The sequence below is a fragment of the Nicotiana tabacum genome, chromosome 10 (assembly GCF_000715075.1).
Source record: "Nicotiana tabacum cultivar K326 chromosome 10, ASM71507v2, whole genome shotgun sequence".
Lineage (NCBI taxonomy): Eukaryota > Viridiplantae > Streptophyta > Magnoliopsida > Solanales > Solanaceae > Nicotiana > Nicotiana tabacum.
In genome coordinates this window covers 81,683,630-81,755,718 of record NC_134089.1, presented here as the reverse complement: position 1 = coordinate 81,755,718, position 72,089 = coordinate 81,683,630, and the positions used below count along the sequence as shown (strand labels likewise).

Sequence of the window (72,089 nt, the reverse complement as noted above, 5' to 3'; positions counted from 1 at the left end):
TAACACAAAAAGCTACGAAATTCCAGTGGTCTGACACTTGTGAACGTAGTTTTCAGGAGTTGAAGAATCGATTGACATCTGCACCAGTGCTCACTCTTCCTGAAGGAACAGAAGGTTATGTGGTATATTGTGATGCCTCAGGTATAGGTTTGGGGTGCGTATTGATGCAGCATGGGAATGTGATTGCTTATGCATCAAGACAATTGAAGAAGCATGAAAATAATTATCCAACCCATGATTTGGAATTGGCTGCAGTAATATATGCTTTGAAGATATGGCGGCACTACTTATACGGCGTCCATGTTGACATCTACACAGATCACAAGAGTTTACAATACATCTTCAAGCAGAAAGAGTTGAATTTGAGGCAGCGTAGGTGGCTTGAATTATTGAAAGACTACGACATCGAGATATTGTATCATCCCGGTAAAGCCAATGTTGCGGCATACGCTCTCAGCCGTAAATCAATGGGAAGCTTAGTACATATTGAGGCAGGTAGATGGGGGTTGATTAAAGAGCTTCATCAGCTAGCCAATATGAGAATCAGATTGTTAGACTCTAATGACGGAGGTGTTACTGTACAGAATACATCAGAATCATCTTTGGTAGCCGAGGTAAAAGCACGACAATATGAAGATCCTATCTTAGTACGATTAAGAGAAAGCATTCAACAGTGTAAAAGTATGGCTTTTAGGATCGGAAAAGATGGGGCACTGAGATACCAGAGCCGATTGTGTGTGCCTAATGTGGCAGGGTTGCGAGAGAAGATTATGAATGAGATTCATCAATCCCGATATTCCATCCATCCCGGATCGACAAAGATGTATCATGATGTCAAGGAGCAGTATTGGTGGGATAATATGAAGAAGTCTATTGCTGAATTTGTAGCCCAGTGTCCCAATTGTCAACAAGTAAAGATAGAACATCAGAAACCCGGTGGATTGCTTCAAAATATAGAGATTCCGACCTGGAAGTGGGAGGTGATTAATATGGACTTCATTATTGGATTACCTCGCTCTTATCATAAGTTTGACTCCATCTGGGTGATAATTGATCGACTTACAAAATGTGCCCATTTTCTGCCAGTGAAGACAACTTATGCGGCTGAAGATTATGCAAAGTTGTATATCAAGGAGATTGTTAGGCTTCATGGTGTGCCCATATCTATTATATCAGACCGAGGAGCTCAATTTACGGCTAACTTTTGGAGGTCTTTCCAGAAGGGTTTAGGCACACAGGTAAATCTCAGCACTGCATTTCATCCGCAGACTGACGGACAGGCTGAACGTACCATTCAGACACTGGAAGATATGCTACGAGCATGCGTTCTAGATTTTAAGGGGAATTGGGATGATCATCTTCCACTCATAGAATTCGCCTATAACAATAGCTACCATTCCAGTATTAAAATGGCCCTATACGAGGCACTATACGGGAGGAGATGTAGATCACCAGTTGGATGGTTCGAAGTCGGTGAAACAGAATTATATGGGCCAGATTTGATTCACCAAGCTATTGAGAAGGTGAAAGTGATACAGGAGCGATTGAGAACGGCACAAAGCAGGCAAAAATCTTATTCTGATGTCCGACGTCGTGATCTAGAGTTTGAGGTTGGTGATTGGGTTTTCCTGAGGATCTCACCAATAAAGGGTATTATGCGTTTTGGGAAGAAAGGTAAGCTGAGTCCAAGGTATATCGGGCCGTATAAAATTCTTCGACGGATTGGACAGGTTGCTTATGAGTTAGAATTGCCATCCGAATTGGAATTTGTCCACCCAGTATTCCATGTATCTATGTTGAGAAAATGTATTGGAGACCCTTCTCGAGTCGTCCCTATCAAATATGTACAAGTTACAGAGGACCTATCATATGAAGAAGTGCCAGTGGCGATATTAGATCGGCAAGTCCGCAAGCTGAGAACAAAAGATGTAGCTTCCGTCAAAGTATTGTGGAGGAACAAAAATATGGAAGAAATGACATGGGAAGCAGAAAAGGAGATGAAGTCAAAATACCCTTACTTATTCCAGAATGAAGATAACAAGGATGCTGGTGGAAGACAGGATACATTGGAAGAAGAAACGGCTCTATGAGGTAAGCAATAATTTGAGAATACTCCTCCTTAATACAAAATGGTGATATGTAGATAATGTAAATACGCATAATGCTTTGTGTAGACTTGTGAAACCATATGTTGGGCTTAATTACTTGCAAGTTTTGCTAGTGACCATTTTATAGGGGAAAATTGATCGGAAATTTCCATTGGAATCCACGATGATTTAAACTCCCCATAAACCCTTACATTCGAGGACGAATGTTCCTAAGAGGGGGAGGGTGTTACAACCCATATCCACATGTGTTAGTTCATGCCATATATTAGTTAACATAAATCCAAGAAGGAATTATCTTTGAGATGATAAGAAGTCAATCCTATTGGTCTTAAGTGATACAAGAGTGTATAAGGGTGATTAACCAGTATTAGAAGTTAAACGAATCAAGGATGTTGTAACTCGTATTTTCAGGTAATCTAGCGGTGCTTAATACACTCAAGAGGTCATTTATTAAGGTATTTTAATCATATAATATCTGTATCATAAGTCTTGAAGTCAAACGAGTTATGAAACAAAAGTCGACAAAAGTTGTCGCAACTTAGGTTCATAATTTTACTTAAACATTAGGTCAAATGTTTCTAATCTTTTATCATAATTTACAAGGAATTACGGGGTGATCTACCCACAAAATTAAATATCTATGAGTCTAGTTTCCAACTCATTAAACCGTTCATCGATACGATCTCGGAGTAGAGAGATATTCGCGTTTTCGCGAGACTGCGCCAAGCACCTCTCTATGAGGCCCACTAAGTCGGTTTAAGATATTTGGACCTATATAGGATGACTACAACCCATTTTAAGTCAGTTATTTTCACTATTTTCAGACCTTAGAACCCTAGGAACATCCTCTCAAGGTTCTCTCAAGATTCAAGACCCAAAAAAAGGGCAAACAACACAAATCAAGTGTCGGGAATTCCGTGGCGCTAGTAAGTCTCTTGTTCTTCTTGTTGTTGCTCATTTTTGGGTCGTTCCAGCCCGTGTGGGAGGTTGTTTTAAAGGGTTTATGTTCTGTAAATACTCCCTCATGTTCTTAATATCAATCCTAGGTGATTTCAAGCCTTCTAAAGTGATTCTAGTGCCGAAAAACACTAATTGATCGCTAGTTTCGTTTTTTTTGTTGTGTGGCAGCATTGGAGGGATATTTCATGGAAATTTAAGGTAAAATTGGAGTTGTTCTTTCTGTATAAAGGTAAGGAACCTCTTACTCTATATGTATTTAAGATTATCCAAGTTGCGGCTAAGCCATTGAAGCTAGAACTTGTGAGATATATATCGAAAGGTTTGGTAGTAATGTTATTGTTTTGTGGACTGTTTTGCGTTGTTGTTGGGCTGCGTATTTTACTACTATCTTGTGGAGTTTTGGAGGAGGAAGGGTGTGGGGAAACACCATATATATGTAGGGTTATGGGCTGATAGTTATTCGTAACATTTCCAGATTGTTTGACACGACTACGGTGGTCGTCGTATGTATGGAGTGATTAGGCTGTGTGTGGACTATATTGGGAGGCTCAATATGTTTATTATTGATGTTGTTTGGGCTGTTTGGTGACTATTTTGAATGGTGTGAGGTCATATATATAGGGGAGGTGCTGTCCGTTTCATCGTAAAATAGGTTGTGGTCGATACATAATAGTTATGACGCTTAAATGATAACGATAGTATCGTTTCTCTTATTGTAGACTAAGGAGTTTTGACAATTGCATAGCTTGAGATTGGAGAAGTATATACAAGGTATGTGAGGCTATCCCTTTCCTTCTTTTGCACGACTCCGATTGTACATAATGTAATGAACGAGCTTCCAAGATACTCTACTCTTAGAAGCTAGCAGTACTTACATTGTTTTCCCTCTTATGGAACGATTGATGTTAATGTTGCTTCTATTATTATTATGTTATCAATGTTGTTCATACTTCCTGAATCTTATAAGGTTCATAGTGAAGACTTAGTCCTAATAACGTGTACAGAGGATACCGACCTTACGTCACTCCGAAAGGTTTAGAATGTGATTCCATGAGTCGAGCATGCATTATATATATGTATCTATTTTACTCTACCGAGCCACGCTATAGTTGGCCGGGTACGGCACCTATTGTGCAACCACTGATCAGTTGGGTTTTACCGAGCTCCACGTGGCCGGGTACGATTTTACCGAGCCTATTATGGCCGGGTACGATATGATGATGATGATGCCCACAGAGGCAAATGCTTTAAAGGTTTATGTATTTATACATATGTATCATGCATTTCATGTAAGTAGCCCTCAGAGGTACTAAGATGTTACAGGTGGTATATTCTTTATCCTTGCTTACATTACTGATCGTATTTATGGTTCCTTGCCTTACATACTCAGTACTTTATTCGTACTGACGTCCTTTTATTTGTGGACGCTGCATGTCGTGCTGCAGGTCCTGATAGACAGACAGGTGCAGCTCCCCCACCACAGTAGACTGTCCAGTTCAGCGGTGATTGGCGAGATCCCTTCTCCGGACTTGCCTTGGTCTTGGTATGCAATTTTTGTTATAGACATTATGGGTATGTCGGGGCCCTGTTCCGGCTATGTTGCAACACTTATGTTCTTTTAGAGGCTCATAGACAGGTGTCGGCTCATGTATAGTTTGGTATGCCTTGTCGGCTAGTTTTTGTTGTATAGTCTTTCATAGTAGCGTGGTAGCTCATACCTTATATGTAGTTTCTTGATTGTCTGGTCATCCTCTGCTATGTATATTCATGCCATCATATTTTATTGCTGGTTGTCCATGATCTAGGTCTACCATTTATATTGATCTCGTCAGCCTTAAAAGATAATAATGAAGGTTAGATGAAATGTACGTTGGTGCTCGGCAAGTGTGGTCGGGTGCTAGTCATGGCCCTTCAGTTTGGGTCGTGACAGAATACAACCAAGAAAATTCAGCTGACCTAAAGTGACCTCACCTAGCATCAATTGGGACTAACAATTGTCCTCAATTCAAATAACTCATTAACAACATTCAACCTTTTAAGCACCATGGTTTTAGTGCAAAGCATCAGGAGTTGACTCAACTCATCAAGGAAACTCTTTCTACTACTTTGGTTATTGTGGAACCCAAACTCATACTCCTCAACTCTCCATAAGCAAACCTCACTTTTAGTTTGTAATACTCAGAACGAGGATTGTGGAAAACACACTCATCTCTCTCAAAGAAAGGTCACAAGTCCGGCTCTAAGTACCATAAGCTTGCCACTTATGTTAGTCACCACTAACATAAGCTTCATTCAACTCAAGATCATATAGGGCTTTTGTGGAGATATAGTGAAGGCTCAGGGTAGGAAATATTTGGTCTAAGTAAGTTTCATCTTCCCTTAAGCACTTCATTTGCTTCATTTTGGCACACATTCTCTTGACTTTTTGAGTCATTTACTTCTTTCTTAGGGGTTAGAGAGACACACTGTCACTCTTTCTTGTTCCTTTTCAAACATTTTTCTCCTTTCTAAACTTTCCACTCATTTCATTTCTTTACTTTTATTGAATCCCTTCATTTATTCTACATTGATCATTTTTTGACTTTTTTTTTATTTTCTTTCTTTTTCTTTGTGCCTTTCCTTTTCTTCATTTTGTACCTTGTACCACTTTGTTGCATTCCTCGTCTCTCCCCCCAAACTTATGCTTTTGCCTTGTGCTAAGGAAAGATTGGGTGCAAAGAGAGAGTCTTTTTAGAACGGGTAAAGGCTTGTATCATGGTCTTTGAAAGAAAAAGAGCTATGACTTAAAAGGGTTGACTAGGGATATTATCATTGGTAGGCTATGAATATTTTCAAGATAACATTCAGATCAAGGAGAGCCTATAATCACTTCTCAAGTCAAACTACACTTAGGATTTCGCCTAGACAAACATGTAGGGCAAGTTCTAGTCTAATGGCACGGGACTTGGACTTGCAATTCAAATTCTCACCACACAAGCTATAGGATTGCTAAAGAGACAGAGTCGGGGGCCCACAACAACCTTGACTAAGATTTGAGCAACACAAATGGTCCTGAAGAACCACTTGATGATTATCGGCCAACACAAAAGTCTCAAGGTCACAACTTTCACCATCCTATACACACCACTTTGTTTTTGACCATAAGATCAAAGGCAAATGTGTTAGGCCCAAGTGAAGCTTTGCTTGTGGCACCATTACTCACTAGCTGCTATTTACACAAAAACGAGAAAGAAAACAGACTCAAACCCTTAAGAAGGTTTTCATGCCATCCATCATCGGGAAGAGCCACCTGATTCACACAAATTCCACCTTTGGAAAGAACCATGGCATTAAGAAAACCAAAGGCTTATTGAACGCAAAAACTCAAAATAAGAAGCTACGAAAATGAAGTAAGAAGCTATGAAAGAAAATGCAGAAATTAAACTGATACTGTACAATAGGGGATTTAAACAAATATACATAAGAGAGAATGAATATATACATCAGAAAGTAACTTTATATATAGACCAAGGTTGCAAAATACGAAAAGTGAAATAAACTGGTAAAATTATATACATACCAAAAGTGAAAAACCATAATAAAAATGAAAATAGTACCATATTTACAATCCAACATCATCAAAATAGGGCTACCCCCTCAAATGAAAGCTAGTTTTGTCCTCAATGCTAACTAACCAAAAATAGCTCAAGAATAAGATGGAGAGTAAAGAGAAACTCCCTATTGGTCCTCTGTCTGCATGAGATCATGAGCCTGGGTCCCTGGGTCCTCTGACTGCTCAGCAATCTGTGACTGGATCCTGGTATCCTGTGCCTATACTGGGACCTGAGGCTACTTTGGGGCCTGAGGCTAGCTAGAGGAACCTCCCTGCGGGTCCTCCAACTCTATCACTGCATCATCTGTCTGTGGGATCACTATCCTCCTCTTCGGTGCCCTCTCCATCTCCTACTCCTGCTCCAACTCAGCCTGAGCTACTGGAGGCTGCTCATGCAATAGTAGGTCCAATGGTAGATGGTCAGCAGCCTTAATCTTCTCCACTTCTACCCTCAACTCCTTCACAGACTCCTTTGATGCTCGAGTCTTTCTCAGCTTCTTTGTTTTCTTTGTCAACTCCTTCAATGCTTTCCCATGAGTACCTAAAGCCTCCAATATCATCTGCTGGTTCTCCAAGAGCTTCTTCTGGTTGTCCAGAAGCTCCTTGAGAGTCTCCTCCACTGAAACTGGAACTTGTGGCTGTGGGGGTATGGACTAGGCTTCCGCCGAGCTAGAAAGCACAGACAACTTAGAAGTGCATGCATCCAGTTGTTGATACTGGCAAGGGTTTGCTCAAACGGTGGGCAGTCAAAGGGTAGGCTATGGATGAGGGAATATCTGGAGCAGTGGAAGTAGAGGGTCCTAGGGCAATATCTGGTGTAGCTGAGGGAGGCTGAGCAGAAGGGACTACTACTACTGGCTCTTCAGACTGGCTAGTAGAAGTAGGGGCTTTTCCTTTAGGATCTTTGGCTTTTGGGTTGTCATCACCCTTTAGGCTGTACCAGGAAAAGGCATCTTTGGTTTCACCTTCACATCAAACTACCTTTTCTCCACATCCTGGTCCTCAAAGTACATTGTCAAGAAATTTGGGAAGGGGTATTATCTATCACCTTCATTGACCACCCGTGTGATTATCGTAGACATAACATTTCCGATGTTGATCGGGTACCCCGCCATGATAGAAGCCACCAATATTTCCCGGGAGACAGGCAGATAGTTTTCATGAGTAGTTGGGTCTAGCCTGCTACATATAAAAGTCTACCACCCCTTCGCCTCGAAGTTTAAAGTTTTTCTCAGAATTTGAACCCCTGATGTCAACCAAGCTAGGGTGGTGCCCGGGAATGCCAGGTATTCGGTCAACCACGGACGGTCTGCCTCATCCAATGCTACATTCTCTAAGTATAGGAATTCATCTTCCTTCGGAAAGCCCAGGTAGTCATTGATTGTCTTCCCATCAAACTTCATTGTTAAATTCCGCTCCTTCATCACTTTAGTTCCCTTTTTGATGTGGGCAGCATTAGTGTAGAACTCCTTGACTAAGTGCTCATTTGCCTCCTCGACTTTGCTTGTAAAATATTCCCAGCCCGGTCTCCCTCTGAATTGCCTCTTCATATTAAGGTTGTGAGGCAGAAGGTCCTTCTTAATGAACTGTCGCTCAAGAATCAACTTCCTCTAAGGCTACACACTCTTGGAACTTGTGGTATGCTATCTCAGTAACAAATCTATCCTGCCAAGCCTACGGGTTTCTAGTTCTCTCCACCCCCCGGTTTGGGCTTCTCCCCCTTCTTTTTCAGTAATGGGATCCTCCCCGGGTGTTAAAGTAGATGCTACACTATCACTGCTCTCTGCTGAGCCCTCAGACGGCTCAGAAGAAATTTGAACTGAAGCTTGAGCAGTAGGAGAGCTCGAAGGTGTGGGCACATCTCTCAATCTATGACTCCCCGGGAAGTTAGGTACATATTCCGGCATTGAATCCGACTCAGAAGCCTCCCGGGAGGGAACATACTCACTTCCCTCTGAATGGGAAGCAGCTCTATTTGCAGCCTTGATTTGCTTTCTTGTATCTCCAATTGCTTTCTGGACTTGGGGGGTCAATTTGATCATTCCTCGTCCCCTACCCCGGGAGGACTCTCCTTTTCCTTTCTGTTTGTCACCACCTCCTTTTGATTTAACCATTGTCTGCAAACGAAATACAGTTAAAGCTTGTTAGTATCATAGTACCAGAAGAAACAGTAAAGAATATGTATGAAAATAGCTGATTGTGGACCGCACAAAAAACATTGCGGCCACAAAAGGCACCACCACAGACCACATAAAATAGCACCGCGGACCGCAGTGGAATGGAGTTCATACTACCCACTCTCTGATTCAAGTCACCGCGAACCGCAAAAAATTATGTGCGACCACGGTAAGTCACCGCGGACCGCAAAAAATCAACCGCGACCGCGGTCTTTAAAATTTACCTCTCTGAAGTTTTACCACCGCAGGCCGCATAAAATAGCATCGCTGACCGCAAAGAGGCACCACGGACCACGAAAAATCCATTGCGGACCGCGGTAAGCCGTACTCAGCAACACCAACCTAGGGTTAAGAATTTTTTCTCATTTTAGCCTTAATCCACATATTATCAACCCACTAGGTAGTCAATCATTATTTTTAACTAACTAACCCTAATCTAAACAATATTATGCAACCACCCTAAGCTAAAGATTGAAAGAAAAGGGAAGAAAAAGAAGTACGAACTAACGAATTAAAAGAAAATAAAACAAAATTAAAGACTAGGGAAAGATTTGAAGTACTAGAGATGAGATGCAATACATATGATTGATAATCAGTGTTTGAATTTGTGCACTTAGGGTGTGATGAACAATAGTTTTTCTATTTAGAGAGCAAATGAGTGAAAAGTATAAATGAAGGCCTCAGGTCTTATTTATAGAAAAAGGACCTCTAACCCACGTTACCTACCCACCGCGGTCCACATAAAATGCACCGCAGACCGTGGTACTGAACCGCAAGAAGCACTGGCAAGGATGTCACTGCGGACCACAAGAAATGCTTTGCGGCCGTGGTAGGGCACCGCAGACCACATAAAATGCGTTGCGGCCACAATGACAATCTTCAGAGAACCTCCACTTTTTACCACTCAACACTGCAGACCGCAGTGAAATTTTGCCCCCGCAATAAGGCCATTGCGGCCACAAAAAAATCAATGCGGTAGCGGTCCAAACTTCAGAGAGTGCAACATTTTTCCAATTTGGTCCTGCACTGCATCAAAACAACCCTACACACATCTCACAACCAGTTAGTCCAACGGAAAATCCTACACTAAAAAGAAAATCAAATAAAAACAAAAATAAAGACACATGGGTTGCCTCCCAAGAAGTTCCTGATTTAACGTCGCGTAACGATGCAGGTTACCATCAAATCACTTTAGATGGATCAGTGCCACCACGTGGATGTCATCAATCTTGCCAAAGTAGTGCTTGACTCTGTGTCCATTAACTCTGAAGACCTCCCCATTTTTGTTTTTCAAGTCAAGTGCACCAAATGGAGTGATAAGCACCACTTCAAAAGGTCTACTCCATTTCGACTTAAGCTTTCCCGAAAACAAACGTAACCGAGAATTGAACAATAGAACCAAATCACTCACGTTGAACTCCTTACCGCGAGCATATTTATCATGAAGGTGCTTCATCTTGTCCTTATACAAGGATGAACTGGAGTAGGCATGAAATCGGAATTCATCAAGTTCATTAAGCTGCTCCACACGAAGATTTGTTGCCACATCCCATTCAAGATTCAGCTTCCTCAAAGCCCACATGGTCTTGTGCTCTAACTCAACCGATAGATGGAAAACTTTCCCAAACACCAACCGGTACGGATACATACCAATCGGAGTCTTGTATGCAGTCCTATAAGCCCATAGAGCATCATTCAATTTCTTTGACCAATCGGTCCTATTTGCATTGACCGTCTTTGACAATATACTCTTGATTTCCCTGTTTAGAAATTCAACTTGGCCACTTACCTGAGGATGATAAGGGGTAGAAACTTTGTGATTGACACCATACTTTGCAAGCAAAGTGTCAAAAGCTCTATTACAAAAATGAGACCCCCATCACTTATGATTGCTCGAGGAGTGCCAAACCTAGTAAAAATACTCTTCTTGAGAAACGCAACAACACTCCGGGCCTCATTATTGGGTAAAGCCACGACCTCAACCCACTTTGAAACATAGTCAACTGCCACTAGAATGTATGTGTTGCCACATGAACTAACAAATAGGCCCATGAAATCAATGCCCCACACATCAAAAATATCAACTTCGAGAATAGTGTTTAGAGGCATCTCATCCTTCTTCGAAATGCCACCCGCTCTTTGACATTCGTCGCATCTCTTCACAAGTTCACTTGCATCCTTGTACAAAGTTGGCCAGTAAAACCCACAACTAAGAACCTTCGAAGTGGTCCTAAACCCACCATGGTGACCACCATAGGGAGAGGAATGACAAGCCTCGAAAATACTCAATTGCTCCTCCTCTGGGACACACCTCCGGATCACACCATCAGTGCAGATCTTAAACAAGTATGACTCATCCCAATAGAAGTCCAAGCTATCATGTTTAAGCTTATTCCTTTGGTTAGAAGAGAGCTCACACGGGACAATACCAGTCACAAGAAAATTAGCAACGTTCGCATACCATGGTATACCATTCACCGACACAGAAAAGATTTGCTCATTGGAAAATGAATCATTGATCTCTAGACCATCACGAGGCCTTCTCTCCTCCTACAAGCAGGACAAGTGGTCCACCACTTGGTTTTTACACCCTTTTCAGTCCACAATCTCCAAATCCCCACTTGGTTTTCACACCATTTTCAGTCCACAATCTCCAAATCAAACTCTTGAAGTAACAAGACCCATCGCATCAGCCTACCTTTGGAATCCTTCTTTGTCACTAAGTATTGGAGTGCGGTATGATTGGTATGAACTATGACCTTGGCGACCATGAGATACGGCCAAAATTTCTCCATTGCAAACACAATAGCCAACAACTCTTTTTTAGTCACCGCGTAATTCACTTGAGCATCATTCATTGTCTTGCTCGCATAATACACCGGATGAAACATTTTATTCACTCTTTGACCCAAGACTGCCCAACCGCAACATCACTCGCGTCACACATAAGCTCGAAAGGTAAGCTCCAATTGGGTGCGGTATTAATAGGAGTGGTGGTCAACTTGTGCTTGAGAAGTTCGAAGGCTTGCATATATCCCTCATTGAACACGAACTTGGCATCTTTTTCCAATAACTTGCACAAGGGATTTACTACCTTCGAAAAGTCCTTGATAAATCTCCGGTAGAACCCCGCATGCCCAAGAAAACTTCCAACTCCCTTGACTGAAGTAGGGGGAGCCTTGAAATCACTTCAATTTTAGCTTTGTCCACCTCTATACCGTGCTTTAAAATTTTATGGCCAAGGACTATGCCTTCCTCAACCATGAAGTAGCATTTCTCCTAATTAAGAACAAGGTTGATTTCTTCATAACGGGACAACACTCTATCAAGATTTTTCAAACATTCATCAAACGAGTCACCCACAACACTAAAGTCATCCCTAAACACCTCCAAAACGTCCTCCACCATGTCGGTAAATATGGCCCTCATACACCGCTGGAATGTAGCCGGTGCATTACACAACCCAAATGGTATCCTAGAAAAGGCAAAGGTACCATACAGGCAAGTGAAAGTGGTCTTCTCCTGATCTTTTGGAGTAATCAAAATTTGGTTGTACCCAGAATACCCATCCAAGAAATAGTAGAAGGCACACCCAGCAAGTCTGTCTAGCATCTGGTCAAGAAAAGGCAATGAAAAGTGATCCTTGCGGGTCACTTTATTCAACTTGCGGTAATCCATGCACACCCTCCATCCGGTGACAGTCCTATTAGGAATCAACTCATTTTGCGCATTGGTAACCACGATCATACCACCCTTCTTTGGCATACATTGCACTGGCGAAGTCCAAGAGCTATCAGAGATGGGGTACACAGCCCCGACATCCAACCATTTGATCACCTCCTTTTTTCATAACTTCTTGCATTGCCTCGTTTAACCTCCTTTGATGTTCCAAGGAGGGCTTTGCATCATCTTTAAGAATAATCTTGTGCATACAAAAGGCGGGACTTATCCCCCGAATATCAGCTAAGGTCCATCCAATTACCTTCTTCCATTTTTGGAGCACCGCCAATATGGCATCTACTTGCATGTTAGTAAGACAAGAGGAAAGAATAACTGGCAAAGTTGAACTAGGGCCTAAGAATTCATACCTGAGGTGTGGAGTCAACGACTTCAACTCCAACACGGGAGGTTCCTCGATTGAGGGCTTTGTTGGTGGAGTCTTCCTATTCTCAAGATCCAAAGAGAGTTTCTGAGGCTCATAAGAGTAAGAGCCCATTCCATGTAAAGCATTGACACACTCAACCCGGCGTTCATCCTCATTTACATCAAGATTCAACAATACCGCCTCTAGAGGGTCCTCCACATTGATCATTGCACTAGTATCATCAACTATCACTACACAAGATCCACAAAAGAGCACACTTCAGAACTGTTGGCTGCTTCATTGACTTGCACACATGAAAGACCATTTTTTCATCACCCACCCGGAAGGTGAGTTCCCCTGCTTCCACATCAACTAATGCCTTCCTAGTTGCAAGAAAAGGTCTTTCCAATATGATCGGAACCTCATAATCTACCTCACAATCCAAGATCATAAAATCAGTTGGCAAAATGAACTTGTCCACATGAACAACGACATCATCTACAATACCAAGCAGCCTCTTCATAGTTCTATCCGCCATTTACAACCTCATTAAAGTAGCCCTAGGTTGCCTAATACCCAAAGTTGATACTTGACCCCAAATCACATAGAGCTTTTGCAAAGTTTGCACTCCCAATGGTGCATGGAATGGTGAAAGCGTCGGGATCTTCAAGCTTTGGATCCATCGAATGCACAATTGCACTAACTTGGTGGGTCATCTTGATAGTCTCACAATCCATGGATATTTTCTTTGTCACCAAGTCTTTCATGAACTTGGTGTAACCCGGGCATTTGTTCTAGAGCTTCCACCAACGACATATTAATTGATAAGCTCTTCATCATGTCAATAAATTTCTTAAACTGGTTCTCATTTTTCTGCTTCGCAGGCCTTTGAGGATAAGGTGGAGGTGGCCTTGGCAAAGGGGCCTTGACTTTAGGCACAACCATTTCCGGCATGTCTATTACGTGTTCCCTAGACGGGTTCATGTCATTTTAAGTTTCCACCTCGGCATCTTGGATATCAATTCTCACTTCCTCATTCACGTTCTCATCAATCACATTCTTAACCACCAAAGGGATCTCATCCTCTTACAACTAAACTTCATCACTCAAAATTTCTTTTTGTTTGGAGGCATTCACATCACCGCTTCGTCCACTTCTTGTAGTTACCACCATTACATGCCCGAAATTGTTCCCACCCTTCGGGTTGATTACCGTATCACTAGGTAGAGCCCCTTTAGGGCGAGTATTCAAGGATTGTGAGATTTGACCTAATTGGACCTCCAAGTTTCTGATTGAAGTATTATGGGATGCCAACTGGGCATCAGAGTCAGCATTCTTTTTCATCATCTGTTCAAACATCATTTTGATTCACCCCATTTCATTGATGGAAGAACTAGGACCTTGGGATGGAAATGGGGGTGGATTGTTCGGTTGTTGATACATTGGGGGCCTTTGAAAGCCTTGCCCCCGATTTCCTTGGTTGTTATTGTTCCAACCACCCTGATTGTTGTTTCCACCCTAGTTGTTGTTGTTGCCACTCCAATTACCCTAATTGTTTTGATTATTGTTCTGGTTGCCCCAATTTTCATTTTGGTTGTTGTTCCCCCAATTACTATTCCCTTGTCGTTGTTGATTTCCCCAATTGTCTTGGGGCCTCCATTGTTGTTGGTTGGAAGAATTGCCCTTTTGGCCCTGATAGTTGTTCATGTATTGCACTTCTTCATTCTGCTCATCATACCCATTATCTTGGAACCCACCACTATCTTGGTCATATTGATCCAAACTCCCTTGGTTCTTTTTACCTCTTTGACTTCTTTTGTTCACTAACATGTTGACACCCTCCATAGTATTTACTTGTCATGGAGTTTGAACCTATTGTAATTGTGCCTTTGCTAGCTGGTTCATTGTTGTTGTTAGTTCTGCTATTGTCTTCCCATGATCATGGAGCTCTTTGTGCAAGTGAATGACCGTGGGGTCACCCTATGGCATATTGGCTCTACTTTGCCAAGCGGAGGACGTGTCAGCCATCTCATCCAATATTGTATTAGCCTCATCATAGGGTGTGTTCATGAAATTTCCCCTGGCGAGTTGGTTCACTATGCACCGATTTGTTGTGTTAATGCCCCGGTAGAATGTCTATTGTATCATTGCCTCAGTCATATCATTATTTGGGCATTCCTATACCATGGTCCGGTATCTCTCCCATATCTCATGCAGTGGTTCGTTGGGCTCCTGCTTGAAAGCTAAGATTTCATCCCTCAAGGTCGCCATGTGGCCCGGCGAGAATAACTTTGCAATGAATTTATCCGCCAACTCATCCCAAGTAGTGATGGAATGGTTGGGACGCCTTTCAAGCCAATCCAAAGCCTTCTCTCCAAGCGAAAAAGGGAATAATGTCAACCGAAATGTATCCTCTGACACATTTGTTTGCTTGCTCCCCCAACAGGTATCCACAAAACACTTAAGATATTTGTAAGCATTCTGATGGAGAGCACCTGTGAAATACCCTCGCTACTCCAACAAAGTCAGCATCACATTTGTAATTTGGAAATTGTCCGCCCGGATCCGGGTTGGGACAATTTCACTAGCATATCCTTGGTTTTGAAGCACCCGAGGAGCCACTCTTGGAGGTGGCGGTGGAGGGTCTGGAACATTATCATTGGCCTGGCAGTCTCTCCTTTGAGCTTGAGGCACTATTGGTACCTCATCATCAATATTGTCATCTACCTCCTTCCCCGGTGAAAGGTCTCCAAGAGGTGAATTGTTGTTGTTTGCCGCCATTTTGTACCTGAGTTGGCGACACACATAAATTAGTAACACAGAAGAAAGAAAAACAATACACAAAACTATTTAGATAGATAGCCAAAACCATTATATCCCTGGCAACAGCGCCAAAAAAGTGATCGTGTCCAACCCTACACCACTAAAAAGTGGTAAGAGCGGTCAATGTAGCTTTTACCCGAGAAGGTCAGGATCGAATCCACAGGGAGCTAGATTGTTTGGGATTTGGATTCCTATCTAAACTAGCAGTACATAGTGCCCTTAATTACACTTCCAATCATATTTGTTTGTTTGTTACTTCTAATTTTATGCTAATGAGATGCAAAATTAAACTAAGTATGAATGCTTGTAAGATTTTCTAAATGGTTAAAGAGGCACTAGGGATGTGGCTTTCTCCTAGGTGAATACTTGATGGGATCTAAAGCCTAAGGCAAAGTTATTATGTTGGGAATTGCGATATAGCCAATGCACGGAACTACTCACTCTATACCTCTCGGTAGCTTGAGTGACTTTACCCTAATTAACTTTCTCAAGACCAATTGGGTGTCAAAATTGTGCAAGCAATATAGGCTCAAGTCGGGTATTACTATCTCTAGGTTTAACCCTTTAATTGGGGCTATCAATTTCTTGAATACACCCCAATTTCTTATTGGACTGATTTTCCTAGACTCAAGCTCTCTTTCTCAAGAAAAGCCCAAGTCAAAAAGGCACAAATTAGTGTTTACAACTACTAATTCAACATGGAAAACACAAATCAGTCCAAATATCAACTACCTTTAAACATCTAAGCCTTAAAGCAAAAGACCCATCAAATACCCACACTAGGGTTGAGCCACAACCCTAGATAATGGGTCTAGCTACTCATAATAATGGAAGAAATCAGATATTTAGATGAAGAATAACACATATAATATGATTACAATCTAAGAATTGAAGATTCAATGTTAAACTAGCTACAAATTACTCAAAATGGACTAAAACCACCGTTCATGTGCTCTGCTAAGATAAAGATACACTAAAAATGTGAAAAAGAAGTATTTATACAAGGCCGAATTTTCTGGACAAAAATACCCCTAAAGGAGGTACCGCGGACCGCGAAAAATGCACCACGGCCGCGGTGACGCCTTTTAGCTTAATTGCTAAGTCTCTGAATCTGGCCATCGCAGACCGCATAAAATACACCGAGACCGCGGTGGCTTCATTGCGGACCACACAAAATGGATCGCGGACCGCGATGGCTTCCAACTTCCAAACTCCCAACTCTCTAAATCCCCTCTCTGCGGACTGCATAAAATGGATTGCAGCCATGATGAGGCTACTCGGCCGTGAAGAATCCATCGCGGACCGCAGTGCTTAAGCTTCCAAAATTACATCTCTCTGATCTTTTCCACTGCAGACTGCAACAAATGCACTGCGGTCGCGGTGGGGCTATTGCTGCTGTGGTGGATTTACTGTTGTAGCAGTGCTTTTACTTGTTCTTGGTACTTGAGCAGGTTTCACTCCTTTTTGAGCTGGTTTTGACTTCCTTGTCACTTTTTTGACCAAACACTGCAAACAAGCACAATATGTAAGCTTTTAGGATTACTTGTATACATTTTTAGTCCAAAACTCAAGAAAAAAGGAGTATGAACTAGGCTAGAATCCCTAGTTATCAAGATGTAAACAGAAAAAATGAGCAGGAAGAGCCACAACATGTAATTCATATGATCGTTGGCGGTGTTGATGTTCCACAAGGAACTATATTTAAACATACCAAGGTGTCAATTACCAGAGAAAAACATACTAGGAGTTGTGTCCTCGACGACATCCTATCGTTCGATGATGAAGAAGCGGAAGGAATTTCCTAGCCGCACAATGACATCCTGGTAATTTTTATTTTGTTAAATAAAATTCAAGTTAAATGTGTTCTAGTATATACAGGTATCTCAGCAAACATAATCAGATCGAGGGTCGTAGAGTAGCTCGGCCTGCGGGACCAAATTGTGCCTGCATCTCGGGTCCTAAATGGCTTTAACATGGCAAGCGAAACAACAAAAGGGGAGATAATCCTACCAGTGAACGTGGTCGGGACCATCTAAGATACAAAAATCCATGTCATTGAAGGCGACATGAGATATAATGTACTACTCGGGAGGCCATAGGTCCACAACATGAGGGCAGTACCGTCGACCCTTCATCAGATAATGAAATTTCCAACAATGGATGAGGTGAAAACACATTACGGGAAACAACACGCTGCAAAGGAAATATTTGCAGTCGATGAGGTGACACCGATACCAGCACCTTCGACCTCAAAAAAATCAAATACCAAAGATAAGTAGACGGCCAAATAGCAATCATCGTCCCCAGCCTCGACCGAATCGAAGAAACAGATAATCGAAGAAGAAGAGGATTTCCTTACACCTCGAACTTTTGTTGTTCCCAAAGATTTAAATGCAACCAAGTCAATGGTCGAGGAGCTGGAGCAAGTCATACTGATCGAGTATATGCCTGAAAGAAATGTATACTTAGGAACGGGGTTAACCCCCGAACTTAGGAAAAAACTTATTCAATTTCTTATCGATAACATGGATTGTTTTGCTTGGTCTCATTTAGACATAATAGGGATCCCACCGTAAATAATAATACATCGGCTAAGACCCTAGGTTCAAACCAGTAAGGCGAAAAAAAGGTCCCAGTCCGAGGTGAAACATGTATTCATAAAGGACGAGGTAACTAGACTTCTTAAAATAGGGTTTATTTGGGAGGTAAAATACCCCGAATGGCTAGCCAATGTAGTTGTAGTACCTAAAAAGGGGAACAAACTTAGAATGTGCATAGATTATAAGGATTTGAACAAGGCATGCTCTAAAGACTCCTTTCCACTACCTAACATCGATCGCATGATTGATGCCACGACCGGCTACGAGATCCTTACCTTTCTCGATGCCTACTCCGGGTACAATCAAATTCAGATGAACCCGGAGAACCAAGAGAAGACCTTGTTTATCACTAAGTTTGGAACATACTGTTATAATGTAATGCCCTTCGGGCTAAAATATGGTGGAGCTACATACCAACGCCTAGTTAACAAATTGTTCGAGGAACAGATAGGTAAATCAATGGAAGTTTACATTGACGATATGTTGGTTAATTCCCTGTGCGCAGAAGACCATTTAACTCATTTACAGGAAACATTCAAAATCTTGAGGGAGTACAACATGAAGCTTAACCCGGAAAAATGTGCCTTCGGGGTCTGTTCGGGCAAGTTCCTCGGCTTCATGGTATCAAATCGGGGAATCAAAATCAACCCCGACAAGATCAAGGCCATCGAAGATATCACTATCATAGACAGTGTGAAAGCCATACAAAGGCTAATAGGACGGACAACTGCCTTGGGACGATTCTTTTAGAGGTCATCAGATCGAAGCCACAGGTTCTTTTCCTTACTCAAAAAGAAAAAAGATTTCGCATGGACCCCAGAATGCCAACAAACATTGGAGGAATTGAAGCGATACTTATCGAGCCCGCCTCTGCTTCACACTCCAAAGGTAGATGAAAAGCTTTACTTGATTTTAGCAGTGTCCGAGATAGCGGTAAGTGGGGTACTAGTTCGAGAAGAGCAAGGTACGCAGTTTCCTATTTATTACGTAAGTCGAATTCTAGGAGATGCTGAAACTACATATCCACACTTAGAAAAATTAGCACTTGCATTAATAAGTGCATCTAGGAAGCTAAAGCCATATTTCCAGTGTCACCCAATATGTGTGTTAACCACTTATCCTCTCCGAAATATTTTCCATAAGCCCGAGTTGTCAGGCTGGTTGGCCAAATGGGCAGTCAAACTTGGTGGGTACGATATCGAGTATCAACCCCGAACGACCATCAAGTCTCAAATCTTAGCTGACTTCATGGCCGATTTTACACCGACCCTCATACTCAAAGTGAAAAAAAGAACTTCTGTTAAAATCGGGTACATCACCGATGGTATGGACCCTCTTCACGGGTGGTGCCTCGAATGTGAAAGGGTCCGGGCTTGGTATCGTTTTGAATCCGCCTACAGGTAACACTATTAGACAATCTATAAAAACTTCTAGGTTGACCAATAATGAGGCCGAGTATGAGGCCATGATTGCAGGTCTCGAGCTAGCTAAAAGCTTGGTGGCAGAAGTCATTGAAGCCAAGTGCAATTCTCCTTTACTGGTGAAGCAAGTAAACAAAAGCTTCGAAGGTCGAGAGGATAGAATACAAAGACATTTGGACAAGCTACAGGTAACCTTGCACTACTTCAAAGAGTGGACTCTAGATCATGTGCCTCGAGAACAAAACAGTGAGGCCGATGCACTTGCAAACCTGGGGTCATCAGTCGAAGAGATGATATTATCCCGGGTATTGTCGTCCAATTATCGAGATATGTGGTCGAAGAGGGACATACCGAGATAAATTCTACAAGTTTGACTTGGGATTGGAGAATAAGCATATCGAATATTTGAAAACGAAAAGCTCCCATCGAATCATAAAGAGTCGAGGGCTCTACGAACCAAGGCTGCTAGGTTCATATTTAATGAAGATGGAACATTATACAGGAGGACGTTCGATGGATCATTGGCGGTATGTTTAGGGCTGGGGGACACCGATTATATTCTATGAGATATTCATGAAGGAAGTTGTAGGAATCACTCCGGCGCCGAGTCTTTGATTCGTAAAATTATTAGAGTAGGGTATTACTGGGATAGCATGGAAAAGACACTAAGGAGTTTGTTAGAAAATGTGATAAGTGTCAAATGTTTGCACCGATGATTCATCAGCCCAGAGAGCAACTTCACTCAGTCATGTCCCCGTGGCCTTTCATGAAATGGGGAATGGATATCCTCGACCCTCTACCAACGGCCCCAAGTAAAGCTAAATTCATTTTGTTTATAATTGACTATTTTTCTAAATGGGTGGAAGCACAGGCCTTCGATAAGGTTAGAGAAAAAGAAGTTATTGGCTTCATGTGGGACCACATCATGTGTCAATTCGGGATACCTGCCAAAATCGTATGCGACAACGTAATTCACCGGCAACAATGTAACAGAGTTCCTCGAGGCACACAAATAAAAAGAATTTTATCAACACCATATCATTCGACCGGAAATGGGTAGGCCGGATCTACAAACAAGACTATCATTCAAAACTTGAAGAAAAGGTTGAACGACGCTAAAGGGAAATGGAGAGAAGTTTTGTCCGAGGTTCTTTGGGCGTATCAAACGACATCGAAGTCCAGCACGGGGGCAACCCCGTTCTCCCTAGTATATGGTTTCGAGGCTTTGATTCCAATCGAGGTCGGGGAACCCAACACCAGATTTTGACATGCATCGGAGGAATCAAATTACGAGGCTATGAATTGGGAAGCTGCACTTGTTCGGATGGCCGCGCAGAAGCAAAGAATCGAGAGATATTATAATAGAAGGACCAACCTTCGACACTTTGGAATCGGGGACTTAGTTCTACAGAAAGTCACCCTCAATACTTGAGACCCGAATAAAGGGAAACTAGGCCCGAATTGGGAAGGACCGTACCGAGTCATCGGATTTATCGGTAAAGGATCTTACAAACTTGGCACTATGGAAGGCGAACAATTGCCAAACAATTGGAATGTATCACTACTCAAACGATATTAATGCTAAGGTATGACCTTCTCCTTTTGTCCATTTGTATTTAAAACTAACTCATTGCAGGTGTTCGATCGAAGACGTCGAGGGCACCTTTTTACACGAAGACCCTAGGTTTTAAAGCACGCATTGCACACTTTTTCCTTTAGATCGGTTTTTATCCCAAATGGATTTTTCCGGTGAGGTTTTTAACGTGGCAATAACTATGTGCTACCTAAGAAGAACTCAATAGTATCCAAGGCTTCTTTCAATCAACCACGAATGCAGGGGCATCACCCTCAGAGGTTATATTTTTGAGGAAAATACTTCACGCCAAAGAGGGCCTCGATAGGAAAACTTTGTAATGGCCCAAACGGTTAGATGAACCGTGTCCATATAGAACAGTCGAGCCCCATGGCAAAACATGTACGCATGTGTCAATTATTCAAAGAAGCATTCTTTCTATATCAAAACACTTTGTGTCTCAAAGAAATTTGCAACTATACGAACTCCATACTTGTGATTCTGTGAGAAACGACTCAAGGGCCAAAATGCAAATACACCTCGAATACTCGGGGTATGTCGTCGACAGTCAACACATTCGAAAATCTAAACTCGAATTTATAAGACTTCAAAGAGGCATCCTGCAAAGTCCAAGGCCATCATACTCGGGGACTAACCTTTCGGACAAGTTCAAAAGGTTATCGGGAAACTAGTCCAAGAGACACACCCGAAGGATACAGCCATATTGAAGACTACGGTCATATAAACAGGCTACGGCCGAAATAATGCGGCTTGGAGACGTCAGACTTCCGCCATAAGTTAAAGGCCTTCAAATACTTTGAAAAACCGGTTAAATAAGGCTACCCTCGGCAACGAAAATAAAAAGGGCTTCAATAAAATCAGTCCTCGAATAATTTAAAGGCTTCGACAATATCAGCCTTCGAAAAAGCCTCGAGAGGTATTAAATTATCTTAACACAAACGAGTTAAGAAAAAATTGGGTTCTGATCGATTGAACCCTCAAAAAACCCAACGGGTACAAAAAATACATGTTAAGGCATAAAGAAATTTTTACTAAGTCTTTTAGCCGAAAAGAGGAAAAAATTATAGCCGTTTTAGAGGCCGAATTGGCCCAACTTAAAGAGCCTAAGGGCCATTATAAAAGAGCCTAAGGGCCGATTTAGTAAGCTTAAAAGGTCGATACAAATAGTGTTCGAGACCTCGCTCTCACTCAATTCGAACCTAAGGGTTCAATTATCCCAAGCCTAAACAAATAATGGCGTGATCACGGCTCGGTGACTCACCATTATCTAGCACGAGCCCGTAAAGATCTATGCCTAAAAGTTTGAACTTATTCGAACTCGGCCATGGCAATTTCGAAGAAAACATCTGAGATAAAATCTCAAACACACAGTTAAGAAGGATGAAGTCATTGCAAGAATTTTACAAGGCAGGAAATATCGAGAAAACATTCAAGGAAATTCTTCTTTTATATATTTGGAAAAAGATATATACAAGGGACTGATAAAAGTGTCACACTTCCTTTTTACTACCCCCGAAGGGGGGTATAAGGGAGTTTTTTCCAATTTAAGTGACAATCGAAACGAGATTATTTATTTATTGTTCAGAGTCGCCACTTGGGATAATATATGGTGTCCCAAGTCACCGGTTTAAAACCCCGAATCGAGGAAGATTGACTCTATTTACGGTCTATGAATACATAAATCCGGGTAAGGAATTCTGTTAACCCGGGAGAAGGTGTTAGGCATTCTCGGGTTCCGTGGTTTTAGCACGGTCGCTCAACTGTTAATATTGGCCTATTTATTTGATTTTAAAACATCCTTGAAACCCATGTACATTTTTATTCCCTTTAAACCGCTTTTAAAATCCACGATTTGTCATACGGCTAATTATTTGATTACACATTGCAAATCATATCACGGGAGCCGTACCCACGATCCATAACATGTTTGTTTATTAACAAGATTAATATTGTGGCCGGGTCACATAAATGTACCTCCAGATTTTAGGTCACAACTACGCCACGGGAACCGTACCCGTAGCTATGACAATTTATTTAATTAACGCGGCTAAAGCAAATTACGAGATTTCAAGGCATTTTCTACACTAATTAAGATATCGATGTAAGGGTCATAGACTAGATGATTGTATGGCACACCTCAATTTTTATTAAAGGAGAAGGCATTCAACTACGTGAACTACGGATATTCATATTTAATACTAATGTGAAATTAATTATCACAATGACACCACGGAAACCGTACCCGTAATTGTAACGATTTTATTACGTGCCTAAAGCAAACTAGAACGTTCATGGTTATCCTCAAAAAACTAATTAGAAGCTTATTTGAAAAATCTTTGTAGAAGGGCGAGTTTTGCACTGAAGAGAACTCTGCAAGGGACTTCATAATTCATTAGCAGATTTCTGAAGACAATTAACTTGAGGCACAGTTCTACTCACATGGTATTAATATCATCTTCAATATTTTGAAACCGTAGATGGTCATGCAATTTAATCATGGAACTCTAACCAAGAAAATCCAGATACAAAGGGTCCTATGTCCCGTTCCATTAGATTAGTAGTCAACAATTTATGTTATACCAACAAATTTGTCTATACGATCTTATTGCTTTGAAGCTGACAGAAATAGACTCTATAATCATCAAAGTGTTGGGACTAGTTTGGTTTTTAATTTCACTGTAAAGCTGCTGCATTTATAGCAGTTGGCACATATTATGAAATGTATTTACTCAAAAAATTGAACTACAATTTCCCTCAGTTTATTTTGATATATAATCAAGAAAGATGAACAATTCAAATTAATCAGATGAGAAAGAAATTCATGAACTCTAATCTGCAAGGGAATCTTCTTTACTAAAAAAAAAACACAAAAGCATTTTTCTAGATTTGAAAATAGAAAATCATGGTCCTAAAGTTTTAGGTACGGTCAAGTACATGACAAACGATGACTACACAACTCAATAGTACTTGGAGTAAATACAACCTTAATGGCTAAAATTTGGTATTAGACTGCTACACTTCAAGGCCACAATCCAGTCAACATTACAATCTTTGCCATTATTTATAATACAATCATTAGAGAGGTAATATATTGCAATCTGATTTTGACATCTCACTGGAGGTTTTCCAGATACAAAGGGTCCTAAAACGTTGCTTCCATCACATAAAATTAGTGTCAAAATTTTACTAACTCATTACACACACGACAAGAGACAAACACGAGAATGAAAACTGGAACGTGATTTTCTAAACTGATACAGCCCAGTGTCAGCGAAATGGATCAATACTGACTAATGAAGCCACAGTGTTTTCTAAATCCAATCAAAATTACATGAAAGCAATATGAAATCCAACTAAACAATTATTAAAACCAAAAATCCAACAAATACACATCTGAACAGGTTAGGGACCAGAATCAATAACAACAAAGCCAAAATATGAATCAAAACAAGCAGGCTTCAACCTTTAAGGTTTCACGAATCTGTTTCAGTGCTCGAATTTAACAAAACAAACGGGACGAGTTTATACAACTGCAGCCACTACATCAGTGCATACAATCAATCATCCAACATAGAACAAACAAGAACACAAACAGACCTGAACCAAGGCCAAAAGAGCTCAGCATTTAACCAAAAAACGAACACTAACTTTCAGGATTTTAAACAAAATCATGACAGAATATGAACACATGACACAAAATCACGAGTAATAGAAAAATAGAGAAGAAATGAACCTGAAATCAGAAATATCAATCAACTAAAAGATTTGACTTCAAGCTAGGGGAAACAACGAACAGTCTGAATGGAAAAATGCGAACAATGAAAAGGGAACCACAAACAGAACAACGTCAGCTCTGGCGAGTTCGAAACAATAACTCAGATCACTTCCATTTTAAACCCAGATTCAGAGTTGAAAACAAGTAACAAGAAACTCTTTTTTTTTTTTTGATTTTTTTAAAGAAAGAAGGAAACAAAAACAAAACTCCAGAAAAAAAATTCTTCAATTTCTCTCAAGTTCGTACCTTACAGAAGAGCTATCAATTGTTAAAATTCAAAAAAACTCAGACCTTTCCTCCCAAAAACTGACTTACCTCTGAAGAAAAGTCCCCATATATAGGGGAGTCTCGAACCTTCTCCCTTCCTTTCCAAGAAATCCTCCAAATTTAATCGCAAATCCGAAAAAAAAACAACCCCAATCTCACATAGAACAAAACCCGGACAAATGGAAGGTGTGGATGTGATTTCTCACATCCAACTGCTCCCATTTACCCGAGATTCGTCCCAAGAAATCAAAAGTTCGTGAGAATGACGTGAAGCTGAAAATATTCTGTTAGAGAACGGTTATGCCACACTGGAGAGATGAAAGGAGGGGCCATGTGCGATGCGTTTGGGGATGAAACTCATCTGAAACTCAGACGAGTTTGGACGAGCTTGGGCGAGCAGAATCAGGGCTAGGTGGGCGCCGTTTCTATGTTTCTAGGTTTAGGGTTGGGTGTATTGTTTGTATCGTGTATTTGGGAAAGTGGGGAGGGTTTGGGCAGGCGGGTCGCGGGTTAAAGGCTGGCCCAATGGAATTAATGAGAGAGGGTCTTGGGCTAAAGGCTGTCCGAAATTGGGCTCATTTTCCTTCTCTTTTCTTAATTTGTTAGCTTTACTAAATTTAATTAAAAATGCTAAAATAAAATCTAATTTGTAGAATTACCTTAATTTTTTATTTTTAATATAAGAATAACTAAATAACTTAAAGCTAATGAAAGGAAAATACTAATTTGCAACTAGAAGCTAAAATGTAATAATAACCAATATTTTGAATTTTTATTTAATAATGCAATGAATTAACAACTTAAATCTAAAATGCAAGTATCAACCTAAAAAAATGCAATGCATGAAATTTGACATTTTCCCCATGATTTTTAAATATTAAATATGCATTAAAAGGTAACTAAATGCAAACAATTACTGTAAATTCCTATAATAATAAACACTCAAAAGAAAAGTCCATTTGTGACTTTTGTAGGAATATTATTATTCGGGCAAAAATCACGTGCTCACAAAAAGGTCTTACAAAAAAAGAACAATACAAGAAGAAAGGAAAATTCTATCTATGCCTAGGGCTGGTCTCTCCCTCGGGAGCAACTTCCTCTTCGGGCCTAGCTTCATTATCGGACCCGCTCTGACTGTCGTCATCATCATCATCGTTGGAGGAGGAGACGAGGAACTTGGCATCAGCTTCGAGCGCTTTTGCTTGGGCTATCTCCTCGGTGAGGTCGAAACCTCGAGCATGGATTTCTTCGAGGGTTTCCCTCCGGAATTGACACTTGGCCAAATCACTGATCTGTTTCTACCGGTTGGAGACTTCCCTTAGTTCAATTTGAGCATCCTCAGCATCCTTTAGGTACATAGCAACGGTCTTGTCAGATGTGGCCTTCGTCCTCTCGACCTCGGCCCTAGCTTCGGCAACCTCAGCCCCAGTTGCAGCAAGTTTGGCCTCGAGCTCATCGATCTTCTTGGCCTGGGCCAGATTTTTTACTTTGCCTCCTCGGAGCTGGGTCTCAACCGAGGCTAGGTTGTCTAGAGCAGCCTCTTTCTTAGCAGTAAGTTGATCCATGTTTTCCTTCCACTGGTTGAAATCGGCATTAACTTGATCGACCTCTCCTCGAAGCTGCCCGATTATGTCCAATTTTTGCTGCAACTGAGACACTAAAGTGTTATCCACCACATTGGGTCAACTGGACCATACTCTTGCCAAATTATAGTTACCTGCTTGTCTAGCTCGGCCTCATTTTGACGAGTTTTGGCTAAATCTGCCCGAAAGTCCTTGAGTTCCTCCTTCTTTTGGCTGCAAAGGAGCCTCAGGGCCTTCCCTTCATCCGAGGATCTCTTGAGCTCGGCCTCACATTGACTCAGCTCGGCCCTAAACTTGGTAATGGCCTACACGGAAAAAAGAGATGTAAGTTAGTGTAAAAGGAGAAGAAAAAATTGCAACAATAAGAGCTAATGACGATGAGCCTTTTCAAAGGGGGTAGATGCATCATTGAGGTCGGTGGCATTATCAACCCCAGTAAAGCAATCCCGGAAAGGATCTTCTTCACCAAGGACTCTGTTTGGATCGGGTGCTCGCAGAGCATGAGCTTTCTTTATTACCTTCTCAGAATAAGATGGTAAAGGAGGGGAGTGACCTATTGTCATGTCCCGAGCAAGTCGCTCAGGGTGCTCTGTCCGGCCTCGGGGGTCTCGGTACTTGCCCCTTTTGGTGTACTTGTTGAAGAAGGGGGAATGATTTCGATCTCAGGTGATTCAGGGGATTTGCCCGCATTTTTCTTTGGAGCCTCCTTTTCACGTGGCAAATTTTTCGGTTCGGAGGACTTGACGGCCTCAATTGGCTTCCTGGTTCGGGTCACCAATGTCGATTCTTAACCCTCGTCCTCTTCTTTGTCATTCAATTGGTGGATTGAGTCTATCCACTTGAATGAGTTTCGTCCTTTGTCTTCGAGCAGGGGCTCTCTTATCCTGGGGGTCTTCGGGTTTCGAAGCCCTTTTTCTCTTATTATCTTTCTCCGATTTTGGAACCAGGGACTCGGTCTCTTTCCCGGGCGGGGCTGGCCTCATTTTGGAGGCATCTCCAATACCTACATGAGTGAATAACATGCATGCGTAAGGTGACATATCCAGTAAAGCATCAAAAACTAGGGGGAAGGACTTACCATGATGTTTGGCCTCCCATTTTCCTTTCGACAAGTCACACCATTTGCGCTCATTATACGTGGAGGTCGCGGCTAATTTTCGAACCCAATCTTCGAAGTTGTGGATCGCATGGGCATCCAAGCAACTGCCGTAAAAAAGGTAAAGACATCACAAAATGCAAAAACAAAATATAAGTAGACACTGGGGAAAGGACTTCACTTACGATCGGGGGTTCCATTTCTCTGGGAACGACATTTTACCCTCGGGAATGACATTCGAGGTCCTCTCGCACGAACCGGCTCATCCAACCCCGGTTCTTATTATCATCATTGCTAGCAAAGAAGGCCTTGCTTGATATGCATTGGAGCTTGATCAGCCCTCGGAAAATATGAGGATGATACAGTCTGATGAGGTGGTTGAGGGTGAACTCTAGCCCCTCGGCCTTGTCGGAGAAGTACCGAAGCATATTAACTATACGCCAGAAAGAGGGATAGATCTGAACGAGGGTGACTTGGTATCTTTTGCAGAAGTCGATCATGACTGGATCAAGGGGACCTAGTGTGAAGGGGTAAGTGTAAACACTTAGGAACCCCTTCACATGAGTGGTAATGCTCTCCTCGGGGTCGGGGATCTGTACCACGATCTCGTCCCCCCATCCACACTCTTTTTTCATGGCCTTAATGTGCTTCTTCATTATCAAGCAAACATATCTCGATACATGCTCGCATCGACCAGGAATCGCGGGGGGATTTTCAACTCTGAAGTCTTTTTTATAACACAAGGGCCAGAATGATCTCGTAAAGGGTAGGCACTTTATCACTGGCCGGCCGAGAAGAAGAGGAGGAAGCTTTCTCTTTTTGAGGAACGATTTTAGACATTTTCTCCATTGATTCAAACTTAAGGAAGTGGATATAGGCAAAGTTTATATCTTCTGGCACTAAACGAACGAGAGTAACGAGTAATAAGAGAGAAGAGATGGAGAGAGGGAGATATAAAAGGAATTTAGAGCTGGAATGAAGATTGAAGTAAAGTTTTTTCAAAATTAAACCTTGTATTTAAAGGCAAGCGGTGACGATTCGACGACGCTAATGGCCTACCACTACTAGTCAAGCATTTAATGTTTTGGGAAAGCAAACCGACGGGACGTTTTGGTCATCTCGAGCGCCTACGTCACGGGAATGATGTCATCATCAAGGACTCCGGAGAAATCGAGGCTCAAGTCGTTTCTTATCATTTTATTCTAAGAAACATGGGGACTATCTATATACGGTCAAAATCATGGGTCCCTAATTTTGTAGGCTCGAGAGGTCGCATCGAGAACAAGTTCAATATAGACCGATCTTGAGCTCGAAGGCAAAATATGAGGCTCGAAGATCTACGTGCTCGAGGAACATCGGAGTCGAGTATGGCCAACCTCGAGATAATACCGTTATGGGTTTATAACAGGATAGAGCAAGATTCCCGCCACGTCCCCAAGATCATGGTATAAATTCCAGAATAGATTTATACGAGTTAGTACGAATTTGTACTAGGCGGTTAAACAGCTGTCCCAATAAGGTTCCTTACTGTAAATAGAAATGTACCTTATTTAAGGTTCCCCTACTATATAAAAGGGACCCCAATCATTTGTAACGATCATCAATCATTGGCAAAAGAATATAGCTCTTACTTTCTTGCTCATTATTCATCAGAATTGTCACTTAGCTTTGTTATCTTTACTTCATTGTTCTTGTGGACCTACCTCGAGGTCAAGTTTGGCCCAAGCACTGATTTGATTCAACTTATTTCCTTAACTTATACATTTGATTTCTTGATTATTAATTGGTATTGAATTGAATCACGTATCTTTAAAATCATAAACAAGTTTAATTGTTACTTGTATAGTAAAAAATGTTTACCTTTAAAAAAGAGTTAACTAGCGAAACTCAAAAAATAACCTACTTTTTGGAAAATATTTTGATCATATCAAACACTCAATGATATTGCCTTCAAAGTGAAATTTGTTTTTCTTTCTAGTACTAAGACCTATACATATGTCACAATTTAAATCACTCTAAAAATAATTTTGTGTCATTGCATGAAATGTTGTACAAACATTGATTGTTTTTTAATTAAAGCGGCACATGAGCTGAGTTCAGAACGCCGTGAGATAGTTCGTTGCATATGAGATGTAGATGTTAGAGATGAACTTCATACTAGTAGTGTGAAGTTCAAGTGCATTAGTTCCAACTTGGAGACCACTGGTCTACAGTTCAAATGAGGTATTTTGAATTTGAGTAGTCTAAAGTTAGGTGTAGTACCTTGGCCCATAAGAAAACTTGAAGAGAATCTTATGAAAATGTGTAGAAATGGCGTGGGGTAGCCACTATTTAAGGTGATATTTATTTTTTATCCAGCAATTCTAATGTTGAGCAAAAATAGCTACTACTCTATTAAATTTAATATAAAAAGATATTTTTACCCTTTCTTCCATTGCTTTTCTTCCCAAACCCTCGCTTCTCTCTCAAGTTCAATACTCACTCATTTTTCGTTTTCTTTCGAGGAAATATCCTAGTTTCAATTTCGTTTTCTTTCCATGAGACATTTTTACCCTTTTTTTCATTATGCTTTATTTTCTATCAGAATGTCATTTTTATTGACATTTAAAGAAAAAGGCAAATGTGCAAGGTCACAACATAATGTATTAGACCATTTGAACGAGAATTCACCAATTTGAGTTTTCACTTTTTTGACTCTAATTATAGATATCTAAGTCTCTACGTGTTAACCAAAGATCTTGGAATTATTGGCATGAAAACTAAGATTTCAAAAGTTAAGGACACTTGGTCCAGAACTTAGACTAAAAAGCTCAAAAGTTAAGGACAATAGGTCATGGACTTACAATTACAAGTTCAAAAGCTAAGGAGAATAGGTCCTGAACTTAGGCTAAGAAGCCCAAAAGTTAAGGACAATAGGTCCTGAACTTAGACTAACGAGCTCAAAAGTTAAGGACAATAGGTCCTAAAGTCCTGAACTTAGACTAACAAGCTCAAAAGTTAAGGACAAGAGGTCCTGAAGTCCTGAACCTAGTCTAACAAGCTCAAAAGTTAAGGACAATATGTCCTGAACTTAGGATAAGAAGCCCAAAAGTTAAGGACAATAGGTCTTGAACTTAGACTAACAAGCTCACAAGTTAAGGATAATAGGTCCTAAAGTCCTGAACTTAGAGTTACAAGTTTAAAAGTTAAGGACATGTAGTCCTGAAGTTAAGTTCAAAAGTTAAGGACATGTAGTCCTGAAGTTCTGAACTTAGAGTTCCAAGTTCAAAAGTTAAGGACATGTAGTCATGAAGTTAAGTTCAAAAGTTAAGGACATGTAGTCCTGAAGTTAAGTTCAAAAGTTAAGGACATGAGTAGAAAGGTATTTTCGTTCGGGCAGTTAAAGTTTATTAAAGCAGTGGCTAAAGACTAAAAATATTTTAAACAGTGGCGTAAAAGTAAATACATGTGTTATTAGTGGCTAACCGTGCACTTCCCCTGAAAATGTTTCTAAATAAGCCCAAATTTATCAACCTATAACTATTAATCACAGGCATACTAAAAGTAGCCAAGCCTATACAAAATTAAACCCCCCAGAAAAATAAGGATTCTTTCCCTCCGAAAATCACGCCCAAAAATCTCCTTCCATATTTTTAAGTGTAATCAACAACATTAGATGCAAGACGTAAATAAAATTTTATTAATGAGATAGCAAACAAGATGAAACGCAAAGAAAAAATATATAACATTCCAAAAATCTAAGCAAAAAAGGATCTTTTTCAGTGGGTATGTTTAAAATTCATTGAAAACATATAGATGAGTCAATATACAAACTTTGATAAAGATTGGAGGTGATTAGGACTAGTTTTGAGTCAAAATATGTAGTTGAAATTGAGTTTTCTAATTTCTCGACGACATATGAATCAAACATGTATCTCACGTACAAGTATATATAGATATACAGGAGATACACAAGAGATACATATATACAAGTGACATACAAAAGATACATGAGAAATACACATTAAGATACACATATTATCTTTTTCCATGTTCATCCTGTGTACTTCGAATTTGGCTCAAGTTTCAATTCAAACCACCTAAAATCTCCACCAAATCGTTCTAAATTTGAGATTTATATTCTTTAAGATGTAAACAACACTCCCTAAAAATAAATTCCAATTTTGAAAACTCTAATTTTTTACTTCTTCTTCCTCGCCAGGTAGGGGTAAGGTCTGCGTACACACTACCCTCCTCAGACTCCACTTGTGGGATTATATTGGATATGATTGTTGTTGTCTAACTTTTGACTTCAAGCTTAAGCAAGCTTCAATGGCTGTCCATGGCGGATTCAATTTAATCCTTCGACCCAATCCAACAAACTAAAATTTATTCCTTCGATCCAATCCAACAAACTAACGTTTAAATTGATTTTTAAATGAATTAAGATGCTCGATTCTCTGAATTTCAACTTAAATGAATTAGAAAATTACATTATTGCTCAATTCTATTATCTCAAAAAATTTGAACTGCCTTTTGTGTTTTAGCAAAATAAATCGGTATTACAAAATGACATTTGGGCTATTTCCGATAGATGTTTTGTATTGGGCTAGGTTTGGTTGAAACTGTTTATGGACCAATAATTTAAGTAATTTTTCCAAAACTTAATTTCGTTTTAGATAGTTATGATTACTAAAAAAAGTTTTTATTAGTTTGACTTGGTAATTGAACAATAATAATTAATATTATCAGATATATGCAAATACGAATAAAATATATTTGAGATGTTTTGTATATTTCTTAAATGTACAAATCTCACTGGTAGAAAAGCATAAGACTTACAATAAAAGTATTAACATGTCGAAAATATATTCCCAAATCCTAATTAATAAATATCACTTGTATGTATTTTTTTTCTTCCATTATACTTTATCTTTCGCTAAATCTATACGATCTCCATTATTCAGTCCAAATTAATCCATATATTTTGACCCAAGCTAATACTAGGTGGAGTATTACCCATATGTAGTTCAACCCACCATTTGACACCCCTAGCTTTAATTAGTGACGGTTAAGACTTCATTTTATGATATTCAATTCCATTCCATCTCTTCTTCCTTTCACTCCTAACTTAAGTTATTCACGAGCTTATTGATGTGAGGCTAGAAACTCGTGTTTTAGCCGTAGTATTACATTCCAATTACTGCATTTTTACGTGTGCTTAAGCTCAAATGATAGTGAATTATACTTAGTACATATTTTATGCCTTGCAGGAAGTGATCCCGAGTTCAAAAGTTAATGTGGAGCTAAATCGATCAATTTGGAGCTTTGAAGTCTGAGTAAAAGCCCAATGCATTAAGCCGGGATCATGCTCGGAGGTCGTGTACCAAATCTGGATGTCAAAAGAAAATAAAAAATTTCACTTTGAGAAATTTGCACTACTGCGCTGCACTGTGCGGCGCAGGTGTGCAATTTCACAACAGGCGTCAGAAAAACAACTCTCTGAAGTTTCCCACAACCGCGCTGCACTGTGCGACACAGCGTGCGGCGTGCCTGTACAAAATTTGCAGAGGTAAGTCCTAATTCGCGCAGGAAAGGGTGTTATGTCTTAACCCGACCCTACTTGGTATAAATACACGTAAAAACACTATTTGGAGGACATTTGACACACCGAAGACCTAGGAATACTATTTCGGAAGGAGATTATCATCGAATTGTACATTCCTTCATCTTTAATTTGTAATTTGATTATGCAAACTATTTGTGGAATTGTTACTATGAGCATGAGTAGCTAAATACCTTATCTAGGGTTTTGATGGAACCCGTTGAAGGATGACTTTCTCATTATGTTAATATAGATTTGCCATCATATTATCTCTATTTATTCAACTATATGCTTATTGTTGTTGATTGAAGGGCCCTCAATTAGTTGTCCCTATTCAGTGTGCATTACTCGGGAGAAAGTATATATTTAGGCTGTTGTTGAACATCATCACTCCTAACGTATATGAGAGATCAATATGGAGGGTTTAAAGGTGGGATAACAAAACCTTGGGTGCAATCTAAGTGAGCTGTACTTAAAAGCTAGCTAGCGTAATTTGGGAAAATATGTCTAGTATATTGTTGTAATTACTCGGGAGAGAGTTACGACAGTCAGAGTGCTCATAATCGATAGAGAAGAATTAGGCAAATTTATAGCAAACATAGCGAAAAGGATTCCGACAACAGGGGAAATCAGAACCTTAGACCTTTCTCATTCTTGCTTACGACCACTTTAGAGCTATGTCTTAATTCTTGCATTTTTATTACGTAATATTTAGTTAATAAACACCCATTTTATTACTTAAACATCTCTGAAGATTGAATACTTGAATTTCAGTGAGTTCAATAGCTGTGATCGATAGGTTAATTCCTTGTGGGATTCGGCTCTAGACTTATTAACCGGAATATATTTACAGTGACCGCTTTGTCCTTTTTGTAAGGCATAGGTGGGCGTGATCAAATTTTGGCGTCGTTTCTGGAGAATTAACGGTGTTATTAAGTGTCGTTAAAAGAAGTGCAAAAATTCTTAGTGTAGTCAATTTTTTCAACTTAAACTGACCATTGAAATTCTAATGTTTGTAATCGTGGTTGTAAAACGTGCATGCCTAGAAACTCCTCAAGAACTGGAGAATTGTTCGAAGCATTATTAGATCTTGAGAAGGTGTTCAAGGCATTGAACCGTGCAAACAGGAAAGGTAAACAACAACAGAACTCAACCAAAAGAATTGAACCAGACATGGAAGACGATAATCTAAATAATAGAGACAACATGAATGACCCAAACAACAGAAATAACACAAATGACCCAATCAATCGGGGTGTGGCACCTCTTGTGCTAGAAGCAACACTATATGACCGGGCATAACCCACAACTAACAACTTAGCAACTGCTATTGTAGTCCCTTAAATAAAAGCAGATTTATTCCAGATCACAAATAATATGCTACATCTGTTGCAAAACAAAGGACTATTCTCTGGGTCATATGTTGAAGATCCTCAGCAGCATCTAAAGAACTTCCTCTCAATTTGTGCCATATAGAGACATCACACTATGACACTGGAAGTAATACGTTTGTTGTTGTTTCCATTCTCAGTGACAGGAGCAGCCCAGACTTGGCTTAGTTCACTCCATATCAACTCCATCACTACTTGGGATGAATTAGTCAAGCAATATTTGAGCAAATTTCATCCACCCAACAAGACAGCTCAGCAAATTGATGAGATATTGAGCTTTAAACAGAGACCAACTGAGACGCTACATGAAACGTGGGAGAGATTCAAGGCTTTGCTAGTTACATGTCCACATCATGGTATTCCGGAGCAGATATTGGGGCCGAATTTTACATGGGTTTAGCAGATACTTTGAAAGCCAATGTTGATGCTTCAGCATGTGGAGCATTTTTTAGCAAGACATTCAGAGAGAGCAAGATCCTGCTTGATAAGATGGCACAAAACTCAGGATGGACAAGAAGGAACGCTCCAATCACTCATGTGGTGCACTCGGTGGCTCTAGATCCGGCTAACTCCATGGCTGAAAATATGGCCACTCTACTGACGCAACTGAGCATCCTTACTAAAAAGGTGGAAGAATCAGGCTAGAAGCAGCAGGTACACATAGTTGATGCAACTAATGGGGTTCTATGTACATCATGCATTAACCAACCATATGTCTGCTCATGGAGTGCTGAAGGTGATAGTCAACAGTATTAGGAGAACATGAATTATGTGGCCAACTAGAGGGACCGAGACTAGGTGGTCAAAATTGGGGTCAGCAAAATCAACAATACAGACCAGCTCAGCAGCAGTACAATAACAACAATAATCATGGGGCTATGTGACCACAAGGTAAAATGGTGCCTTACCAAAGGCAATAAAGGTACAACCAGCAAAATCAGCAGCAGGCTTATCAACGACCTCAACAATAACAGATTGTGAGACATGAATATGGGTTTGCTAAACTCGAGAGTATAATGCAACAAGTGATTGGGACCACCGGAAAACTAGCTGACAGAGTAGACTCACATGAGTCAGCCATTAAGAATATTGAGATCCAGTTAGGACAGATTTCCATGGACTTAAATAATCGTCCTCATGGGACGTTACCTGCAGACACCCAAATCAATCCAAAAGAGCAGGGCCCGAAGCAGCTGATGGCAGTGAGTCTTCGAAATGGTAGGGACTTAGATCTGGAGCAAGAAATTACTCGCGAAAGTAGGCCGACTGAGACACTAGTGCCAATACCCATTGAGATAGATGATTCAACAGGTTTAACTGAGGTGACGGTACATTATGCGCAAGATAACACCAACAAAGAAGAAGAGATTGTGAAAGAGACTGAAGTTGCACCGGAACCGATAGTAAAAGCAGTGCTTGAACAAGAGAAAAATCAAATTACAGGGAAGAAGCGACCTCCAACACTATTCCCACAGAGATTGGCCAAGTATCAAAAAGATGAGAAGTACAAGAAATTTTTAGAGATGTTGAAGCAAATTCAGGTAACCATTCCATTGACTGATGCTTTAAAGGAGATGCCTGGGTACGTAAAGATGATGAAGGACTTGATGCAAGTTCGACTTCCAAGACTTGGCCACGGTTACACAGACTCAGACATGCAGTGATGTTGTTACGAGATCCATAGCTGAGAAGTTGTCTGACCCAGGGAGCTTCAACATCCCTTGCACAATAGGCAACTTTGCATTTGCTAAGGCACTAAGTGATCTAGGGGCAAGCATAAATCTTATGCCCCTAGCGATCTACAAAATGCTAGGCATTGGAAGAGCTAGACCCACATCTATGCTATTACAACTGGCTGACCGAACAGTGAAAAGACCCTCTAAGATTCTAGATGATGTGTTGGTGCAGGTTGGGAAGTTTGTGTTCCCAGTAGATTTTGTCATCCTTGACTGTCGGGTTGACGAGGAAATTCTCATAATTTTGGGAAGACCATTCTTGGACACTGGGAGAGCTTCAATTGATTGTGAAACTGGAGAGCTCAAAATGAGATTAAATAATGAAGAGTTAACATTCAACGTGCATAAATCTATGCGCAGACCTAGTGAATTTGCCAATTGCTCTCTAATAGATGCGGTGGATGTAGTGTTGGAGGAGGACGATGCAACATTGAACATTAAAGACCCTCTAGCAGCTTGTCTCATGAACTTAGATGAAGCTAATGGTGAAGACTTGGCAGAGTGGGTACTTGCTCTTGAAGGCCAAGGTTTTTGGAAAAGGGAGCTTGAGTTTGAGCCCTTGCACTTGGAGGAAAAAAACTCCTCCAGCTAAGCCGTCAATAGAAGAGCCACCAAAGCTGGAACTGAAACCACTGCCATCTCATCTCAGGTATGTATTCTTAGGACCTAACTCAACTCTACTTGTTATTATCTCATCCAGTTTGTTAGATGTGCAGGCAGAACAGCTTTTGCAGGTACTAACTGAGTACAAAACTGCAATTTAGTGGACCACTGTAGACATTAAAGAGATCAGCCTGGCCTTCTATATGCATAAGATTCTGCTGAAAGATGGGCACAAACCTTCTAGAGAACATCAAAGAGCTGAACCCCAATATGAAAACGTGGTAAAAAAGGAAGTGATTAAATGGTTAGATGCGGGAATCATATTCCCCATCTCTGACAGCAAACTGGGTTATCCCAATGCAGTGTGTACCGAAAAAGGGAGAGTATAACGATAGTGAAAAATGAGAAGAATGAGTTGATCTCTACACGAACAGTCACAGGTTGGCGAATCTGTATGGACTATAGGAAGTTGAACTTGACCACCAGGAAGGACCACTTACCACTGCCATTCATTAATCAGATGCTAGATAGATTGGCAGGGAGGTCTCACTTTTGCTTCCTAGATGGGTACTCGGGGTATAATCAGATTTTCATTGCCCCAGAGGATAGAGAGAAAACGTTGTTCACCTGCCCTTATGGAATCTATGCTTTTCGGCGAATGTCGTTTGGCCTATGCAATGCACCCGCCACATTCCAAAGGTGCATGATGGCCATCTTCACAGATATGGTAGAGGAGATAATGGAGGTTTTCATGGATGACTTCTCAATGGTGGGGAATTCATTCGATGATTGCCTTGTGAACTTGAGGCGAGTGTTGAAAAGGTGTATCGAGACTAATCTGGTATTCAACTGGGAAAAGTGTCATTTCATGGTACATGAAGGATAGTTTTGGGGCACCTAGTGTCAAGTAAAGGTATTGAGGTGGATCGTGCAAAAGTTGATGTGATAGAAAAGCTTCCACCGCCCACCTCCGTCAAAGCAATCAGAAGTTTTCTTGGGCACGCCGGTTTCTATAGGAGATTTATAAAATATTTTTCCAAAATTGCAAACCCCTTGTGTAAATTGCTTGAAAAAGATCACCCTTTTGTGTTTTCTGATGACTATAGGATAGCTTTTGAGGAATTAAAGAAGAGACTGGTAACAATACCTATCATAGTTGCCCCCAACTGGGAGCAACCATTTGAGCTGATGTGTGATGCTAGTGATTATGCTGTGGGAGCAGTTCTTGGGCGGCGAAAAGATAAAATCATACATCCAATATACTACGCAAGGAGATGCTATGACCAAAAAGGAGATACTGGCAGTGGTGTTCGCATTTGACAAGTTCAAGTCTTACCTGATTGGCTTAAAGGTAATTGTTTATACTGACCATGCTGCTCTCAGGTACTTAATTGAAAAGAATGAGTCAAAACCGTGCCTGATTTGATGGGTGCTATTATTGCAAGAGTTTGATTTGGAGATCCGTGATCGAAAGGGAACGGGGAACCAAGTCGTTGACCATTTATCCAGACTGGAAGGAGCTAAAAAAAAGGTTAAGGTAGAAGATATTTTGGAAACATTTCCAGATGAACAACTACTAACCATGAGTCTCGAGGAAGCGCCATGGTATGCAGACATTGCAAACTACATGGCGAGCGGTATTGTTCCTTATGACCTTTTCTCTGTTTAAAAAAAAAGTTCTTTCATGATTGTCGCATGTATTATTGGGATAAACCTTATCTGTTCAGGATTTGTGTGGATAACATGATCTGGAGATGTATCCCCGAGATAGACCAGTATTCTATTTTGCATGCTTGTCGCGTGTCACCATATGGTGGGCACTTCGAGGGAGTGAGGATGGTTGCGAAAATCTTGGAGTCGGGGTTCTATTGGCCAACATTGTTTAAAGATGCACATCTATGGATAAAGGGGTGTGATGAATGCCAACGAACTGGGAACATTTCCCGCAGACATGAGATGCCCATGAACCCAATTCAGGAGGTAGAAATGTTTGATGTATGGGGGATCGACTTCATGGGTCCGTTCGTTAGCTCATATGGCAACAAGTACATACTCATCGTTGTGGACTACGCGTCCAAATGGGTAGAAGCTGCAGCACTCCCTACAAATTATGCAAATGGGGTAATTGGTTTTCTGAAAAAGAACTTTTTCGGGATAACGAAACCTTGAGTGCGATCTAAGTAAGTTGTACTTAAAAGCTAGCTAGCGTAATTTGGGAGAATATGTCTAGTATATTATTGTAATTACTCGTGAGAGAGTTACGTCAGAGTGCTCATGATCGATAAAGAAGACTTAGGCAAATTTATAGCAAACAAAGCAGAAAAGATTTCGACACCAGGGAAAATCAGAACCTTAGACCTTTCTCATTCTTGCTTACGACCAGTTTAGAGCTAGTTCTTAATTCCTGCATTTTTATTACGTAATATTTAGTTAATAAACACCCATTTTATTACTCAAACATCTCTGAAGATTGAATACGTGAATTTCTATGACTTCAATAGCTGTAATCGATAGGTTAATTCCATGTGGGATTCAACTCCGAACTTGTTAATCGGAATATATTTACAGCTACCGCTTTATTCATTTTATAAAGTATAGTTGGGCGTGATCACTTATCCATCCAAAAATTTTAAGAAAAGACGAGGTGAAAAAAAGGTCCTTTTCAAAATAGATGATATTACTTTAAGTGATTGACAGGAATAATCCTATAAGGGATTGGTCTTTAAATATTGTCCCTGTTTTCTAATGTATTTAGAAACTGACGGACCCCACACACATGCATTGCTTGTCTGTGATTTCTCTATTGGATTGATAGATTTTATACTATGTTTAACCTTCGTATATTGTTAATTGCTCATAAACTCTACCAAATTGGCATGATTTTTTGTTTGTTTAATTGTTCACCAAACTCTAACAAATTGGCATGATTTTGTATTATTTGTAATTGACATTCTATTAAATTTTTCATCAAAGTCTACCCAATTAACATACTTTTTCTGTATTGTTCAACAATGTGTTATTCGAAATTGTAATTTTAGTTTCGATCAAACCATTCCAAATCTGGTTCGATCTTAACTTTAAAACAAACCTCTATTACCAACACAAATAATTTTCAAGCACAAATTTAGTCAAAAAAAAAAATTAAATCAAGAAAACCCACTTTATCTTCTTTAATATTTTTTTAGGACCAACAATGAACTTTTGAAAATTTTAAAGTAAATCACTAAATTATTATTTGAACTATAAATTATTATTCAAACGATTTTAATAGTAATCAATCATTAGTTTCCAGATTTTATCCCCAAACAAGAATTTCACGCTTATAATATTGAAGAACTCTGATATTCTTGGTGAAGAAAAGGCATACTTTTGCAATAAAATAAAAAACAAAAACAATATTTAAAGATGAATCCCTTAGATTAGAGGACAACCTATTGTAAGTTTTTACATTACTTCTCAAGGGAGAAATAATCGAAGATGGAACCTAGAAGTGCATGCAAACCAACACGTACCCTTCTCCTAATTTCCCGTTAACAAAATGATGGGTCCAAACATATACTGAAAATCATTGGCCTATTGATGATGTGATTTACTAATTCATTGGACAAATTAACATGAATTTTTTTATTGAGACCATTCACTTCCCTTAATATTTTCTGTGTCTGAGATAGAAAATCGGAAATACCACAAAGGCCAAGTTTAATTTATTTTCAATCCCATATATATTCACTTCCTTGCAAATTACTTGAGAGTCATCTTCTTTCTCTCTTTGGCATTATTCCATTTTTCTTTCTCTCACAAACATTACATTTAAGTTTGTGAGAGGAAGAAAGACAAGGTTTCAAGCCTCATTTAAATTGCTAAGACAAAGACAAGTTAAAAAAGAAAAAACAATATGGGTGCTTGTGCTAGTGTACCAAAGGGCATGAGGGCTGAGGCAATGGCAGCTCCTCCACCGGAACATCCGAAGGAGGAGAACACCACCACTGCCACCACCACCACCGCGCCTGAGGTGGTGGAGGTGAAAGAAGGTAGTGACAATGCCGAGCCAAAGGAGGATGAGAAGGTGGCTGAGGAGAAAGGTGCTGATGACAAGCACCAATCTCTAGGATCTTTGCTCAATGAGGTATTTATGATTTTAAATTCTCTGTTTAAAAATATTTAAAAAATATATTTATATAATCAGGCCAATTATAAGTTGAATATAAGTAAATCTCAATCATTTGGTGACCCAAAAAATTAAAATGATTTCTAGTTAGTTTGCTATCAGAGCTTAATTAAAATTGAGAAATATATAGGATAAAAATTGTTAGTGTATATAATTTAAATTAGGTATTTAATGGCCGTCTTATTCCTTTATTCTCTAGGGCAGATATAGATAAAGCTACTCTAGACCTCCAGGACATATTTCATAGGCTTACATTTGACATTCTATGCCAGGTAGGTTTTAGCCATGATCCAGAATACTTGTTACCATCTCTCCCTGAGAAACCATTAATAGATGCTTTTGAAACTGCAATAAAGATCAGTATGAGAAGGTTCACTTGCCCTTCCATCTTGTGGAAAGCTAAAAAGCTTCTCAACATTGGATCTGAAGAGAATCTCAGGTATGCAGACTAGAGGCATATTCAAAATTTGAATTTGATATGTTCAACCTTTAGGTTTCCTTGAATATTCATTGGACGCACTTTAAATTATGAGTTCAAAATTTTACTACTCAATATTTATTGAAATTCAAGTAATTATTTTTCTATTACACATCAAAAATATTGGGTTAGGTTTAACTGTAGTCAGAATACTACATCCGCTTTTTTGACAGTTGGTGTTGAACTTAATGTAAAAACGTTCATATACATATACGGTTCAAATTCAGGGGCGGAGCCAGCATGTTCTCTAGGGTTCGGCCGAATTCACTAGCTTTTATCTTTAAAAATTCATTAAATATGTACAAATTATTCATTAAGAACCCAGTAACTTAAAAGGATTAGAATCTCCGAACTCATAAACTTCAAATGCTAACTCCGCTTCTGGGTTCAATCTAAGAGTAATGGCTGCAGTCGTACTATTTGTTCAACTGCTGCATCTACCTCCAACACAGTTCTCAATAGTTTATGGGTTCTGAACTTGCCACTAAACTCATAGCTCGTCTTAATTTCTGGATTCACATTTAATTTAATTCATACATATTTATTGTATTTCTTAATATAAATACAAGATTTGAATAAAAGCTACTGGCTTCGTCCGAACCCCTAACTCCACCCCTGAAAGCAAGACTTGTTTATGATTGATTACTTTGAAACATGAATGCAACAGAGTGAAGCAGCCAAGGAGTCAGCTAAAGATGAGAAGAGCTCAGACAGCAATGCTGAAACCAAAGAATCAAAGGATGAGGAGCTTCCAGTATCAGATGCAGCTGTTGCACAACCCTCTTCTTCTTAATGAAATAAAATGCCTACATTATTTGTTGATGTCTTCAGAGGCAAGCTCAAATGTGGTGAAATGGAAACAAAACTGTTTTTTTGGTGGATATATGTTTTAGAAATATCTGTATTTTCCATTGGGTATTTCATATTGTTGGAGTTCTCTTCTTCTTATGTTGAATTGTTTTGTTTGTTTTTCTATTAATCACTCGCACAGTACAGCTACTCTTATCTGGTTGTAACATGTTATATACAGTACCATATTTTTCAAATTATCAATTAATGATTACTGAAACAGCTAAATCATAATTATAAATGACCTGATTACGATGTGCACTAAGCTCCCGCTATGTGCAGGGTCCGGGGAAGGGTCGGACCATAAGGGTCTATTGTACGCAGTCTTACCCTGCATTTATGCAAGAGGCTGTTTCCACGGCTTGAACTCGTGGCCTCATGGTCACATGGCAGCAACTTTACCAGTTACGCCAAGGCTCCCTTCTGATTGCAATGTTAGTAGAGAAGAAATAGGAGAGCAAGAATTTCAAGTAGGGCCATGAGCAGGATGTATCTGTCATTTCTTACATGCTAAGCGAAGGCCTCGAGGGTAAACAGAAATTAGAAACTAATGGCCCTCTAGGTGTGTTTGGTACGAAGGAATTTCCAATTTCCCCATATTTGGTTAATTTTAATATTTTTAAATATTCTTGAAAAAAACAAAAAAAGTAAAACTGAGTAGATAAGAAAACAATGTTCACATATTTATAGAGAACTCTAGCTAGATGTGGCGCCACTATGACAACAGTTCTCAAGAAGGAAATGCAAAGTTTCAATCAAGCATCACATAGCAAAAAGAGGAATTATTAGCAAGGTTAAAAGAAAAACTACATCAAAAGAACAACCATCAATATAGATACTAGCATCCTTCAATGTGATAAGAAACAAAAAATGTCAATCTCAAGACAAATTTGCTTATAGTTCAAATATTGCAGGCAGCATATGGTACATGCTGGAAAGCCTCTGATACTTCAGCCACCCTTTTGGCCAACTTTAATGAGATATAAGCAGAGATACAAGGATTTCCGAAATTCTTCCAAATACCATGTGCAAAGGTAACTGGTAAAGTTGTTGTAATATGACTAGGAGGTCACGGGTTTAAGCCGTGGCAACAGCCTCTTCCAGAAATACAGGGTAAAGCTGCGTATACTAGACCGTTGTGGTCCGGCCACTCCCCCGACCTTGCGCATAGCGGGAGCTTAATGCACCGGGCTGCCTTTTTTTTTTTTACCAAGTGCAAAGGTAGAAATGAGGAACACAATAAAATTAAAGATTTCATGTAGCAAACACCCAACAAAGTGTCAACAGGATAAATCAACTACCACACCATGAAAGTTACGACTTTGCGTCTTACACCAAAAGAAAGCAAACAGGAAGCAGGAGACAAAAGGTACGTTGTAAGGGTAACAGGCAAGGGCTTACTAATAGAAAGAAAATTACAGACTGCGTATTCTGCAGCATGTGGCGCCTTGCTAAAACATATGCTAATAGATTATTCAGTCTGAAGACTTGTTTCACAGCGCTTGAGCTGAAGCTCCATGCGCTTATTCTCAAGCATCATAGCCTTATTTTCCAGCTTCAGTTCTTGTAGCTCCCTGTCTTCTCTCCGGCGGAACCTCAGGCACTTGACTCTCTGCTTCTCCAGTTCCAGAATTTGGGCCTTAATTTGTAACTTCTGTTCTTCCAACTGCAGTAACTGATGCATAATCTGCTGCTCATTCTGCAATGTCTCTGCCTCCTCATTGTTAGTATAATCATGAATCCCATTGCTGTTGGGATTAAGCACATTACAATCTGAATTAATGAATGCACAGACCACATTGGAAACTCTTTCTTCCCCGACTATCTTTCTCTTTGCAGACATATCCTGCACAACATATTCAGGCTCATACCTGTCCTTACGTTTGAGAGCCAACAGCACAGATCGCTGGAGTTCCCGATCATCGGGAAGGAATAATCTATTTTGGTTGTTGTATGAGCACAATTCTTGATAGAACAACTGTTTGCTACTTAAAAGCTTCTTCACTTCCTCCTGCGCATCATGAGTCAGGTCCATCATTTCCATAAGGCCAGGGTTCTCCACAACACAACATGCAGTGCCTCTCCCAAGAATATCATTCAGTCTCTTGAACTTTTTGTTCAGATCATTAAACTTATCCTCACACTGCTGAGGTGAGACATGATGACCTCTTTCAGCCATAGCATTGGAAATAGCCCTCCATTTACCTTTCTTTGGGAATATCCCATTGGACCAAACATCTTCTCCGATGTAAGAAACAGCAGTGATCAAAAGCTTAACCATCTCATCTGTCCATTTCATACGACTGTATACAACAGGCTGTTTCTCTTTATTCATCTTCCATCTTGTACGCCGATACATAACTGGCGGTTTCTCTTCACGACGTACAGTGACTTCTTCTACATCATCTGACCTCTCATTATAAGCTTCATACACATCAAGTCTACTGGTTTCGATAGCATCTAGAGACAACACTTGTTGGTTCATGTCATGCATGTTGCTAAAACCAAAGGATGCGGCACCTTCCAGAGCATGCTGCAAATCCCCTGAGCCCTGGTTAGGGGAATCGCTTTGTTGGTGATTAACTTCCATTGATCTGCACAAATCTATGATATCACTGGATTAATCTGGTACATATGAAGCAAGCTGATGAATGCTATTTCTACATTTAGCAGATTGGCAATCTTAATAACTCACAAACTTACAGATCCAGTACGATTTTGCTCATTCAATTAAGTGGAGCACAGAAAAGATACAAAATAGATTCTATGACTAGATTCTGCAGAGATAAAGGGCGAAACTAAGGCAGAGAGTCATGCAACACAGTTGAGTATAAATTTTTTATCCCTATGATCATCTATAAAGCAGAATTAACAGTTACATTGCACCGATTATCAATAGAACACAACCTAACTATGATATAAATAACAAGAAAGGAAAAAAATTGATTCAAGTCACATTTTACCAAATGCAGATGCAATAAAGAAATAAATTTACCATAGAATAAATGAGATCAGTTGCAACATAAATCAAATGTTTTTTACCCCTACAACACAAGTTCTTGTTTACTTCTACAGAAGAGGCTTATAAATTAAGTGAATACTTCGAGGGTGCTTCGTGAAACACATTGTTTTAATCGCCCAAGAAAGAAGAGAACTTACAACAGATGTGAGGTCTGCTAACAAGTGCCGTCGCTTTTGACAAATGGGATGATGGCAGCAGAAACAGGTGGGTTTTAGGAGACTTTGCTCGGGGAATTGGGCGGACTAATTCCCGGATAAGTTAGGTTACAAGTTGAAATAGGCAGCATACTTAATGTTTTATACACATATAGGTATCTCGGACTAATTTGTATATGCATTCAAAACAATGTCACATGGAAAGTGAGGTGTTCTGCGAAATTTTCTTAAAACTAATTAAGGAAAATATTTAATCCTTAATCCCCTTCCTCCCTCCCTCCCTCCAGTTTTTTCCCAAGAAATATGGGGCTTCAGATAACTTCTGATTAAGTTCTATAAGAATAAGGATCAAACAAAATACTTACAAGTTTTAACACAAATCACAACCAGTGGATAAAAGTTGCATTTGATTTAATTTACCCAAAAGACAAAAAAGTTGCGGTAATTCTTTTTATAACTGAAAAATCCCCCAAGGGCCAGCTGGCGCACAGTTCGAAACTCGGCGGATAATGGGCCTTCCCCTCTAGCCTTCTCCACAAAGAAATTGTGGTAATTCAGCACAGATAATATCATCTCAATTATATGACCTAATTGACAAAAAGGTTTGGTCAGAATAAGAGAGAAAATACAAACAATCAACTTATACCAAGCTTCAGAATGTAACTTTCACTCTTTGCAAGAACAATCAAGTAGACAGCTTGGAAGAAAAAAAAAGGAGACAGCTTGAAAAATAACGGCTTATTTCTGATGTGGTAACCTAGTTACTCTCTCTTTCCGTTTTCTTCTCCTATTTATTTCTTTAGGCTATATTCATGTCACATTTCTTTCCTTTCCTCTTGTTTCCTCTTTTTTTTTTGAAAAATTTCCTCTTGTTTCCTCTTTTCACCTTTCTTGGTTAATTCAATTTTGTAAGAATAGGGCGAAGAAGTCCTCAAACAAAGATGAACGAGTAAAGTCTTGGAGAAACAGAATCTAGATAGCGAAGAAAAAGGGAGACACTCTCTGAACTTTTCATTTTTCTTGTCGATTATTTCCTGTTATTATCATCCTAGAGATGATAATCTTGGAATTAATCTTGTTAATTATAGGATATTAAATATGCACCACGGGGATATGCTTCCAGATTAATTGATCCACCATGCAGTTCCTTATCAAAATTTTAAATTAGTTTATAGTTTGTATTTTCCCGTTGTCATCTCTCTCTCCCTCCCTCTCCCCCATTTTCTTCAAGTTGAGAAGTGTTTCTTGAAAGATTAATTGAAGAGTATAAGGTCAGACGGGATGAACACAAATGGTCCTATGGGAAGTACACAGAGTAAGAAGAGGACAGAGTAAAGATTATGAGCTTGGGAGAGTATTTAAGAAGATGGACAATTGTTCAAACAGTACTAACCACAAACTTAGAATACCGTTTTTGGTTACATGGAGGAACTCAGAATTACAAGCCAATACCTGGAAAAAAAAAATCTTTTTCTGGCTGAAAACTTCCCTTGTAACTTTATGTTTTTCTGCAGACCCTGAACCAATGACTGATACCCATTCATACAAAGACTACAAGAAAGACAGTCAGCCAGATAAGTGATATCATTTAATTTTCATACAGCTGGATCAAGTCACTTAAATAGTTAATCCATCCAGAAGAAAATTCACATTCCTTATTCATCTTTTCAGAAAGTTTACTTGCCAAGCTTCATTCAAAAGTTCGCATGACCTTTAATCTCATAAAGAATACAGTTTTTCCTTTTTTGGCTCAACTAGCAATCTAAATAATGAAAAAAAGTTTTCTTTTTTGTCTTCACTAGCTATCTAAATAGCTCAATGGAGTATTTGCTCTACAGCTCTTGTGGTAATTGTACTTATATAATATTCATGTGTAAACTGCAAGTTTATCATCACATGCTTGTTCCAATTATGCAAAGTTACCCAAGGGGATCCTTTATTTCCATGAAATTACTTCACGGATGAAGGATTGAATTGCATACTCTAGATCCAGAGATGTAAGGTGACTTCACATTTAAAATAGACTACATAAATACATTAGAATTTTTTTTGCTTCTTTTATCTAATCTTTAATAATGAGAACTTTTGATTTTTTGGGATGGTTACAATATCATTTTCGTGTCAACATTAAGTGGGGAAAATTGACAAGAGTATAAAGAGAGAAGAGTGAATTTTCAATCAGATTTTCTCGCAGTGCTGTTTCACTCTCCTTTTCCGTTAACGAAACAATTTCTTGTCGCCGTCGGTATCAAACAACTGGTCGTCGCCTGATAAACATCCGTCAATGTCGCCGGAAAAATCCGTCAACGTCGTTGTTGCCGGATATTGCCGAAAACCTCGCCGGAGAATAATCCAACAGATAAACTGTTTTACAATTTCACTTTTAAGCAAAATCTCCGTGCTTGTGCCCATTTTGAAATTTGGAAATTCTGTTGCTTGAAGGAAAATACAAAAAAGGGTTCAATTTCTTTCCTTATCTGTAGTATTCTTGTGACCGGAATTCAATCCATTCCGTCTCAACTCTCAACCCTAGCGATTCAGATTGAATAATTCATTTTGCAATTGATTTTTTCATTTGCAATTTAAAGATTTTTGGCCACGTTTGCGGTTTACAACCAGAAACAGAGTTCAATTCTTTGATTTAACACAGCCTTGATCGGGGAACTCAATTTTCTCTGGAACTCCGATTAACAAATTCTGTGGTTGGCTTGGTTTTCACATCTGAATTGCATTTGGCAGGAAAAATAAAGAACCCTCCGTCAGATTATTACGTGAAATTGGGACTCTATTTTTTGATACCCTTCTTGCCGAGAAAAGGGTTTGGTTGCGCATTCAGCAGATTTGGAAGCGCGTCCGAACATCCTCGACTTGATCCAGGTTCCATCTTTCTTGAATTGTATTTGCGCACATCTATTTACTGTTGCCTTGCCGGAAATTTTAATTGGATTGATTTATCTTTTCTACTAGTGTTTTAAGCTTAAGGTTTCATCTATCCATTTTAATTCTGTGTTTGCATAGGGGTAGTTTCTTAGACGTGGTAGATTCATTGTTCTAGTGCCTGCTCGCGTTACTGTTCTCGTAGTAGCTCCTTTGAGTTGTTTTTAGCTCTCGGGTTCGTAGCTTGTAGTCCTTCGTTCCCATTACTTGCTCTTAGTGGTAGTGTTTACCTGATACCTTTTGCTTATAGTGGCGATAGTGAACGATATGAGAGTAAGGTCATGTCCTCGGGTGGGGTTGGGGGTGGGAAGAAAGCCTCTAGGCTGGGTCTTGGAACATTGGGACGTTGACGTGGAAGTCTATAGAGTTAGGTAAGATTCTTAAGAAGAGGAAGATCAACATAGTGTGTGTCCAGGAGACTAGATGGAAGGGTACTAGGGCACGAGATGTAGACGGGTTTAAACTATGGCACTCAGGAAGCGCTGAGGGTAAGAATGGGGTAGGTATTTTAGTTGACAGAGACTTCATGGAGCTCGTGGTCGAGATTAAGAGGGTAATATAGGTTGATGAGTATTGATAACTAGGGATTTTGCTACATTTTATACTCCTTGCTTAAGTTTTGATTAGAAATCTGTACAAAATAGTCTCAAAGGCTCACAAGTTGTGCTTGATTGCAGGTTTGATCAACAAGGTGACAAGATGTCGAAGATCAGCTCAAAAGGAGTGAAACTTGCACAAGTATCAAGACAAGACAAAGCTCAGACAAAACAAGGCCAGTGCGGCCGCACACCATTCTGTGCGGTCCGCACAAGTGAGGTTCAGAGTATGATATTCAGGCAAAAAGAACAATGCGGTCCGAGTAAGAAGGATCAGAGAGTTGCCAGTTCCGAGTTTCAAGCCAATGCGGTCTGCGCTCCATTTCATGCGGACCGCACTAGAAGCCTCCGCGGTCGCACTCCATTCTATGCGGTCCGCATTGCCCGAGTTCAGAGAGATGGATTTTTATGTCAAGAGCCTTACTGCAGCTGCACGTGATTTTGTGCGGTCCGCACTAGCCCCGCAGGGGTATTTTTGTCCAGATTTTTCAGCTTAGTATAAATAGTTTCTTTTCCCATTTTTAGGTCATCAAATAATTTTAGCTAAGAGCTGCGCTCGTGGGTTCGAATATTTTAGCTATTTTGAGCAATTTTATCTACATTTCAACATTGAATCTTCTTGTTTATCTTAGTAATTAATTAATATGAGTTTTTCTTCATCTATTTCTTGTTTTTCTTCTTTAATTATGAGTAGCTAAACCCATAAGCTAGGGTTGTGGCTCAACCCTAGTGTGGGTAATGGATGGGTCTTGTGTTTTAGGGCTAGATTGGCTATGAGTGTTTGATATTTGGGCTAATTTCATGTTTAATTGCTGAATTAGTGGTCTCAAACACTAGTTTGTGTTTAGTTGACTTGAGCTCTTTTTGAGAAAGAGAGCTTGAGTCTCTAAAATTGGTCCAACAAGGAATTGGGGCGTACTCAAGAGATTGATAGCCCCAATTAAAGGGTTAAACCTCGAGAGAGTAATACCCGACTTGAACCTTGATTGTTTGTGCAAATTTGCATACCCAATTGGTCTTGAGAAAGTCAATTCGGGCAAAATCACTTGAACCACCGAAAGGTGTAGAGTGGTTAAAATCGTGCAACGGTTATATCATACTCCCCAAATATGTCAATCATGCCTTAGACTCAAGTATCCGTCAATTGACCACCTAGGCAAAAGTCACTACCCTAGTGCCTTTTAAACCATTTGAACAACCCGCAACATTTTATTCTTAGTTTATTCTAGTTTAATTTACCATTGTAGTTTGATAAAAGTAGAAGTAAAACAAAAACAAAAAAATATTTAGAAGTGTAATTTGGAACACATACCCAACTCTAAATTAGATAGATACCCGACTCCAACATCTAGCTCTCTGTGGAAATCGATCCCGACCCTAAATCGGGTAAAAGCTGCTTCGACCCTCTCTCGCTACTCAATAGTAGTGCAGGGTAGGCTTTGATCAAGTATTAAACTGGTAGTTGGTGGGTATACTGTAAACGTGATTAGTGCATACGCTCCTCAGGTAGGTTTGGAACAGGAGGTCAAGAAGCAATTCTGGGAGGATTTGGACAAGATGGTGCGTAGTATCCCGCACATAGAGAAGTTGTTCATTGGCGGAGATTTCAATAGTCATATTGGGGCTAGTGCTAGGGATTATGATGATGTGTTTGGCGGGTTCGATTTTGGGGATAGGAATGAGGGAGGTAATTCACTGTTGGAGTTTGCTAGAGCTTTTGATTTGGTTATAGCTAACTCGAGTTTTCCGAAGAGGGAAGAGCACTTGGTCACTTTCCGAAATTCAATGGGCAAGACTCAGATTGATTATCTTCTCTGCAGGAAATGCGATAAAGGTCTGTGCACTGACTGCAAGGTCATCCCAAGTGAGCACCTCACGACCCTACATAGGCTCCTAGTTATGGACCTGAAGATCAAGAGGAGTAGGAGGAAGAGGGCGGGGTGCAGGCAACCTAAGATCAAGTGAGGTAACTTGACCAAGGACAAAGCTCAGGAGTTAGGGGAAAAGTTGTTGGCTATGAGGGCCTGGATGAGTAGGGGGGACGCGTCTAGTATATGGTTCACGACTGCGAATTGCATTAGGGTAGCTGCTGGAGAGGTCTTAGGGGTCACGAAGGGCTCTCCTGGGGGTCATAAAGGGGACTGGTGGTGGAATGGAGAGGTTCAAGTTAAAGTGAAAGCTAAGAATGCTAGAGAGGTCTTAGGGGTCACGAAGGGCTCTCCTGGGGGTCATAAAGGGAACTGGTGGTGGAATGGAGAGGTTCAAGTTAAAGTGGAAGCTAAGAAAGCTGCTTATTTGAAGCTAGTGGAGAGTACAAACGAGGAGAAAAAAAGGACTTATCGTGAGTGTTACAGAAAGGCAAAGAAAGAGGCGAAGTTAGCAGTTACGACGGCTAAGAACACGGCATTTGCTCGTTTGTACGAGGAGATCGGGGGCAAAGGCGGGGACAAGAAGTTGTACCGGTTGGCCAAGGTGAGGGAGAGGAAAGCTCGCGATTTAGACCAAGTCAAGTGCATCAAGGACGAGGATGGCAAAGTGTTAATGGACGAGGCACTTATTAGGAGAAGATGGCAGACATACTTCTATAAACTATTGAACGAGGAGGGGGATAAACGCATTGTGCTGAGTGAGTTGGAGCACTCCGATAGTCGGCGGGATTTTGGATACTGTAGGCGGATTATGGTAGAGGAGGTGGAGGGGCGATGCATAAGATATGCAGGGGCAGAGTGACGGGGCCAGACGAAATCCTGGTAGAATTCTGGAAGAGCGCGGGGCGGGCAGGTTTGGAGTGGCTCACTGGGCTGTTTAATGTTATATTTAAGACGAAGAAGATGCCCGTAGAATGGAGGTGGAGTACGATGGTTCCGCTTTACAAGAACAAGGGTGATATCCAAAATTGCAACAATTATAGGGGTATCAAGTTGTTGAGTCACACTATGAAAGTTTGGGAGAGAGTGGTGGAGGCCAGGGTGAGGAGGTGCGTGTCTATTTTCGAGAATCAATTTGGATTCATGCCGGGGCGTTCGACTACGGAAGCGATTCATCTGGTAAGGAGATTAGTGGAGCAGTACAGGGAAAGAAAGATTGATTTGCATATGGTGTTTATTGACCTTGAGAAAGCGTACGATAAAGTCCCGATGGAGGTCCTATGGAGGTGTTTGGAGGTTAGCGGCGTTCCGGTAGCGTACATTAGGGTGATTAAGGATATGTATGATGATGCTAAGACTCGGGTGAGGACTGTGGTTGGTGACTCAGAGCATTTCTCTGTGGAGATGGGGTTGCACCAGGGATCAGCTCTTAGCCCATTTTATTTGCCTTGGCGATGGATGTACTCTCGCGACACATCCAAGGGGAGGTGCCTTGGTGCATGCTATTTGCCGATGATATAGTGTTGATTGACGAGACGCGAAGCGGAGTTGACGCGAGGTTGGAGGTTTGGAGACAGACTTTAGAGTCTAAAGGTTTCAAACTGAGTAGAACTAAGACAGAATACTTGGAGTGAAAATTCAGTGACGGGACCCATGATGCAGACGTAGAGGTTAAGCTTGATGCTCAACCTATCCCCAAGAGAGCGAGTTTTAAGTATCTCGGGTCTATTATCCAGGGTAAGGGGGAGACTGACGAAGATGTCGCACATCGCATCGGAGCGGGATGGATAAAGTGGAGGCTCGCTTCCAGTGTTTTATGTGATAAGAATGTGCCGCCAAGACTTAAGGGTAAGCTTTATCGAGTGGTGGTTCGACCGGCTATGTTGTATGGGGCTGAGTGTTGGTCAGTCAAGAACTCCCACGTGTAGAAGATGAACGTAGCAGAGATGAGAATGTTGAGATGGATGTGTGGGTGTACCAGGAGAGATAGGATTAAGAATGAAGCTATCCGGGACAGAGTGGGAGTAACCTCCGTGGAGAACAAAATGCGAGAGTTGAGGCTGAGATGGTTCGAACATGTTAAGAGAAGAAACATTGATGCTCCTGTCAGGAGGTGTGAGAAGTTGGCCATGGGGAGTTTGAGAAGAGGTCGAGGTAGGCCTAAGAAGTACTGGGGAGAGGTGATTAGACAGGACATGGCGCTGCTTCAGCTTACTGAGGACAATACGCTTGATAGGAGGGTGTGGAGGTTGAGGATTAAGGTAGAAGGTTAGTGGGTAGTTTTTAGTTGTTCACCGATAGTCTTAGTAGCATGCATGTCCCTTCATATTCTTAGATTTTTATTACGTTATGTGATTTTGCTCGCCTCAGGTATTGTATTCCCCGTTGCTATTATTTGGTACTACTTATCCTTTATCTCTCCCTTTTTTTTTCTCTTCCTTCTTTCTTCCTTCCTTGCTTTCCTCTTCTTCTTCTTGACCTTCCTGAGCCGAGGGTCTATTGGAAACAACCTCTCTACCTGCATTAGGTAGGGGTAAGATCTGCGTACAGACTACCCTCCCCAGACCCCACCTGTTGGGATCATACTGGGTTTGTTGTTGTTGTATAAAGAGCCAAAACTGAGGAATATTGTACTTTGTTTGGGCGCCTATATAAATTACAAAGCATGTGCTTCTTTTAGCTTCTTTTCTCTCTCTTAAATCTGCCAAAGAGTTGTTTACAGTGGTTTTATTATCTTCTAGTTGAATGATAACCTAGGATGTATAATTTATAGCATTTGCAGCAAAGTGGACTTCACTTTGAATTTGGACCAAACTGAAAGGTCGACATTCAATTTTGGGATGGAAAGAGTACATTCTTCTCATGTTGGTGCTGTATTTTCAGTTTAACAAATGCCTACTAAGATCCGCTCAAGGTTATCCTTTCTGATTCAGTCAATAGCAGATCCTTCTTTCTTGCTAACAGGGCAAAGATGTTATAATCACAGTTTATCAATATTTCCTCAAAAATTGGAACTCACAGGCAAAATTTACAGCACACTTGCTTAGAAATAGAATTAGATCATCCTGATCAGAAATAGCATCAGGTCATAGTCTAATTGTCTTTTGGTAAGAAGGAAACAAACAAAAGATACTTAATAGTTTCTGTTAAGAGGGAAAGAAATGTAAAGTATATAATATTTTGCTAATGAAAAACCAAGTTTCCACAGAAGAGCTCCAAATCAAAACTTTGCGATCTTGCAATTTGCAGAGCCATCATGTAAGAATGACCATTCATGACATTATCTTCGTTAATTTGCAGGGACACAATTCACTACTGCAAGATGGTGCGTGGACATACATTTGCTAATAGGTATTCATATAGTCCAGAGTAGAACTTAAGCATCAGTGTAAGTCAAAATGTTCCCACTATCGCCCCAAAACTTGCTCCAAAGATATCTTTCCATTATTCCAGTAAACAATATTAAATACCCCAGAGTTACTCCGAAGAACATATTATGTGTTAGCAGACCAACTAGATGAAATATAACTAGAAAGACAGGTGGATAAAAAGAATCAAACACAAATAATATAATTATCATGCATCATGACCTTAGACATTTCAACTAACAAAAGAAGTGTGAAGCACCACGGCTATTCAATCCAAGATGGTGCACAAACTATTATTATAGCAAATCTTATGTGAAACTCATGAGGCCACCATAAACAATTAATAGAAAAATAAAAGGGATGAGAAAATCAAGTAGGTACATGTACCTGAAACAAAAACAGCAAAATGTCAGCTGATATACACTTGGATTGAGCATCCATTTCTTGTTGTTTTATCTCCAATTCCAGACAATTAATTCTCAAGCATCATGCACTCCTTTTCTTTTCTCAACTCCCGCAGATCCTTGTCCTTGATGTGGTTGACTTTTTTTACCACTCAAGTTGCTTCTTTCTAGTTCTAACATCACATTCTGAAGTTATAGAGCTTCTTCCAGCCAAGTTGAGCTACCTATGACCCAGCAATTCTCTAGCCTTCTCTCCCTCCCCAGTACCAGCAAGAACTTGATTTACATCTAGAGGTCAATGAGCATTTTCTCTCCACTACGAGGCAAGAGTTTCGAGGAACTACGAGGACCCAGGAATTCAAGTTCTTCCTCGTAATTCTTCCTCTGTCAGGATCCTATGACATATTAAGACTTCATCAAGTGTATAATCATCTCTGCTGTCATTGCTTTGACCTTCCATGCCAGCATCTCTCGAAGCTGTGAGGCTTAGAGGACCTGACTACAGGAAGCTCGGAGCATCAGAATCATTGTCAGTGTTATAAACCAACCACAAGGGTCATTGAAGATACTAATAAAGAGGAAGGTAAAATTCGATTCAGAAATCTAAAATGGTAAAACAAATGTTCCAAGCTAAAAGTTTTCCTAACATCGTCCTCAGCATTATCAGAAACATCCACCAAATCTACAAGAGGTGGATGTTCAGCAACCTCAAAATAAGTACCTCGCCACAGTATATCACCAAGTCTTGCATCTTTTACAATCTTTCTCAGGCATTGGAATATGCGATAGCCTTCCACTTCTTCTTTGGTAAAACTAATGAATGCTTTGTTCCGATACTGCTGAAGATGGAAGAAGCATCCTCTCCAATGTATGAAACAACAGCAAATAAAAGTTCACCATCTTACCTTTCCAGCTTACCCACTGCCATGGTGACACCTTTAAATCTCTCCCACCTACAATATGCCCATGGACACTTTTTCCTAACCCGCTAGTTTTTCATCAGCAGCAGCAGAATCTTTAACTGTTTCCACCTTTGTTGCGAGCACAAACAGAATCCAGAAGGTCCAATTCTGTTTGACCCAATTGCAAGGTATGGTATGGAAGGGATTCAATGGTGGCCTTGGAGTCTCCCACCTCAAATATCTAGCTTCTTTCCTGCTGCTACACCTATAATGACTAATATTTTGGACTTCCTCCGAAGGGTAAAGCACCATTGAAGAGTAAAAATGTCTGTTTTCCAGGTGACTAACTTGCAATGATCCTTGTATGCCTACAAAACCACAAGATAATCACAGCTGGTTGATTATATTCCAGCAGTTATTAATCACAGAAATAACTTAGAAACCTAAAATCCAATGAATATCTGCATACTGCCCCCAAACCTTTCAGTCAATTACACCTCAATTCCAAATTAGGGGCCAGCTATACGAATCCTATGTATCCGGTGCGATATTCAATAATTTGTCTTTAAGATAGTAATTTAGGGTTCTCTGAAACTAGTACTATATCTCACACTTCCATACAAGGATATACAAGTCTCCAACCAAGATAAAAAACGGTCTTGGGAAAACACAGGATGCATATACAAATCTCCAACCAAGATAAAAAAGGTCCTGGATAAACACAGGATGCAAAGTAAGTATAATAACTGAAGATAAACTTTAATCCCAACTAGTTGGTATGGCCTATGTGGATGATCTAAACAACAAAAGAAAAAATTCAATGCAATGCATTCGTCGAAAAGCTATTGAATGCCTAAAAAAGACGAAGCAACACTAAGGTAGCAAGTACTCAACAAGTCCACAAATTTCTGAATTTACAGGCTTCTAGTGAGTATTAATATTAAGAAAATATGATTGGACCTTCCCTGCTTTTAGACTGCAAATGATGCCATAATTGCGATAATTAGCAGCAGAATAATCAAACATTGTTGTCTATAGAAAAGTTCCACAAATTAGTATCAAGATTTTGACTCAAAAACTGAATCTTTTGAATCCAGAAAACTTATTGGAACATGTAAGTCTCGCTGTAGTAAAAAAGGGTAGAGTGACAGGGTATCAAGGCCGTCACAAACTATCTCGTTTGAGAAGTATATGTGAGGTGCTTACCAATAGGTCAAATTAAGGCGGGTATAAACTCAAACTTAGGCCCCTCCACTTTTCTTTTTCTTTTTTTTAGATTAAGATAAGATTTCTATCTCTAACGTTAAGATATTGTCTTCAAATCTAAATCATCTTCAAATCATGTAATATGCCCATATACAAATCTTTTTTATTTTTTATTTTCACTTAAATGCAACAACAACACATCGATATCAATAATAAAAACAGCTACAATGAAAACTGCCGTCTCCTCTTCGTTGCATCTCAAATGACTAGCTTCATCTGTCTCTATACCCTCCTTCCCTCCCACACCCTCAAGTTTATTTCATCTTTGTGGACTCTACAATGAAGATTTAACATGTTTGCAATAATTAGACTCTAAACTGCTAAGATAAAATTATAGAAACACAAACCCAAACTGATTATGGCATTATTTCCCACTATCAATTATCCTTCTCTATTAGGTTAGGCAAAACCACAATTGATTGAAGAAAGTTAACAAGAAGAAACTACATTTTCTTTGTTTTGGAGAACAGAGTTAACAAAAGAAACAACATCGTCGTACTAATCAAGAGAAAAAGCGCACGGGGGATAATTACCTCTTGCAACCTCTAATATAGTAGTCTTACTTAACTATTGAGTTGTGACAAAAATTGTTCAACACCATGTTAAATCTTCACCCTATTATCTATCATAAAATTATTCAATATCACGTTAAATATTCACATTATGAACTCAAACATACAATTTTAATAAGCCCCTCCGAAAACCTGCTGAAGCAGATGAGGAGAGCACATCAAACTCCTCTGTTGGCTCAATTTAGATGCATTTCCAATGAACTATGGAAGGACCATATTCATCGTATTCATCCTTCTTCACGTATGCAATATCTCATTGAAATAAAATCAGAAAGGCACATCCCAACAGACATAATACTCAAAAGCATGTTTTGAAAAGAAGAAGAGGTTGAAGAAACATGCAAGAATCAGACTGAGCACAACGCCAATGGAGCATATGTTCAATGTTTTCAAGAATCAAACCTAGCACAAAGGCAATTGATCATATGCTCAATGGCTTCAATTGACTCGATAATTTTAACACAAAATATAGAGATATATGTGAAAACCTGATAAAAATTCATAAATATTAAATTTGAAACCATAATTTCAAGAAATACAATGCGTTCACGGCTAATAAGCTAGTGCCCTAGTCTACTACCACAAAGTGATATACAATATGCATACCTGTTGGAAGGTGTTGCGAGAAGCTAAAATTGATCCTCCAATCCAGACTCTGTTCTTCCTTTCAGGGGGTGCCACCACCTTGATCTTCATGCTACTGGGAGCTGCAAGGCGGTAATTTCCTTGCTCAACAATCAGTGATATCAAGAAATGTAGTTCCTTCACCACTAAGGACAATGTTATCATAAAAATCCTTCCTAAGATCTGCATTGCACTTCATGATGAGAGTTAAAAGTTGATATTTGGAAGTTATAATACATTCTTGTCAATCATTCCCTAAAGCATAAAAGAACAAGCTTTACATCCATTAGACAAGATACAAATAAAAACCAAGTTAGCAACAAAAGACAAAACTTAAAATGAGCCAAGACCACTGGCTTCTTCATCTCAGAGTTATATGAATTTAATAAAAGTAACTTCCAAAAATCACCTTATTTAACCCATCAAAATCTGATTTTATAGTAAGGGTAGGACTCGTTTCTCACCTGTGATTTGGCCACTGGGATAAATAGACAAGATAACCTGAATAGCAACGTACATGGAAGGTACATGGAAGGCACGTTGAAAGTTTCAAACATGATTTGGATCATTTTATTTCTATTAGCCTTAGGATTCAAAGGTGCTTCAGAGAGCAGCACAGGGTTCGGTTGATTGACACCTAGCTCATTTTAAAAGATGTGATACCAGATCTTCTCCGTATCATCCCAGTTGCCTACTATTCCATCCTCAGTTGGGTATTTCAAGGTGAGGATACCCCTCCTTGAGTTGGTTGCATCACCAACATAAAATTCCAAATGATCCATCCCAAACCTAACGCCAGTGTGCTGTGGTCAACCAGCAATACTAGGAAATACAGCCTTGGAGCATCATCACCAGCAAATCCAGCCTGCAGATGAACAAACCAAAGGAGTTATTATTTATTTGTCTTTAAACTAGAAATTAAGTTTCTACGACCACAACTTTTACAAGATGAACATATATATATATATATATATCAATCTGTTCATATTTGAGAATCAGAAACATCAAATTATCAGAGTTATATTCACTTTCATTATTAACAGTTCAAAAACAAAGGGGATATTAAACATTTCTTTGGATAGATTAGAGCAAAAAGGAAAAGGGTTTTAGCTTATGCACTAACTTTAATTATTGAAGTCCCATTCTCACATACAAGAGGCTGAAGGTGTTCTAAGTTGGCCATTTTTTAATACCTAACAGAAGGTAAAACAGAAAATGTTGAAAAAATATGGAGAAAATGAATAGCAACAAAGTTTAAAATTAAGATTTCAAGATACCAGCAAATATATTTACCCCCAAATTTCTTGGGAACCTCATTTACATCCTTTTCAGTAAGGGCTATCAATGGTTTTTGCCTTTCCCTTGGATAACTCAAATTCCCGAGATGAAAATGGATGCTCTTAGCAGTGGAGCAACCTCTGTCGTATCCCACACAAAGTTTGCTAGGTTTTAGGCGATAAAAAGAAACTTTATGAATTCTCCAACTAATCAATACTGAGGAAATTCTAGTGCTTCTCTCATTCTAAATTTTAAAATTCGTTGTACTACTTGTGAAGGATAAGCATCGCGACTTTACATGATTGGTCATTTGGTCTACTTAGTTATAGACCAATAAAGACATGCTTTCATGTAATTGTGTCTTTGCTAGGGGTTGTGTGCATACTTCTATGAAATGTCACCTACTTACAAATGATGATAAGGTTCTATGGGAGAATGTAACCTTCCAATATGACATGAGAATGAGATCAACTATATATTATATTGTTATTCAGGTTTATCCAAACAAAAGTCACCTACAGTAAAATGGTTGGGAAACTTGTAGTTTGCAAATTTCTCATGGAGAGCTATCATCAGATTCAAACCTTTCATTTATTAATGTAGACATTTCTAAGTCACAACACATTCATATATAAGTGACTAATCACTATCAAATTAAAACTGGAAACACCACGCACACAACCTTATCTTAGGCATAAAACTATTAAGTAGGTAGTTATTTAGGTTTATCCAACCAAAAGAAAGTCAGTAAGACGAGAATAGTTGTAAAACTCTCAAAGTCCCAACACAGAAATAAGCTAGTCATGGTTTTGACAATGCATTGATGCTTTATCAATGAATCTTTTTTATTTACTAAAAAAACTACTCTTAGCAAAATAAAATTCTTTTTCTTAACAACGGTTGTACTCGGGACAACTCGGTGCATCTTGACTAAAGTACCAGGTACCTATTACCTCTCAATAGTAGAGGTACCAGGTTACTCTGTTCACCATGACTTAGACAAACCACAAAACATCATCTAGCTTTTTTTACGAATTGATATAATAAAATCGTTAGTACCCCTAAATCCAAGTATAGTTGACAGAGATCAATACCATGATCAACTATTTTACCGTTACCATTCTCAAAAAAGAAACACCATGATCAATTATTTTGTTCCGCAAGCATGAAATCAAGTAAAGATAGTTCATAACAACTGTTCAGACTTATAATTTCTGATTCATTTTTTATCAGACGGAATCCAAGAAACCTATATAGTGGTTAACACAGTGCCTTCTACTCGGCCCCTCTATACATAATGAAAACTCAAAAATACATATTTTTTTATTAATTTCGCACCTGCAGTAAAAGAAGGGTAGTTGGTGGTATTTCACATTTGTGGACTTAAAAATCCTAAAACCACTTCTGAGCCCTTTGTTCTCTTGTTATCCAAAACAAATTTGCAGATGGTGATCTTACTTAAGTAATTAATTAATATCCCCATAAATTTTGACTTGTAAGCATCCTAACAAACATAAATAAAGAAAAGCCCCTGAAAACGGCATACATGCAATAAGCAGGTTGATGATTTGAACCCTTAGTTTATTCTACATATTTTACACAGACAGCACATAAACATGATCAAACGCACAATCGAGTGAGCAGTAATTAAGAACTTGTACAAGAGCAGAGACCCCATGAAACTGGAAAAGACAAACATTTTTAAAAAGATTGTGATGATGTTGTATACCAGTTAGCGACGAAGTTCATGTGTCTCGTGAAACATGTTCTTTGTTTAAAAGCAGGTATGATTTTCCCATAAATGGAAGAGTTATATTCGTGTCAAATGTGTGTAATTGCAAAGGTAGAATATAGTGTCTGGCCAAAAACTGTTTGTGGAGAGTATTAATTTGTATTTGGAATCAATTTGAAAAACACTTACTTTTGTGTTTGGTATAACGGTTTCCAAGAAAACAAGTAATAATATTATTCATTTCCAGTGTTTGATACGCAAATTAAGAAAAATAACTTCTCGAGAGTATTCATAAATAATTCTGATACAATAAACATGAAGTCATAAACTTTCGAACCAACAACCTTCCGAACCCACAAATTTTACAAACTTCCGAACCGCTAAACTTTCGAAACCGCGAACTTTCGAACCCGTAAATTTTGTAATTTCTAAACATGTAACCTTCCAACTCATAACTTTAGAACTTGTAAAATTTCGAACCTGTAAACCGAAACATGAAAAAACTAAAACTGAAAATATATAAAAAATATTTTTTCTGAGGGGGGAGGCTGGGGCAGTTGGGGCAGGGTGGGTGGTGCAAAAAAATAAAAATTTAAAAATTACCAAAAAAAAGTAAAAAAAAAAAATTTTGTGCAGGGTGGGGGGGGTGGTGGGGTGGGGGTGGGTGGTGCAGAAAAACGAAAAAACAGAAATTTAAAATTACAAAAAAAAAAGTAAAAAAAAAATTATTTTGCCGGGGGGTGTAGGGTGGGTGGTGACCGAAAATAAAAAAAATTTGAAAAAAAAAAAAACCTTTTTGGAGGGTGGGGTGGGTAGGCGTGAGGGTGGGGAATAGGGTGGGAAGGTTGAGAATAAGTTTTGGAAAATGTTTTCTCTTCTCTTGATAAGAAAAATATTTTTCTCCAATTGGAGGAAAATGAGTTCATAAGGAAAATATCTTTCAAAACATTTAAGCCAACCAAACATGAAAAATATTTTTCGGAAAATATTTCCCTTCTACCAAACACACCCTTAATGTTTCAACGTATTCTTGGCCAAGAGCTGAGTCCGAAACCTAAATGCCAATATTTTGGACTCAAAACACGTTTTACTGTGTAAAAAAAATTATTTTTCTACATAAAATACAGTATTATACCGCGTTTTACTTTAACGGCTACCGCATTTTACATCCATATTCTTGGAATTGAAGAGTTTGACCAAAGGAGTGGATAAAGTGTAACATGTGAACATGAGTTCACGTGTATCTTTTTAATCGTCAAGTGACTCAGAAAAGGCCACGTCCTTTCTATGTGACGAGAACTTTTTTATATTTTATTTTTCCTTTCCTTTATTATTTTTGGAAAACACTAATTTTGTACTCTGTTTCATGTTATGATTCTATTTTCGAAAATTAAAATATATGATTAATAAAATTATGATTTTTAAATAAAGTAATATTTGAAGTTAAAAAATAGTATTTAAAATTATATTTGGACATATATTTTATTTAAAAAAATATGTATAGTTTTGTGAGTGTGAAGAATGATAATAGGCTAGATTCATGTAGTTTGGCGACTGTTTATGCCTCAACTTGACTATGCTTCACTGTTCTAGGATAGTTAAATGACGATAAATTGGATCTAATTGTGAATTTCATGTTTTGTAGGAGTGAGTTGCGCTTATGAGGACTTAGGACAGTGTTTGGAGCTAAATTAAAGCAAGGGAAGCCCCTCGGAGCTGAGTACGTGTGAAAGAAGAGTAAAAATGTTGAACCAGCTTAGCGCGCCCTTAGCGCGACCGCGCTAGCCCAAAAAATCGAGGCAGAATGTTATGCAATATGCGCGGCCATTAGAGCGGGCACGAGCGCGGCCGTGCTAGTCCAGTTCGGAGCACATAATTTCGGGGGTAATTCCACTTAACCTATAAGAGGTCCAACTCGCCCAAAGAGACATTATCAAGGTTTTTACAGCTTTGTTGAAGGCAAGAAGAGGCAAGGAGGATAATTCGACATCGAGTTCTACCTTTCTTCTTTTTGTATTTATCATTCATGATGAATTTTGCTGTTGTTATTATGAACACGATTATGAGTAGCTAAATATTTAGTCTAGGATTTTGATGGAACCTATTGAAGGATGAATTTCGTGTTATGTTAATATAGTTTGCCCAGTTTAATCTCTATTTGTTCAACTACGTTCTTGTTGTAGTTAATTTATAGGATCCTCAATTAGCTGTGCCTATTTAGTATGTATTACTCGGAAAAGAGTACATATTTAGGTAATTGTTGAACAACACCACTCCCAAAGTATATGGGGAATCAATAACCGAGGGTTTAAAGGCGGGATTAGGGATAACGAACCTTGGGTGCGATCTAAAGTGAGCTGTAATAAGAACCAGCTAGCGTAACTCGGGAGAGTGCGTCTAGTAAATTATCGTAATTACTCGGGAGAGATTTACGGTAATAAGAGTGCTCATGATCGATAGAGACGATTAGGCAAATCTATGCGAACCATAACAAGAAGGGATTCCATCAATAGGGAAATCACAGCCTTAGAATCCTTCTCTTATTTGTTTACAATCCAGTCATATTTAACTTTTAGTTCACTTACTTTCATTCAGTTATAGTTAGTAAAAATATCACCAATTGTTATTCAAAATATCTGGAAAGTTGATTACGAAGAATTCAGTGAGTCTGACAAGAGTAATTGGTAGGTTAATTCCCTATGGGATTCGACTCTGACTAAATACTCGGATTATATTTGCAACGACCGCTTTGTCCTTTTTATAAGGCATAGTTGGGCGTGATCAAATTTTGGCGTCGTTGCCGGGGTATTAACGGTGTTATCAATTACAGTTGAAGGAAATACAAAAATTCTGATCAGTTTTCTTTATTTTCAATCTATACATTGAAATTTAAACGTTTGTTGACTTGGTTGTACAGGTGCATGCCTAGAAACTCATTGAGAACTGGTGAAGTATTTGAAGCATTATCAGATCCCGAGAAAGCTTCAAGGCCTTGAATCGGGCCAACCGGAAAAACAAACAACAACAATCAACTGAACAACTCGAACCAGACATGGGGGATAATGTGGTAGACCCAGCTACGCCAGTGCGCCAGTAATGGCACCTCTTGTGCCAGAGGCTGCTCTATATGACTTGGCACAACCCACAACAGAGAACTTGGCTACAACGATCTTAGTCCTGCAGATACAGGCCGAATCTTTTCAAATCACGAACAACATGTTGTGCTTGTTGCAAAACAAGGGACTATTTTCGGGGTCATACATTGAAGATCCTCAATAGCACTTGAAGAATTTCCTATCAATCTGCAAAACTCAAAGGCAGCCCAACATAACTCAGGAAGCAATAAAGTTGTTGTTGTTTCCATTCTCAGTGACAGGAGCTGTCCAAACTTGGCTAAATTCACTCCCCATTAATTCCATCATGACTTGGGAGAAGTTAGTCAAGCAATTTGTGAATAAGTTTCATCCACCCAACAAGACTGCTCAGCAATTTGATGAAATCTTGAGCTTCAAACAGAAATTAATGGAGACACTACAAGAAATATGGGAACGATTCAAAGGGATGTTAGTTATATGTCCGCACCACGGTATTCTAGATCAGATGTTGGGGCAACGGTTTTACATGGGTTTGACAGATAGCGTGAAGGCTAATGTTGATGCTTCAGCTGGTAGAGCATTCTTGAGCAAAATATGGAGAGAAAGCCAGAGCCTGCTTGACAAGATGACACAGAATTCGGGGTGGACAACTAGGAATGCACCTATCACTCTAGTAGTTCACTCAGTGCCCTTAGATCCGTCCAACACTCTTGCTGAAAATATGGCCACCTTAATGACATAGATGAGTATACTCACCAAAAAGGTGGAAGAATGATGGCAGAAGGAGCAGGTGCACATTGTAAATATTACCAATGAAGGATTATGCACATCTTGCATTAGTCAGCCAATTGGTGGCCAATGGAATACAGAAAGTGATCATCATCATTACCCTAAGGACATGAATTATGTGTCTAATTATGGAGGCTAGAGACAAGGTGGTCAGAATTGGGGCCAACAAAATCAGCCATACAGGCCAGTCCAGCCACAGCTCAACGATGGAGATATGGGAGGCATGCAACCTCACAATAATGTGGCACCATACCAAAGGCCACAGGGATACAACAATCAAAATCAGCATCAGGGTTACCATCCTCCTCAACGGCAACATGGTGGGAGACAGGAAGATGGGTTTGATAGACTCGAGGCAATGATACAGCAGGTTAATGGGTCAAATGTGAAAATGAGTGAAAGAGTAGATGCACATGAGTCAGCTATAAAGAATATTGAAGTGCAGTTGGGCCAAATTTCGATGTCTTTGAATAATCGTCCTCATGGGACATTGCCTGCAGACACGCAGGTAAATCCAAAAGATCAAGGCCCGAAGCAGCTGATGGTAGTAAGTCTACGTAATGACAGAGACTTAGACTTGGAGCAAGAGAGGGCTCGAGAAAGAAGACAGGCTGAGACACTTGTACCAGTACCCATTGAGCTAGATGATTCAACGAAACTGACAGAGGTGACAGTACAGCCTGCTCAGGAAGAAACCAACACACAGATTGAGGCTGAGAAAGAAGCTGAGACAGCCCAGGAATCGATAGTTGAGGTGGTGTCTGACAAAGAAAAAACCCAAATCATTGGGAGGAAGAGACCTCCAGCACCATTCCCACAAAGGCTGGCCAAATACCAGAAAGAGGAACAATACAAGAAATTCTTGGAGATACTGAAACAAATCCAGGTAAATATTCCATTAATTGATGCTTTAAAGGAGATGCTTGGTTATGCAAAAATGATGAAGGACTTGATGTCCCAAAAATTTGATTTCCAAGACTTGGCCACAATGACTCTAACTCAGACTTGCAGTGCTGTGGTGACTAGACCATTTTCTGAAAAGTTGTCTGATCCAGGAAGTTTCACAATTCCTTGCACCATTGGTAACTTTGTCTTTGCCAAGGCACTTTGTGATTTGGGGGATAGCATAAATCTTATGCCCCTGGCAATCTATAAGAGGTTGGGGATTGGAAGAGCTAGACCCACATTATGTTATTGCAGCTGGCTGATAGAACTGTAAAAAAACCTTCTGGTATCTTTGATGACGTGTTGATACAGGTAGGGAAATTTATGTTCCCTGCAGATTTTGTGATTCTGGATTGCAAGGTGGATGAAGAAATTCCCATAATTTTAGGAAGGTCGTTCTTGGCCACAGGGCAAGCTCTCATTGATTGTGAAACTGGGGAGCTCAGATGAGGTTGAACGATGAGGAGATAACATTCAACGTGCAGAAATCTATGAGGCGACCAAGTGAATTCGCCAATTGTTCTCTTATTGATGCCGTGGATGTAATCGTGGAAGTGGATGATGAGACATTGATTATTGAGGATCCTCTTGCTGCATGTCTTGTAAATTTAGATGAGGTGAATGAGGAAGAATTGGAAGAACGGTTGTTGGCTTTAGAGGGCAGAGGGTTTTGGGATAGAACACTTGAATTCGAGCCCCTGCACTTAGAAAACAGAGAAACTCCTCCGACCAAGCCATCCATAGAAGAACCACCAAAGCTGGAGTTGAAGCCACTGCCCACCCATCTCAGGTATGCGTTCCTAGGACCTAACTCCACTTTACTTGTTATTATCTCATCTAGTTTGTTAGATGTGCATGCACAACAGCCTTTGCAGGTACTCAAGGAGTGCAAGACTGACATTGGGTGGACCATGGCAGACATTAAGGGGATCAACCCGGCATATTGCATGCATAAAATTCTGCTGGAAGAGGGGCACAAACGTTCCAGAGAGCACCAAAGAAGGTTGAATCCCAACATGAAGGAAGTGGTGAAGAAAGATGTGATTAAGTGGTTGGATGCAGGAATTATTTTTCCTATCTCTAACAGCAACTGGGTTAGCCCGGTGCAATGTGTTCCTAAGAAGGGTGGTATGACGGTGGTCAAAAATAATAACAATGAGCTGATCTCTACAAGAACTGTCACAGGCTGGAGAATTTGTATGGACTATAGAAAATTAAATATGGCCACCCGGAAAGACCACTTCCACTTTTCTTCATTGAACAAATGCTTGACAGACTGGCAGGGAGGTCCCACTTCTTTTTTCTGGATGGGTACTCAAGGTACAACCAAATCTCCATTGCACCATAGGATAGAGATAAGACCTCTTTCATATGTCCATATGGAATTTATGCTTTTCGGAGGATGCCCTTTGGCCTATGCAATGCACCCGCCATATTTCAAAGGTGCATGATGGCCATATTCACTGACATGGTCGAAGACATAATGGAGATGTTCATGGATGATTTCTTAGTGGTGGGAAACTCATTCGACGAGTGCCTTACAAATCTGACCCGAGTGTTGAAAAGATGTATTGAGACTAACCTGGTGCTTAATTGGGAAAAGTGTCATTTCATGGTACAAGAGGGCATAGTCTTGGGACATCGGGTGTCAATTAAGGGAATCGAGGTGGATCGTGCTAAAGTTGACGTGATAGCAAAGTTGCCACCCCCCACATCAGTCAAGGCAATTTGGAGCTTCCTCGGGCATGCCGGTTTCTACCGGAGATTCATAAAAGACTTCTCAAAAATTGTCAACCCTCTTTGTAAGTTGTTAGAAAAAGATCACCCTTTTATGTTTTCTGATGATTGCAGGGTAGCATTCGAGGAGTTGAAAAAGAGACTAGGCACATCACCCATCATTGTTGCCCCGACTGGGAGCAACCATTCGAACTCATGTGTGACGCCAATAACTATGCAGTGGGGGAAGTGTTGGGACAGCGGAAAGACAAGCTAATGCACCCAATTTACTATGCCAGTAGAACGTTGAGTGGAGCCCAGCTGAACTACACTGTGACTGAAAAGGAGATGCTGGTTGTGGTGTTTACATTCGACAAGTTCAGATCATACCTGATCTGCTCTAAGGTAATTGTATATACTGATCATGCATCCCTCAGGTACTTGATTGAGAAGAAGGAGTCCAAACCACGCCTGATTCATTGGGTGCTGTTACTGCAAGAGTTCGACCTGGAGATTCATGACTGTAAGGGCACATAAAACCAAGTCGATGATCATCTATCACGACTTGAAGGAGCTGAAAACTTAGTTGAGGTAGAGGATATTCTGGAAACCTTTCCAGATGAGAAGCTACTCGCTACAAGCCTTGAGGAAGTGCCATGGTATGTAGACTTTGCAAATTACTTGGCAAGCGGTATAATTCCCTATGAACTTTCCTCTGTTCAAAAGAAAAAGTTTTATCGTGACTACCGCATGTATTATTGGGATGAACCTTATCTGTTTAGAATATGTGTTGACAATATGATCCGGAGGTGTGTCCCCGAGATAGAACAATCTTCTGTTTTGCAGGCATGTCACACATCAGCATATGGCGGGCATTTTGGAGGAGTCAGGATGGCAACAAAAGTGCTAGAAGCCGGGTTCTACTGGCCAACAATGTTTAAGGATGCACATCAATGGGTGAAGGGCTGTAATGAATGTCAGCGAACCGGGAACATTTCCCGTCGCCATGAGATGACCATGAACTCAATTCAAGAGGTTGAAGTATTCGATGTCTGGGGGATAGACTTCATGGGCCCCTTCGCCAGCTCCTTTGGCAATAAGCACATACTTGTTGTTGTGGATTACGTGTCCAAATGGGTTAAAGCTGTAGCACTCCGCACCAATGATGCAAGAGTGGTGGTGGGGTTTTTGAAGAAGAATATATTCACCCGTTTCGGGACCCTAAGAACTATTATCAGTAACGGAGGCACTCACTTCTGCAATTGAGCCTTCGAGAAATTGCTAGCAAAGTACGATGTGCGCCACAAGGTGGCAACACCAAATCATCCTCATACCAGTGGACAGGTCGAAGTGTCTAATAGAGAGATAAAGAGTGTACTGACCAAGACTGTGAATGCCACAAGAAATGATTGGGTGAAAAAGCTAGATGATGCACTCTGGGCCTACAGAACTGCTTTCAAAACACCAATTGGTATGTCACCATACAAGTTGGTGTTCAAGAAGGCCTGTCACTTGCCAGTGGAACTAGAACATAGAGCTTGGTGGACAGTGAAACAGCTAAATCTAGACATTGAGGTTGCGGGAACAAATAGAGTCACAAAATTGCATGAGCTAGACGAGTTTCGATTTTTTGCTTTCGAGAGCACGAGGTTGTACAAGGAGAGAATGAAGAGGTTGCACGACAAGAACATTGTTTAGCAAAATTTCTATCCCGGAGACATGGTATTGCTTTATAACTCAAAATTAAGGCTATTTCCGGGTAAACTCAAGTCACGATAGTCTGGACCATTTCGAGTGGTCGAACTATTCCCTTCAGGTGCCATAGAGATTGCCTCAAAGAAAGACTCTCATACATTTAGAGTCAATGGGCAAAGATTGAAACCATATGTGGGCATGGATGAACCAAAGGAAGTGTTAGTGATCCATCTAACTGAACCTCAGAGGTCGAGCGAGCCTTAAATACGCTTATCGGCGTCGTGTCATGACGTTAAATCAGACGCTGCATGGGAGGCAACCCATTGATTTGTTGTAACTATCATGCCACGACATTAACTAAGGCACTGGTTGGGAGGCAACCCAATGCATAGTGACTTTAGTATAGTTAGTATTTGTTAGTTTTGATTTTTGTAAGTACTAACCAATACAGGTGAGCTTAGGCAAGTGATAAGTCCATCGGACGTGGAAGGAATAGGTAAAATAGTGGAAAAATTTTAAGCCCAAGAGTGCGCCTGCGCTACAGGCCGCGCATATGGGCAAACATTCTGCCTCTACATCTCGCCCAGTAGCGCGCCCGCTCTATGACCACGCTAGAAGCGCGATCACGCTAGTGGCCATGCTAGTGACCGCACATATGGCCAAGTACACTATTTTACTAGCGCGGCCGTGCTCGAATCGCGCTGCGACCGCGCTAGTCCCGCCCTCCTGACACCTTATTTAACTTAACAATTTTATTTTTATTTTTTTTATTTTGTATGTTTAATTATTTAGTTGTTTATTTCACCCCCCCCCCCCCCCAACTATTCCCCTTTCTCTTCTTCATTCCCAAATCCCCAACGCTGAAGTCTCCCCAACCCTAGCTCCCTTCTTCTCCAACTTTCCCCCTTCTCCATTCCCAACTAACCCCAACCCAAATTCCCCAGGTTCAAGCCACGCCCTCCCCTACTTTTCTTCACTTCTCACCATCTTCTCTCACTACAGGTAAGGTTTTCTTTTTGCCATGGTTTTTGATTATTATTTTTTTATAGATTTTCATTTAATTTCTTCTTTTTTTAGTAGTTTTTTTGTTCTTCTCCTTTCCTAGTAGTAATTTGTAGTGTTTGTGTAGTGCTTGTGGGTGGTTATATTGGTGGAGTTGTCTCTTAATTTAGTGATGTAAATTTGGGGAAAATTATGGTGGTATTGGGTTACAACATGTTTGAATTGGAGTTTCGATATATAATGCCCACAAGGTGTTTGTTTAAATGACACAGTGAGTGTAAATGGTAATTGCGACCAATTGTGCGAGTAAAGTCTGAGTAACCGCAGTTGAGTCACAATTTTGTTGGTTGTGCTAATGCTATTCATCTTCTAGGTACTATGGCACTATCCAGGAAACGCCGCACCATAGGTGCTTCTTCCAGCGGTCAAGCTGGATCGTCCAGGGCATGCAGGTCAGCTCCTGCTCGTCCCTTTGATAGTAGCAGGTTCGTCTCTACCAAGGCTCAAGACAGCTTTGCTGATAAGGCTCCTAAGAAACTGATACCGGAGAGGGGCATAGATATAGGGTCGCTCCAGCTAGGCTGCCCTAACTTGTATAATGAGCTGGTAAGGCGGGGACTACAAATCTTCTTTGAAGAGCTGGACGAGGGAAATGTGATGGTTGTCCGTGAATTCTACGCAATGTAAAAGAACATGTGAATGGCGTAGTAACTGTGTGCAGAAAGTCAGTGGATGCCTCTGTTGAGGCTATTCGGAAGATATACCAGCTGCCCCCTCCTATGGATGTGTATGAAGACTATTATGAACTGTATGGGATAAAATACACCTAGTGGGAGAGGTTATTTGCCACCATTTGTGTACTCGACAAGGATATTGTATGGATGAAGTATGGGAAGAAGTTTCACTCCACGGCGCTCTCCTTTGAAGGGAAGTGTTGGTTGTATGTCATCAACAACTGCCTGATCCCGTCGTCCAACACCACGGAGGTGAATGCTCCTTGAGCTGCTCTAATTTGGTGCTTTATGAATGGTCACAACTTTGACGTGGCCAAGCTGATTCACGAGGAGATATTCACCCGTTGTCCGGTGAAGAGGTATGGGTTCTTCTTCCCTTCTTTAGTCACTAGGCTTTGCTGGGCAGTTCGGGTGTCGAAGAATTTGAATGTGGATGGGATAGTGCCAAAAGACTCCAAGTTCCGAGCTGATAAGGTAACTACTGAAAAGGAGCCTGTGGC

At 40.0% G+C, this 72,089-nt stretch overlaps 3 protein-coding genes and 1 non-coding gene across 13 annotated transcripts; 2 read left to right on the top strand and 2 right to left on the bottom strand.

Moving 5' to 3' along the window:
• Positions 1–35,309: 35,309 nt before the first annotated feature.
• Positions 35,310–35,415, bottom strand: LOC142165675 (small nucleolar RNA R71). Its single transcript, XR_012696326.1, has one exon. It is a non-coding gene; the product is annotated as a small nucleolar RNA R71 (small nucleolar RNA).
• Positions 35,416–36,861: 1,446 nt separating this feature from the next.
• Positions 36,862–39,563, top strand: LOC142165210 (uncharacterized). Its single transcript, XM_075223812.1, has 5 exons — positions 36,862–37,318; positions 37,380–37,440; positions 38,501–38,531; positions 38,617–38,777; positions 39,122–39,563. The coding sequence occupies exons 1-5, from the start codon at positions 36,862–36,864 to the stop codon at positions 39,561–39,563; spliced, it is 1,152 nt and encodes a 383-aa protein (XP_075079913.1).
• A 1,604-nt stretch (positions 39,564–41,167) lies between these two features.
• LOC107825530 (uncharacterized) lies at positions 41,168–43,015 on the top strand. The gene is made up of 2 exons (XM_016652406.2): positions 41,168–41,520; positions 42,708–43,015. Exons 1-2 carry the CDS (start codon positions 41,290–41,292, stop codon positions 42,831–42,833), a joined length of 357 nt encoding a protein of 118 aa, XP_016507892.1. The 5' UTR covers positions 41,168–41,289; the 3' UTR covers positions 42,834–43,015.
• A 1,149-nt stretch (positions 43,016–44,164) lies between these two features.
• Positions 44,165–56,509, bottom strand: LOC107825526 (uncharacterized). Of its 10 annotated transcripts, none has more exons than XM_016652402.2 (4): positions 55,223–56,509; positions 47,519–47,617; positions 46,487–46,653; positions 44,165–45,483 (listed from the first exon to the last, which is right to left on the bottom strand). In XM_016652402.2, exon 4 carries the CDS (start codon positions 45,477–45,479, stop codon positions 44,361–44,363), a length of 1,119 nt encoding a protein of 372 aa, XP_016507888.2. In that variant the 5' UTR covers positions 45,480–45,483; positions 46,487–46,653; positions 47,519–47,617; positions 55,223–56,509; the 3' UTR covers positions 44,165–44,360. The 10 variants fall into 10 exon arrangements, with proteins under 10 accessions (XP_016507888.2, XP_016507889.2, XP_016507887.2 ...); XM_016652403.2 differs by having other exon boundaries at positions 44,165–45,493; positions 55,223–56,352; XM_016652401.2 differs by having other exon boundaries at positions 46,432–46,653; positions 55,223–55,881.
• Between the last annotated feature and the right edge of the window lie 15,580 nt (positions 56,510–72,089).

What these genes read in the sequence shown, in the direction of transcription:
- LOC142165210 (XM_075223812.1), top strand. Translation starts at nt 36,862, where the DNA reads ATGCTAGGCATTGGAAGAGCTAGACCCACATCTATGCTATTACAACTG. An exon ending in AGGAATTAAAGAAGAGACTG is followed by an intron (nt 38,532 to 38,616) that starts GTAACAATACCT and finishes CTGTGGGAGCAG; the next exon opens with TTCTTGGGCGGCGAAAAGAT. An exon ending in ACTGACCATGCTGCTCTCAG is followed by an intron (nt 38,778 to 39,121) that starts GTACTTAATTGA and finishes TTATCTGTTCAG; the next exon opens with GATTTGTGTGGATAACATGA.
- LOC107825530 (XM_016652406.2), top strand. Translation starts at nt 41,290, where the DNA reads ATGGGTGCTTGTGCTAGTGTACCAAAGGGCATGAGGGCTGAGGCAATG. An exon ending in TAGGATCTTTGCTCAATGAG is followed by an intron (nt 41,521 to 42,707) that starts GTATTTATGATT and finishes TGAATGCAACAG; the next exon opens with AGTGAAGCAGCCAAGGAGTC.
- LOC107825526 (XM_016652389.2), bottom strand. Translation starts at nt 55,272, where the DNA reads ATGCTCAATCCAAGTGTATATCAGCTGACATTTTGCTGTTTTTGTTTC. An exon ending in TTTTGCTGTTTTTGTTTCAG is followed by an intron (nt 45,484 to 55,222) that starts GTACATGTACCT and finishes AGATTTGTGCAG; the next exon opens with ATCAATGGAAGTTAATCACC.